Source organism: Cyclopterus lumpus, chromosome 5 (genome assembly GCF_009769545.1).
Source record: "Cyclopterus lumpus isolate fCycLum1 chromosome 5, fCycLum1.pri, whole genome shotgun sequence".
In the NCBI taxonomy this organism is placed as follows: Eukaryota; Metazoa; Chordata; class Actinopteri; order Perciformes; family Cyclopteridae; genus Cyclopterus; species Cyclopterus lumpus.
The window spans coordinates 6,311,669-6,373,948 of NC_046970.1; the positions used below are offsets into that span (position 1 = coordinate 6,311,669).

Sequence of the window (62,280 nt, forward strand, 5' to 3'; positions counted from 1 at the left end):
AAGCTGGTGTAAACGTAACATGAGGTGACCAGGTCGGAGGGCCTCCGTTGGGTTTTTCTTGTGGCTTACAGTCGCAGCTTAATAAAAAAAAAAAGAGAGAGCTGACGGAGCTTTCCAAGCAAATATTCTAAAAGCCTTTCTTTCATGGACATATCAAAAGGGACACTCAAAACTACTCTAGTGTGTTTCAGATGTGGCCTGTGTGGCCTTCAGGGAGCAGCACCACACTGCATGCAGGAACACACTATTTACATTGACGGGGGATCCGCTGCTTCATCACTATCAGTAATTGAAATAAAATCATGAGTAAAATACATATAATACATAATACAACAAATATGTGCTAGAGGCCATCACACCACTTCACACGCCGGATGTTAAAAAAATGAATCAGATAATATAGTGAAGGAATTCACGCAGTACGATTAATTAATTTGAATCACACGATGTAGAGGCTTTATATAGTCCACTTTCCTGTATGTGGAGCTTCTTAAAGCCCAAACTAATTATTAATTTCTTCAGACCTGCACAAATAAAGATACTTTCAAGTTAAATATCACATCATATCTCGAAAATTGTAATTTCTTTAACCTCAGAAATCTAACAAATATTAATTATATAAGGTCTGTTTGTTTTGTGGTTCTGGCCCAGTGGTGAGGTGGCTTAATGGTGTGCAACAGTAAGGAATAAACCACGGTGTGAGCAGTCATAAAAGTCTGAGCTGCATTAATGTTTCATACCAATGGCAACCTGACCTTCTTTGTATCGCTTGTTTTGCTTTAATAATGGACAGCTGGCATATTTTCCCACGCAGATAAAAGTTGTATCATTATGCACCACCATAATAATGTGTTGGAAAATATTCGACTAATTTGTGACTAAATTAAGATTTGAAAAAAAAGGTTGATATGTCAATATGTGCACGACTTTACGTCTAAATATTATGAGTGTGGGCTTGTTTAGAAGCAGAAATGTAAATCTTTGAAGGAGCAGCATTGCTGTGAATTGCACACTTGAGCGGTATGTAACCAATCAATAGAGGTTAGAGCAACAGAGAGTTTGAGGCAAAAATCTATTAAATGTGGGAGAAATTAACTCAAAACCACTCATTCCTGAAGATACATTTTTAAAGATATTTACAGGTGCATGGTTTTGGTAAAAATACGTCCCTATTTCCCTATTTAACACATATAAATGCTGTTCTGGAAATTGGAAAGGGAGTGTGTCAAATATATATAAAACAATACGGGACACTTTTTTATTTACTTTAGTGCTTAATAAACATATTCCATGTATTGTTTGTGGTGTATTATTATGCACAGATGCGGCTGGAGCATTTCATATTCAATTCAAGGGCAGCAGGCCAACACGGACAATGCTGACATGCTGATGACAGACAGACAGACAGACAGACAGGCAGACAGACAGACACACAAACAGGCAGACAGACACACAGACAGATACAGACACACAGACAGGCAGACAGACAGACAGGCCGATGTTGCCATTCTTCACATCAAAAAGAAAGTTGTCAAAATTGTTTACAAACTTAATGTAAAAATCAGATTTTCATGTTTCAATTAGAACAAACTGTACATACATGTTTCAGTGCAGATCTACTAACCTGTAAAACAGTTGTCATATAAGACTTTTTTTTTCTTCTGCAGTGAAATGTCGCTGAGAAGTGATTTTTCAGAAGATGTTCGGCATAAAGTTGGACCCGTATTTGAAATAATTGTAGAAAAACATGGCCAAGTGCCAAACATCGGAAAAGTGGTCTGGAGTGCACACAGAAATATATGCAGCTTTACTGTGAGCACTCTCCGTCTGCACTCTGTTCAGAGCGCCGCAGCCTCTCATAACTCATCTGCTTAAGATTCATGTGCTGAGCAGTCCGCCTCTAGCTATTTACACACACAATAATAGTGTATCTAATGTCTCAATGTTGCCTTTAAACCATTCTGTTATGGCCATCTCAACGTAATAGAGCCCAGCACACACTGAGATGAAAAGACTTCTCAAGCATGGCTAAATGCTTTTATTCCTGGAGCAAAGGGAGGAGGGTGCGGTGGGAAGCAAGGTGGTGGTGCGGGGTGCGGGGGTGGCAACAGCAGCCGGGCAGCCAACAAACCAAGCTACCTTGAACCGCTGGGTTAGCCAGGCGATTGATGTATTCTGACAGACACAGGCGAGCGGGAGCATCGTGCAATTTATCAAAATGCCGTGTTTTTCCCCCGTCAATACCTGACAAGCATGTCCACGGCTATGAAAGGCCAGATATCTAGAAAATCTGTCGGAGACGGCAAAGTCAACGTGAAGGGGACATACTGTACGTCTCTGTAGGAGCACACAGGTGGGCCTCAAGAGAGCGAGATGTTTGGAACAGAGTTGGAAACCATGTCAAACATCTTCCCACATCCTTTATACTACAACACAACATGACAACTCTGTTTTCGTCATTTAAAATTCCAGCCCTTCTTTTTTCTTCATTTAAATTTCCAGCCCTTCTTTTTTTCTTTCTCCATCTGCCCTCTTTGACCTCCCCTTTCCTAACTCGCTCCATCTCCTCCTCCTCACCCTGGTCCTATACGCAGCGCATCAATCCTCCTGACATTATCAGTGTTCAACAGGCCCACAGGCTTCATGCTAATTATTATAACAGGTCGCTGGTACGGCTGAGTACTCCTGCTTAACAAATCCATATCCAATAAAAGCCGCATCGTATATGACGGACAGACTGGCGGACAGAATACTCAAAAATAAACCTGCATGGATGCACATTTAAGCTTGACCATGAGTGTGACTGTGGGCCTCTTCATGCAGAAAGTGACAGGTATGTTGTTCCTCACATGAGGCCAAGGATGGCCCAATAAAACCGGATGATATGTGTCTCTCTGGGAATTTAAGATATCATGTGTGATCAACGGTATGTTGAAACAGGGATTAGCAATTGATACTAGAAGAATAGTTTTGTTCCGCAAGCTAGTGACTGAAGTCTCAGATTATCATATTTCAGGCATTCGAACGAGAAAAAGTGCAATTTAGAAGATTTCATTGTCAAAATTTAAGAGAATATTGCTCAGAGCTGAAAGAGTTACAATAAATACATGTAAGCCTGATGTTTATTCAAGAAACCGCACGGTTAAAGTACATCATTGTTTGTGTTGCACTACGTTCACAGCTCCCGGAATGCAATATATTATGTGACCTGCTGATCTGTGATTGTTATGAAATACAGTAAAAGATTAAATGATCAGCATTAGAGATTTTTCTCTGTGCTGAAGTATTTTATGTTATTCTACACAGCCTTGCACTATTTGTGAAAGGTACACAAGTGAAAATGAGTTTATCATTAGTATGTGCTGAATGTTTCAGCGTTACAATAAGTAAGATATGGACCTGGCGAGAGGAAAGATATTTCCCGTGAGATTGTGACGTTTTTATTTATATATATTTTTAAGATGGATCTGATACTTTATATTCATTTAATATATTTTATTCCCATGTGAGTGCTGCCAGAAAATAAAAAAAGAAAGCAGATGCTGTTGTTTTCCACCCACATCTATTTAAAGTGACAGCTGTCAGTCATATCATGTCTTCTTCGTTAGTTGCCATTCATTCCATCCATGCCCATTATAGATTTGTTTTTCAGGTGAGTGTCCTTCAACCGACAGATTGCCTCTGAGAATAACGTTGGGTCAATGAGACTGAGATTAAGGAAAAAATACATATTTTCAGAGGAGGATTTTTTGACCTCTAGAGCCACCATGTGGCAGCAAATGATACATCACCAGAAACACAGATCAAACAAATGCCTCACTGACCTTAAGTACAAATACTTAAGTAGAAACCACAGAAAACATATCTAGCAGTCGTAATGAACTGCAAATTATTTCTCGGCCTCAAACCGCTGCATGTGTTGGTGCCATGTTGGTATTAACGAGTCCTTAACTTGCACCAATTAGAGTAAAACCCTCTCATAAAAAGCGCCAGCCGATTTGTGAGCCAGTCATTTTGTTTCACAGCGAGAGTGAAATAAGAAATAAGTCAACCCATGCTGACCTTCACAATACACAGGGCCTGCAATTAGTAGTGTCCCTGCCGTAAGCAGGCTGCCTCCTCTCCATCAAAAGGAAACTAATACCTTCACTCACTGCACAGACTGGATGCTGGTAGCAGTTCGGTGGCACATAAAGGTCACCTTGCAGAGCACCAGCGGTGAAAGCGAAGAGACCAAGAGATAATTAAGGAAATTGTCATAATTAAATGTGACTCGGGAGGTTGTCGCCAACAAGTCGAAGCGCAAGATGCCGCGACTCGACACAACTTGTCCCTGCAGTCAGCCCCGATAAAATATTAATAAGACTGTGTCGGTTATTTATTTATTTTTGAGTTTTGGTGGCGGAATGTTTCCATGATTTATGGAAATTAAGGATAGAGAATAGATTTAGCGTGTTGAATTAAATTAAAAGTCAAGGGCGGCTGTGGTTTCTATCTTTTTTTTCATAGATTTCTCAGGTAATAAACAAAGTGGTGCTTTGGTTAACGGGGGCCCTGCAGAGCTATGCATATTAATGTCGGCACAGGCAATTAGGAGCCTGAGGATTAGAAGTCATGAGCCTTACATGGCCTCTTCTACACGGGCCACACAACCTATTTTATAGCAACCCCTAAATCACTAAGCATTAAGCCGCTGGAGAACAACAGCATCAGCCCTGAACTGCTGGTCGTCTGCAGAGATCAGATCACACTCACTCTGATCTATTTGTGTTGACAGCTCCTGACATCTTAAGTGCCATTTGTAACTGGAAGGGCTCGATCATTCAAACAGGGGTGAGTTTGCATCCAAGCCCAAAACGAGGTCTTGTCTAGATTACATTATGTCACGCTGAGGGACGGAGCATATTGTCCCCGCTCGGCCCCCTCCTCCAGGACCGGGATGACTCAGTCGGGGAACATGTGTTGTACCTTTGCAGTGACAGTGTAATTAACCTCTTGTGGTGTTGGAAGGGTGTTCAGAGCAAGACCTGGTGTACCTGTCGGTCCCCGATGGTTACGGCTGCCAGCGGACACCGTGTCAACGCAGAGCATCACCAAGGCAACGAGGAAGGCCACCTGCACAGGCCATGCTGACCTCCCCACCAGTTTCATCCTGAGAGAGGGAAAGAGGAGAGAGACGGGCGGGGCAAAGAGGACGCCGAGCCAGGGAGGGGGGAGGAAGAGGGCATTAGGAGAGGTCAGAACGCCCCGGACATAAAAAAAAAAAAGGAAAGACGGGAGGCAGGAGAGCAAACAAAACATATTGCTTTTCAAACTAGCAGAAACAATGTAAAAAGCGAGCTGGCAAAGGTCAAAGGAAATAAATGACAACTTGGAAAACAGAATAGGCCTGAGAAGAATCTTCTTACAACCGGCACAGACACACATCATGAGGGTGGAGTGTGGGTGGATGCTACCAGCATCCTTTTATGCCTATTAGTATCACATTAGGATTAACTCCTCCAATTTCCCTCTGGCAGCAGACAGTTACAAAAAAAGTCGACTTTATGAGTCATGACATGTTACAGAGAAACATGAGGCTCAGCTCAGAAATCATAATATGGGGGTTAGGGCTCCGACTAATCATTATTTTTCATCAATTATTTTTCTTGATTTATCGTTTGTATATAAAATGTCAAAAAGATGTGAAAATCATCCATCACATGGCTTTTCCCAGAGGTGACGTCTTTAAATTGCTTTGTTCGACCTTCCTTAAAAAAAAACCGAAATGATATTGTGATACGTTTTATGATATCAGCTAGACCGAGTGCTACATATTACAGAATAACTAGAGAATAATGGGAATATTTACAGATTTGTTATCCATCCTTTATGTTTGGATTTTTGAACTGGTGGACAACACAAGCAATTTGAAGATGTCAACTTGACTTTTGGGAACTTGAGGTGTGCATTTTCTGACAATTCACAAACTGTCAACTTTCAATGAACTGTGTGTGTTTGTTCTCGGGATGCCGTCTCACCTGTTGGTTGTCTCTGTCTTCTCTGTTCGTCTTCCACTCAGTCGCTCCTCTATGGACAGGGTGCAACGACCATGGCTGCATTCACTCACACCTCGTCCTCTTCCTCCTGCTTCTCCTCTTCCTCACCTCAAACAGAAGAAGACCCTGGAAAAAGGAGGTACAAAGACACTCGGTCAGAGAGGCCAGCGTGCCCCGGGGTTCCTCAGTGGCCTACAATGGCCTTGTATGAATGTCTACACACACCCACAGACACACAGACACACACAGACACACACACACACACAGACACACACACACACACACACACAGGGTAAAGATGTGAAGGCCTATTCTGTTAGATCCATTGTTTACAATAGGTTCACCTCCCCTCAGGCTGAATGTGATCCCCACTCTAGATCCCACACACGCATACACACACACACACCTTCATTCTCTGTCATGAGCACACACACATACCACACACACACACACACGGATGGACACACTGAAACAGTTTACATAAAAGATAAATTCCAAAATTGGGTGTACATGAGGAAAAAAAGTCCAGAAGAGCTTAGAAACTGAAACATTCAGAAAATCAGATGATGAAACAAAGCGTAAACACAAGTGGACATTCTCCACACACACACACACACACACACACACACACACACGCACACACACACACAGAGTGAGTACATTTGCAAAGTGTTTGCCAGGTAAATTAAACAGTGTCGGAGGACAGCAGAAGAGACTCTCCCTAATTACAGCTGAGTGACAGCTTGTGATGCGTGTGCACTTCTTCTTGCTCTCACACACACACACACACACACAGTAAATTACCATGTCGCTGCCGAGAATGTCAACACACCTCTCTTTACAAAAGGACTAACTCCACAATCTAAATGAAAGACAACAGATTCACATTAATAAAAAAAAAATTCTCCTCTTCGAACCTTCATTATTCATCACGACTCATTGATATGCAACTCAGTCCTCAGCAATGCTCAGAAACTTCCTGTGTGTCAGCTTCATCCAAGCCTGATACCTCCAACCATCAGTGTAGCGCCACTGCCCCCTGGTGGGCAACAAAGCAACAACAACTGCCACGAACGAGTCAAAGATCGAGAAGAGAAACCTCAGGAACAAGCATGTCGACATAAGTGAGAACCTAGCAGGGCAACGTGGGTGAGACTAAGTGAATGGGTGTTGTTTGTGTCTATTAACAAAGATAAGTAACCTTAAGTAATCAGACACAGGTCAGAGAGCAAAAAATAGGATCTTGAGAATGGAAAAGGAGAAGGTGAGATAAGGAGAGGACAGAATATGGAGAGTTTACGAAAGGAAAGACTGGAAAAATAAAGGAAATTCGTAAAAATAACAGTTTAAATATATGAATCGTATACTATGTTATGATGCAAAGACACACACCACGCACTGTTTGTGTACTCTCAGTGTATTCTTGTGTTATGGACTCCTGGTTAATATTTGTATCATTTGTGCATATAGAATGCATATGCATAATGTATACCCCTCGTCTTGTGTGTGTGTGTGTGTGTTTTATTCCAGTACAGTATGTGAAAGTATGCAAAGTGCACATGCTGTGTGTGCAGTGTGATTAGGCATGGTGCATGGCAGCACTGTAGCCTATTTCTTATTCTCTTTTTAAAGGCTGGGCCATGGCACGCATTTTTATCAGCATTGTTCTCTGATACACTCATTAAAAGAGCACGCACAATAGTGCATGTGTGTGCGCGTGAGTGTGGGTGTGTTTGTGTGTGTGTGCGTGTGTGTGTGTGTGTGGTCTCCAGATGCAGCTCAGTCTCGTCGGGACAAAACGTGCCATCAGTCACAGCGACGCTGTCACCTCTACAGGGTCTCACACATACAAACGTATAGCGATAAATAGGTTAGAATTTATTTTTTAAACACACAACAACACAATGTGCTGATGAATCAGACACAATCTCACACTAAACATCCATGTTACCAAAAAGGTATCAAGTGTCCATGGAGGCATTATGTTGAAGTGTGTATGTGTGTGTGTGTGTGTGTGTGTGTGTGTGTGTGTGTGTGTGTGTGTGTGTGTGTGTGTGTGTGTGTGTGTGTTGAGGGGGGCTCTCAGCTGGTCATCACTGCTGTGAGGCGTCGGATTTGGCAGCACGAACAAACATTAACAAACAGAGCACAGACACGCTGAAGAATATCTGAGAATATCAAGTCTCGCTCTTTCTAAAATGATCCCTCCTCCTACCCAGTCACCACCTCATCCCCCCCCCTCTCTCTCTCTCTCTCTCCTTATCTCTCTCTCTCTCTCTCTCTCTCCTTCTCTCTCTCTCTCTCTGTGGGCTGAAGGGCTGATTTGTGTCATTCCTTGGAGTAATCACACAGGAGTGACACACGGGCGCTCATTGACATTCAATGAGACAATCCCACCTCGGCCACAAATACATCTGTGTGCCCCGCATCCAAACAGTCACATCTGCCAGCGCTCTACTAAAGCGCACGTGCACGGTCACAGTCACAAACATGCGCGCGCAAAAAAGGCGAGTTCGCTAAATGATACTCGTTCATAGAAGCTCGGTGACCTTATCTGTCACACCGGGGGGAACATGTGTGAATGCTCTGCATCGGAAATAAAAAACCGTGAGACACTTTCTGCACGACGGGGATGTTACCGACACTCAGATTGCATCGTGTTGTCAGGACGTACAGGAAGTTGGTTTCAATAAGGACTGAGCTTCATTACTGGATAACCTCTGCGCCGCCTGTTTAAGTGTAACACCGTAAACAGTCTTTGGGCTTTTGTTGATATCCCTATGGTTTATCTTTCTTGAATCGATACGTTATCTCTAATTGGAGTAATTGCATTTCTGTGTATCAGACTTTGTGTATCAGACTTTGTTATTGAAAATAACGGGAATGATGAATGTGTTGCGTTTCAGACTGTGTGACAGGATCGTCCCGTCATCAATCTGTGATTGATTTCGCCTCACGAGCCGCCTCGGGATGATGATGTCGGTCATTAGGTCGATCCATTCAACACTTTGCGCCGGAGCTCAACAACTATACTCGCCAAACCTTCTTAAGGTCATTCACGATCTCCAGGACGAAGACTTTGGTGACCTTTGATATTTTGTCTATTCGCGGTTGTAACTACTGCCTGATCATTTATGGGTGATACTGTGCTCGACAACACTTTGGTTTTGGTGACTCTCTGAGCTTTCTCATCGTCTCTCACATGCACCTGAAATAACATTTAGAGGAGCGTGGGAAAAAATGACAAATTAACTGAGCATATTTCTACTCACATTCATCAACTCTTTAAAACTTCTAATGACTCATGTTGTCCTTCCTCTCGTGCCTCATTATTACACCGTCCGTCTTTATGTCGTCTCTCTCACACTCTCATTTTGTGGATGAGCTTTCAGGTTCGACTGATATATTGGCTGGTTTATTCAATGAACCAATGGCGGCCTTTCAGGAAATATCAGTCATGTAACACATACCGCCAGCTGGCTCACGTTCCATAAAGAACGTCTGAAAACCTACCACGTACCTTCCTTTGTACATTGAACGTATTCTTTTTTTAGCAATTCAGCGGGAAACAAAGACAGTGTTGTGTCCTGAAACACAGAATAAATAAATCTACCGTAACAGCAGCTAACACTGATAAGATCAGTTATTCTGCGTTAGTTTGATGTGCCGTGACGACGTAAATGCTGATTTGAAGGTGTTTTTTTACACAGACAAGAATAATTTTATGTGCTGAATATTAGCAGGTTTATTTGGGCGGAATTTAAAACAATTTGCCTTAAATATAACATGAAATAAATCTAAATAAATGTATGGATTGCCAGACACAGAAATAAGCAAACATGATTACATGTTTGGGTTTTGTCACATGGGCTTTGGTTGAGCTCCAGTTTGTGCATGCGAGAAAAATAGAAAGGCATCGAGATTGGAGAGATCACACAATCATCACACCAGTATCTCAGTATTCTGATTCCTCTGTTCCCAGACACAGACCGAGCAGACAAAAAGCATATCAGTGTAAAACAAAGTGCATCTCCCTGAGGCGGAAAGATATCGAAAATGAAACGGGCGAAAAAGCACAAAGCCCCAACGGAATCTTACGTGGAGCGTTTCAGATTTCTGCCGATATGCAGAGTATTAACATTCAGTTAGGGACGTGTAATGTTCTGCCTCTGTGTATTTGTCTGCCTCCGACTTTCAACCAGTACGGCATGCTGCTCCTCGCCTTTCCCTCTGGGTCGCTGGGCAGATAGAGCGGCTGAGCGCCCGCACGCAAAAGCACACTCTCACACACAGAGGCCCAAGGAAAAACTTCAATTAACACACCAGTATGTATTCAGAAGCCAGAGCCCCATTTCTCTGAGACCCTGAGGTTCAGCTACCACAGACCTCTATCTCCCCGGTACTAGTTTGTTTCTCCTTCTGACTTTCGCTATGACTCTCGAGTATCAACGCCTCCGTGCATGTGAGTGTGCGGAATGAAAAGGTCTGCTTTCTCCTCTCAGACGGTTTTCTGTGGAACACCGAGTCAATAACCCCCCCCCCCCCCCCCCCCCCCCCCCCCCCCCACACACAACTGTAATTTCTAATCATCCAACATTTGTTTTCTTTCTTCACTCATCAGCAGGCATGTTTGTGTGTGACAAGTGAAGCAGAAATATCGGACACATTGTGAGTCAGACGCACAAGAGACGCACGCACGCACACAACCACATCAACGTGAAAGTAGAACACTCTGCAAATGATATCTAAGTTGTGAAATGTACAGCATGTGCACTCTTTATGTATTTAAATAGTACATAAATAACTGTACGGGTAATGTGGATGTAGATGTGTATAGTAATGTTTCCGCTGATATACAATATTATACTAGTACTTCTTACCATTCATGTACCAATAATACATTTTGCATTATGATAGTTCTGTTTATGACATACGAGCAATAAATAAGTACTTTTAAACTAGCATGAACACATATTCAGGTGTAATATTCTATGGAATCTGTATGAAAGTGCCCATTTTCTTCGAGTTCTTTATATTTAATTCTCTTATTTTAACCGGTCAGAAGTCATCCGAGAAGGACACGTAATAACATTGCAACTGTTTATTGCCATCCACCCGTATACTTCCACACCCCCGACCCAATTGTTTCCTCCAATAAGCCAACAAGCAATAAAGTGGAGGATCCTCTGTTTGGTGGAATGGCCAGGTGGGGAGACAGAGAGGGGAGAAAGTTGTGAGTGGAAGTCGGACTTCAGGGCCATTACCTGAGTCTGGTATTGACTGCAGAGTTCAGAGAATGGCCTCGGCACTAAGGTACCATTACAGCTCAATTGATCGGCCTGCACTTACATCCAAATCCCACCTTGTTGCACAAGCCGTCGTGTCAGGATCCGGTGACCACGGAATTGTGTGCGTGCGTGTGTTTGTTTTGCAAAAGTGCACAGAAAGTGTTGTTGTTTTCCCGAGGTTGCTCTTTGCCCCCCTTCTCGTTCTCTCGCTACAAACTTGTTTTCATCTTTTTCTCGGCACTTCCTCTTCTGCCACTCTCTCTCTCTCTCTCTTATTCTTTTCCTCTCTACCCCCTTCCCCTGGAGTATTCATTGCATGGTTTTGCGGAACTAAAACAGACGAGGGGGAGTGGCAGATGCAGGCTGTTAAGTTGTTTTATGGAAGACAAGCACAGACGCAAACAGGCTTATAAACATTAGCTCGCTACCACAACAAGTCTGCGGCCACGGCCCAGTCCCTGGTTTCCTCTTTGCAAGTTAGTCGTTTAAGTCCCAGACAGTCGGCATCGGGCGGCATAGATCAGAGCAACCCTCCTCAGAGCCGCTGACAGACAGAGGCAGGGCCTCGCGCTGTAAATCCAGCGCACTCTAATAAAGCAATAAAAGGCCATTAAAAGTCAGTGTCCCTCAGCACTGGAAGATGGATGGAAAGGTGGAAAGTAAAGGAGACACTTTTAGATGGCTGAACACACCCACACACATACACTTTGGTAGGTTTTCTTCCCTTCTCCGCTCAGACAAACTGGGTATCTGCAATATTGATGCCTTTCTCCTGTCGTTACTCCTCTTTTATCCTCGCTGGCTGCAGCTCGCTTTTGTGATAAAAACAAATGTAAAAAAAGAAGAAGAAGAAAAGTAAACACTGTGATTTTGAAAAGTGAAGTGCAATCTCTATGTACTATTCTGTTTACTCAGTAAGCTCTCTGTTTGCACCAAAGATCTGCCTTCCTCCCTGTGAGGTCTACTGCAACGTTTCATACACACTATCATGCACAAACACAAATGTGAAGATTCCTCTCACATCCTTTTTTTTCTCACCTTTACCAAAGAAGCAATACTAGACTTTATTTTTAGGTTTTGGATTGTAATTATTTAGTGGAACAATAATGCAAAATGTAGCATTTGCATAATCTAAACATTTGTAACAGGGATGGGAAAACCAACTCTTTTAATAAAGTAATATAACATGGTTTCTACACACCCAGTCAATGCTCCTACTCCCGTTTGTACAAAGAATAAGAAAAAGATAAGAACACAGTGTATGTGTGTGTGTGTGTGTGTGTGTGTGTGTGTGTGTGTGTGTGTGTGTGTGTGTGTGTGTGTGTGTATGTATCCCCCACCCTGACTGGACACTTCCTCTGTCGCTGCTGGTATCGCGGGGCGGCCCAGAGCCAAACAAAAGCCGGCCGAGGCCCTGACAGCGAGTCTCCCCGGTGCAGCGGGCCATTCATTGTGCTTTTGTGCCCAAATTATGATTAATGTAAAATAAACAGCCTTGATGTGAAGCCTGCTTTGATTTTCTATGAGCCCCGGCAGTGCTGTAGTTGTAGCTACTCCTCTGGCCAAGAGAACAAACGCACAACAGCTTTAAATGAATGGACACACAGACAAAGAAGCTGCTTCCACAACCTCTCCTCCTCTCACGCAAACTCTGGCGCGCGTCATCTCCGCACATTCGAAGACGCAGAGAAACTCACCAACCGACATCTTGATGATATCAGTGATGGTGTGAGACGGTGCTGCTAATGACAAGTAATTATATTAATTACCGCACGTGCCACGGCTGTCAATTGGCCGGCCAAAGACAAGTAGACAGGAGAAAAGGAGCGAAAAAGAAGGGAAAGGAACAAAGCTACAGACGAAAGGAGTTAGAGAGTGGTCAGAGTGGCAAGAGGCAGAGAAGGAGGGGAGGAAGGAGGGCGAGAGAGGTCAGGGAAAATAGAGTGCAGAGAGAGCGAGAGAGAGGGAAAGACAGAGAGCGAGGAGAGAGAGAGGAAGCCTGATCAATTGTTCATTTTACAAAGTCACTGAGACGTGTCAGCAGTGTCAATAAGTGAATTAATTTGTCTGTGGGTCTCCGGAGCATGACACCATATCACTCTGGTCCCCCTAGACAAGCAGGGCCTCTCTCTGTCACACACACACACACACACACACACACACACACACAATTCCATACAAGGATCATACACGAATATCAGAAACAGCTGACACAAAATCATGTTCATACAAATGTTCCCATGCTTGGAGATCCATATTCTCACCACAAACACAACCTTTGTTTTGTATTATTTAGAAGAATATTGCTGTGACTTACAGAAATTCTCTGGTAGATTACGACCCGTATTCATATTCTCCCCCACTGTGGTTAATACAACAACATATAAGAATTTAGGCATCTAATTCACCTTCAACTACATGAATTAAAACCCAATTGTAATATATTACTTGATAACAATACAAACACAAACACACACATACACAATAGTAATTCATCCTCATCCGAGCAGCCATCCCCAAGGGAGGCTATTGTCCGCTGACATCAGTCAGCCACCAAGAGGGACCCTCGACCACTGACTGCCTCCTGTTTTCATTACAGAGCCATCACCTCTTGCACACACACACACACACACACACACACACACATACTGTGTGCACTGACATACACAATGACACACACTCACTCACTCCTCTGACAGATTTCCCCTCAGTCCCGACTATCCATTCAATTCATCCAACTCAGCTAACACCCACATTAAGCCCTGACTTCCTCTCTATCTCTTCTCACCCCCCCCCCCCCCCCTCCCCTCTCCTTTCATGGCCCACAGGGTTGAACCCCCCCCCCCTCATGAGGCGCAGTGTTGTTTGAGGGCTGCTGTGATGACCGCCCCAGGCTCCGCCACCACAGCACCTCTCTCTCTCTCTCTCTCTCTACGACTTCACAGTGGACCCACGCTGCAGAGCATGCTGGGAGATTTTCATAATCCCACAAACACACTAACACTGTCGCTCACGGTTACCAGCGCATCTGCCAGCTGCTAGAGGGGGCGCAAACAGGAACCCACAGAGACTGACACACATGAATACACGCACACATGCACGCACACACACATGGGTGGAAGCAGCAGATTGCATCCAAGGTGATAGATAGAGCACTGTGGGAAGGAACTGTGCCCATTCAATTACAATCATTACTACCACTTTGGGAGATTTGTCATGGTCAAAATGAGTTGGAGCTGTGGAGGAATCACCTTGAGCCCAGTAAAGTGGTCTTGTCTTCGGTTTTCACAAAAGGGCCACGGCGTCCTCAAAACTCTCCCCTCTCACTTGAAAATGACTAATATTTGACATAAATTAGTTGCACCAAAAATCCAAAAAAGAATCCCTCAACGGCACATGACTGACTCTTCAAAAGCACTTGGCACCTAAAGAACAGTAATCCACGAACCTGTCTACTGCTTTCAAGCAGAACAGCAGACGATTTAAATGTGTGGGTCGCTGTGCCTTTTACTGTCGTCTCTGGGGGGGCAGGGGGGAGAAGCCATGTGGCGGTGCGGGGCTGTCAGTCAAAGCGGGACCTGTTAGATGGAATTAGAGAGGGTCTGGACAGTGTGATGGCGCCACACAGGAGACCGAGGCCTCGCTGTCACTGATTGACTGACGGGAGACAAGGAACACACACACAGCTGTGGAGCTCCAACACGAGAAACTCCGCTGCTCTTACAAAATGATTGCGGAGTAAAAGTAAAGGCCAAAGTCATCACCACGCCTTTGCCTAAAGGACACGTCAGAACGCTCAACTGTTAGTAAATGTGTATTGATATGTGCAGTGATGTGGGTAAAGTGTGACCTTATATGCAGTGACTGAAATGTGCTTGTGTTTCTCTGGTGCGTGATGCCTCTCTGTGCCGCGCGTTAGTGGTGATAAAGAAAATAGGATGACGGCAATTCTATGAAAAATATCGGTAGATAGGTGTTAAATTGTTTTGAGATGATATTCATATCTGGACAATAGTAATGTTTCCATCAACACGTGAACGTAATCTTGTCACGGATCCCGGAGATTTGTCTCTTTAAAGAATTGTGAATATATTCAGTGGGACATTTTACAGCTGAAAAATCAGCGTGCACTCTCAACGGTATATGGTGGCACTGTTTCTAAATCATTTGGCGTTTCTGCACTGCAGTTTGTCAATTATTGGTTGACATGCTGCAATAACAATGTAGCTGAAGAGGTGGAGGTTATGTGGAGGCCTACACTTGGTGTATCACCACACACTGTTACAAGGTCTCACATGTTACCACACTATCAGCAGCATCTGAACTTTGACCTTCTTTTTATGGGTCTTGACCTCTATCCAACTGGGGTTTTGTGGTTGAGAAAAGGAACAGAGACTGTCAACACTCGCAATCAATTGATCCAATATCACCTGTTTCTCCATTAGAGTCATGGATCTCCTTTTTGAGAAGAGACATCGTATCTTGGGTGTATTTCCTCTGAACCTCATTTCACGAGGATAAGGAAAGACGTTATTGTCCACTGCTTCCGCGTGAAGCCTGTTCATGTTCTCTGACTCAGTGCAGCCAGAGACTGCCCCAGATCAAAAGCTGTCCAGGACACTGTCATTTACAAATGGGAGGCCTTTCTCCATCTTTCTGCCCATGACATGAAAGAAGGCCTCTCCTCTCTCCTCCTCTCAGTCGGGAAGTATCCATTTATCACAGTCAATCTGTTAATGCCTGTGTGTGTGTGTCTGTGTGTGTGTGTGTGTGTGTGTGTGTGTGTGTGAGTGTGTGTGTGTGTGGAGGTGATCTCCAATCTGTCGCGCTGCTGTCACCTCACCATGAGTCCTACATGCCTGATCCCCGTTTATTCATCTAGCATATCATCCAGAACGGCTTTCACACACACACACACACACACGCACACACACACACCATCATCATCATCATCTCACAGTGTTTTCTGTTCCTCGCACATGAACAAGCACACGCAGATTCACAAGATCCCATGGTGCAGAGTTCCACCTAGTTACACAAACACACACACGCAATCTTCTGTCTTCGCCTCATCTCTTACAAATATTTTTTCTGCCTCTCCAGCTCATTTATCTCGCCTCCCTTGCTCTCACGTCTCCTCGCTGCCGTCCATCGCCTCTCAGCTTGGCCGTGTCCTCACACACAATCACAAATGCACACAATCCATTCCCCCTCATTCCCAGTCAGTCATCCTGAACAGCCCTCTGTGGGGTAAGTAGATAGGAGGCTGTTGAGACCTGTAGAGCCGAACGGCCCTCTGAGGATACGACTATCCCACTGCTGGGAGCTAGGGGGGGGGGGGGGTTGGATTGCGTGAGCCTGGGGAGAGGAGTAATTGCCAAGTGTGTGAATTTCTGTGCGTGTGTGTGTGTGTGTGGGGGGGGGGGGGGGGGGGGAACCCCAAAAAGTGCAGTGAGAGGGTGGTTGGGTGTGAGAAGATGGAAAAGGGTGACAAAGAGAGAAGTAGTCATCCACTGCGGACAGGAAAAGCGGCACAGCCAGATGTCAGAGTGCCACTCTCATCCAGGTGTGGGTGGGTGTGTGGGTGAGCCTGTGAGCCTGTGTGTGTGTGTGTGTGTGTGTGTGTGTGTGTGTGTGTGTGTGTGTGTGTGTGTGTGTGTGTGTGTGTGTGTGTGTGGCTGGGTGACAGGGGGTCAGGTTGGAAAGAGTAATCTCCCCAGGATTAAGAGTGCTGCTCCTGTGTTAATGTGACTGTCAATGAGAATTAAGTCCCTGGACCGATCCTCTCCACCAGCTCTCCCCCTCTCAACTCTCTCCGCCTCTCCCTTCTCCTGTCCGCCCTGTCACACCAATGACGCCAATCTCTGTGGAGTGCCAGCGCGGTGCGCTAAAAACAGTGGGGAAATAATTACACTCTTTCAGTACAGTACAAATTGCAGCGCTGAGCCTCGGGACAAGGAGAGATATAAGCAACGGGGGGAGGGAGAGGGAGGGGGGAGGGGGGGTCGTGAGGGGTTGAGACAAGGATGACTAACAATTACAACACGATAGGGGTTGGGTCTCATTACTGCGCCCATTAACATGCACCAAGTCATTTTCCCCCCATCAGTGTGTGTGTGTGTGTGTGTGTGTGTGTGTGTGTGTGCGCATGCGATTGAGAGAGAGAGAGAGAGAGAGAGAGAGAGAGAGAGAGAGAGAGAGAGAGAGAGAGAGAGAGAGAGAGAGACTGTGTGCCCATTAGGTTTTGCAACACACCTCTCTGCCTCCGTGCGCAATCTGCCCGGAGAGCCCGGCGGCACCTCATTTCTCTCACATATGTCTGAGCTCCGCGCGCGCGCTCCTCTCCTCTCTATTCCCAGCCGATCACGATCCATGCAAAAGCGATTAGAAAGACGCGTGGAAAGAGCCCGGTCAGCGGATCAGCCTCGCACATCACTCAATAATCACTCAGCAGCACCGATCTTCGACCGATCGCATATTTAACCTCCCGGTGGTAAAAACACTGCATCAATCTCACCTCGATCTCCCCTGCCCTATAACCGACAGCACGCGCTAGACACGGTCAGCGGGAATTGACGGACGTTTGAATCGGCTCATCATGTGGTCCGTTTTTACGCATGGCAACCACGCGCCGTTGGGACCGGAGTCAGCTGGAGATCGCTGAAGGTTTTTTTTAATTTTTTTTAATTGAAAATCCTGATGCTTTTCTTTAATAAATCGTTCCTCAGCAGCGCTCTGAGCCAAGAACATCAAAGTTGCGTTCAGCTCACCAGTCATTAAGTGAGTCAGACAATCACCAACCCTTCTCCCCATGGAAGAAAAAAATGTTCCACATATCTACAGCCAAAGTCCCCCTCTGACATAATCCTCGTTTAATTAGCCTATTGGCCGTGCGCCATGAAAAGGCACAAGGAATTAAAATGTGAATCTATACTCATTGAATTTGAAAAAAAAACACCACCTTACCCAAATCTATAAACTCGATGGCATGATCGCATGGAATTGTAAAGGATCCAGGTGAGAGCGTAGCGCGTTTTGCCACTTTCTGCTTCAACTCCACTGGTTTTGTTTTCCACTAAACGGGGCAATCCTTTTTGAGCCTCCTGTCCAGTTCCGGGAGCCAGTGCACAAACACACCGAATAAGGGTTAAGGAGAGCTACTGCAACGCCAGAGTACCAGCCCTCCGGAGCCGGGTGAGAAAATAGAGCTCGCGCAATAGCGATGTGCTCCAATGTGCCATGATGGTGCCGCGTCCCATCTCAAAACCACACTGAGGAGAAAGTCATCAAAAGTGCGTAATTCCCTCAAAGAGACACCGTGCTGATGTCTCCTGCGGCCACTCTATACAAGTTCATTCCCCTTGCGCGCGACTGTCACACGGAGGCGTTAAAGTCGCCGGAGAGCCACTGATGGGAGCGATGGTATCGTGATGCAAGAGTGATAGTTGCGCTCCCGTCGCTCCTCCCGAGCAGGGATCGATTGGACATGAGAAATGCGATGCGAGCCCGTCTTCCCCATTCAGAACACGTGCAACAGCGCCCGCCCAGTTCACCAGCTCCCAAGTACACCCCCTCTTCCTCACTGATGTCATGTAGTTTACAAGTAGCATGGACCGATAAGGCGTGGGGGTCATCTTAACGAGTCGTGTTTTGTCATTGTGGAATACTTGACATGTCCGTTTTTTTAGTTTTTTTTTATTGTTTTGTTATTATATTCTATGGTTTGTATCAAATCATCTTAAAACGTATCAGGTAGAACGGATCAGGGAAACAAGCTTGCAGAAGGAGTATTTCGGGTGCACACCATGCACTGTTTAACACTGTCAGACATTTTACAAGTTTAATATCTTCCGAAGTGACGTTTTTTTTATTTATCAAATTGGTCGGAGTTTGCTTAATTGTGAAAGTGTTGACACTTCACCACTCCATTACTTGTGTATAACTTGTATGCGTTGAGTTGAGGAGGGGTCTGGTGACTGACAGCTGCTCGATGTGCGCGAGTCGATGACCCCTGCTCATCACATAATAGTCCACCTCGCCTCCACACTTCGGTCATGTTACAGATGGTGTCTGGATATCAATACTTGCCTCTGTACTCGGCTAATACACGCGGATGGTGTAAATCTACCCCCCCCCCCCCCCTCCCCTCCCCCTCCCCCTCCCCTCCCTGGCTCCCACCACCCACACACACACACACACACACACACACACACACACACACACACACACACACACACACACACACTCCCACCGCCATGTTAAACAGGATTTAATCACCGCCGCCTCTCCGTTACGCACCAGGACACAGCCTATCAATTATTCCATCCCCAGAATATTCTGGTGTGTTGATGGCGATTGATTGCTTTGCGCTGTATTTGCAGTCGTTAGGACTTGGAGGAGGTCGATGTCTGCTAACGACCCAAGGTGAGGAGTATCCGATACGTTCAGATGTCTTCCTTGTTTTCTTGTTGCCAGCACTGCTGGGCCATACGGTGAGCCCTGCGTCAGTGGAGGAATGTCATTGTTGGGAAGTTGTTTAAAGACACCCGACTTTTAACTTCCCGAGGCAAGACACATGCAATGTAACGAATTTCAAGACTGAAACATGCATGGAGCGCATGGCATTTACCTTACAGGAATCGTGTCTGGCACTGTGCTTCCCGTATGGCCATCCTGCTGTGCATGCGTATGACTTTGAACTGGGACCCTATTCGCCACTGACGTAGTTCACCAGGACTGAGGTACAAGCAGCCTTTTAGTCGCAGGATTCAGATTTACAAAAAAACATTAAACTAAAGTGAAGATCCTAGTTTCAGCACCATGGACAGGGCCAGACGCGGTGCATATGAATACAGGACGCTGGACAGCTCCAGACTGTCCTCTGCTTTTCTTTTTAGCTAATCCGTAGCTAATCCGACAAAATAAACAAAAGTAGATGAACTGTGTCTAGTGAGCGTGAAGGGGGAGAGGGACACACACACACACACACCAAAAACTTGGTAAAACATAATATATTTGTTTGCAGAGGCACGTTGTTGTGTGTACTGAACCCGTGTGTCACAATGGGGATGTGAGGCCTTTTATCTTAAAGTGAGGCAGCTAATGGATACAACAGCCCAGAGCACTTATCTCATCTATCCATCCTCAGAGGGGTCAGGTAGTATCAGAGGAAATCACATCATGTGACGTAAACACGGACTTGAAAGTGGGAGGTTGACTGCGGTGAAATCTAATTTACGTACACTTCAGGTCACAGTTGTGAAGTGTCACAGAGCCAATCCGTTCACTTTGTTTCACAGCGTGTATCCGTTTCAGAGGTTCATTTTGAAGCCTGAATGCAAATTAAAGGTTGCAGCCTCATCTCTTATAGGCAAGGGTAAAATTATAGGCTGCAGTCTTCTTGGCGTGTCATGTATCACAGGAGCAGGGTTATAGGATCTCCTCTCGGATTGTTACCCCCAATAACCATCACCAAGGGGATAAAAAAACAAAAAACAATAAGGAAATATCTGCTCACAAAACGAGGCGTATTTCTTTCTCCTAAATCGATATGCCTACATTTATCCCTCAGAGGGACGCAGTTTTCCTGGTTTTTGGGGGGACGTCATGGACAAGTGGGCACGGTAACATGACCGCGTTGTGATTGATTTGTCTAAGTTCCGCGGTGACAAATGGTTGTCTTTTCAGATTCAATTAAATGGTGCTAACGATCATGTTATTAAACGCAAAGATCAATTATCTTTAATCAATAATAACAATAAACGGAGCCAAGAAACGGCTGGCGTGGACGCAGCATAAAGTTCAGAATACAACTGCAGATGTCAGATAAACTAAAATAGGGCAACAACAGTCAGCAGCTCGTGAGACATCTCAATGAAACCAGACTCGCACACATTAAAAAAAAAAAAAAAACTTCTATTTCTAAAGTGTGAATCACGGCTCAGACGTGATAATGACTTTACTCACAGCTTCCACCTCGGCCCTTTCTTGCATTCAGCTCTGCTGTCCCGACGCGTCGGCAGCCCACTTCTTCAGGGTCTATGCATTAAGGGAGACACAGATAAGCAACTCAACATTTCTGGAGGACAACACACGATTAACCACGGCAAGACTGCGGTGGAACTCAGGGAGGTAAACTTCCAGCAGCACGAGGCGGCGCGCACGTGGGGCCCGTTCATGTGGAAGTGTGCCTGCGACACCACCAAGTGATTCCACCAACGCACGTATATACGCTGCGCCCTGGCGGCCAGTGAAGCAAGGTTCTACTGTGGTTCTACTGGTTATTCTGGTCGTACTGTGCGCACAGCGGCCGCACGCACACGAAATGAGGTGATGCGATGCGATGCGTTTCTCGCGTCTTCTCTTCCACTCGAGTGCTCCACTTTTGGATACAGGCAGGCTTTGCGCTGTAAAACAGGAGTTGGTCATCGATTCGGAGCTGCCATGAAGGTTAATGAGAAGAGACAGACATCTTTGTTCCTCTGCTTGTGACCCCCCCCCCCCCCCCCCCCCCCCCCCCCCCCCTTTCTGCATGGAGATTCTTCATTTCTTTACGAGGTCACTGTCAGTAACCTGAGCGGGGCCATAAATAGTGCCCATCCCAGACAGGCCCGGTATCTGTCAATACCCCAAAAGTTCAGACACGACATCCGCAAAAAGCAGACAGCAGCACGACTGCTGACATCAAACATTTGATATTGGAGCAAACACTTGAACACAAAGTGACTTCTTATGACCCACTGGATTTATTCTGGAATACATTATTCTCACCCTCAACACTGTTTGGAACAAGTCTGTCAGAGACAATCACACCGCGCAGGGTGACGATTGGGTCTCATGTGTGATGTTATACTGCCCCCGTGTGGCTCAGATGCGTAATTGTTCATTTAGTAGTTTTTGAGGTCATCCAGATTTATTACAGTGACAGTAAAAACTGGACTAGTGCCCTTTTGCAAAGAGCCCTCTTCCTCCTCAGACCTGGACTCACTAAAATAATGAAACCCACAGCAGAGAGCAGTCCAGTGACAGCAAGAACCGTCCTTCAGTTTTTCCCCTCTAAGGTCAGACTTCAAAAGATGATTGATTAAATTAAGATGAATTACATTTCTGATGCCAAAATACGGTGAGCACAGACCAGAAGACATCCTTCAGAATTTTTAAGAATCATTTATTTCATAATATTACACAGCTTTTAAATATGAAATCGCCCACGAGTCAAGCAAAGCCCCGACCAAAAAGTTCTGACTGAGTTCAACTCGATTTCATCGATAAATAAAACATCGCGCTCAAGGAGAGGCCAGGTAACACGAAAATTATCTGATCGCTCAAAATACTCCATGTGCATTGCTTCAGACTGCATGCAAGTTGTGCTCATTCCATTTCCACCTTTCAATAAAAAACAACATTCGAGAGTTTAGAAAAGGTCACCAGCAGCACCCTCATCATTTTACCATACTGACAATGCATCAAACCAACAAACATACACACTTTAAATAAGGAATGTTACCATTGTAAAAGAAGACAACTGTCAACTGTTAAGAAAGACACAAGAATAAAAAGATAGATTTAAAAAGTCTCCTAGATATTTCTGTGACAAAAGCAACATGATGATTTTTCATAATGTTAGTGACAAATACTTGGATGTTTCTTTTCACAGTGCTTACAATCATTGTGTTGTACAAACACTAATACTGATGTACAATAAATCACTCTTGGCAGTAGGAGTGTCTCAGTTACCGGCTGTCTATCCCTTTTTAGAGATATTTTGTTGAGCAAAACTTAAATGTATATGTCAAACTAAATGTAAAAAACTATATGCGGTAATCCAGCGCGTGAATACTGCACACAATATAAGATGCTGGATGTGCGCAGAAACTCTGGTGGGATTGTCAACAGCTCTGAGGAGGCTGGCATCAAGGTGACGCTGATGAAATGTGACAAGATGTCGCGTGTGAAGGGACGCCGTAACAGCTGCTCATTAGCTAACTTTGTCGGCGTGGAATGAAGTAGACACAGCAGCGGTAATGAAGAAACATAGGACACATCTTATCGCTCTCCAGATGCCGCGACTGCACACGCCTCGTCTTTTAACTGATTTGACACTAATAAGAGCTGGTGGAAGCTATTCAAACCCGAGCCGTCCGCCGTATTACTTTTACTCATCCAGACCTATGAAAGCAGGGAAGTGACAAATACTCTCCCAACTTAAAAAAAAATAAATGATTCTGCCAAACGGCAGGTTTGTGTTCAAATTTCTTCAGCGTCCGGATGTCTTGTGTCCCACACACAGAGACTCTAGAGTTCATCGTGAAGGGTTCGACGCTGCCATTTGGGATGGCGCGTGACGTAATCAGCTGCCTCCAGCACAAGGCGCATGAACTCCCCCACATCAAATGAGTAGTTGGTAAACTTGGGATGGTCCCCGAGGGTTGGATGGTGACCCTGAGGGAGGTGATAAGAGAAACGTGTGTACATTAAATGGACACAGGTGAAAATCCTTCAAATGTGTGTGTTTGTGTTGTTGTCCTTGCAATTAGGTGACAAGGGATATAACACACATGAGAAAGGAAGTCTGTGTGTTGGTTTTACAATGCCTCCAATTGCCCATAATGAAATGAGTGCATAAGAGTGTGAAGATAGGTGAGATCAATGGAGAAGGCTCAGGTGCCTGAGAGCTAATGGCTGCTAAGGGAGTTTCCCCTACCTTGTCCTGTGGGTGCACTTTGTCCATTTTCTTCCAAGTCAAGTATCGAATGCCCCGTAGCCGAGCCAAGTCTCGATAGCAGCTCTCATCCTGACAATTATATCTGGGAGGGACAGACGCACATACTTTATCTTTTGCTCTCCTCGGTCTGCCTCACTCTCACTCCGTCGTGCTCAATCTTCCTTTTTCTATCACTCTCTTTCTCTCTCTCTCTTGCTGTATGCACACTGTGGTTCTCTCTCTGTCACTCACCAAAAGTGCACATATAATACTCACACACATGCTCATTCTCTCCCCCCCACACACACACACACAAACACACACACACCAAAAAGCTCTTCTACCCAGGGTAGCCAAGTGTGATGAATGCCTGGTTAATTAGACAGTATAAGTCATACACCAAGTGTCTGAGGGCCATCGCTCTCCCTGCTCCCCTCTCTGCTGTTCACTGTCTTTCACTTAAACACGCACCTCACAGGCAGACGATAAATGTCACTCACAGCTCAAAGATTACAGCCCAGTCCGGGAGGAAGAGGAGGTGTGTGAGACCCGCCCCGTGCATCCCGATGAAGATGTCAGAGTTGCTGGTGATCCTCAACTGCACCAGGAAGGGGACATCCCTGAAAGACAGTCAGGGAGTCACACATCAATCATCTTTGTTGTGTAAACACCCTTGCTATTACAACATCTAAAAAGCTTACCATTGACATATTCATGTACAGCACTGTTACATTGCTGACCAATGCTAAGCAGCACTGAATACCTCCTGTAGTACTGTGACAGGCACTCGTTAACTTACTTGTATTTGTAGTCCACCACGTTGACCTCCAGTAGAGGCACAGTCTTGAGGGCATTTACCAGCTGTAACAACAACAGAGGGACGTGTTCTTTGATCAATGAGAGAGCAAACAAATATAGGCAGTCACCATATAAATCACAAGCCTTTGTTACTCTTACTTTTTATAGCAAATACGATTTTAAATAGGCACTTAACAGATGTGGGCAGTAAATCAATAGTGGAAAGGAGGGGCTGAGGGCGTGAGAGTTGTGCAGAGAGAAAAAAAGAGACAAAGAGAGAGAAAGTACAAGACAGAGCAGGGAGAAAAAGGAGAACAGGACGGAGGAAAAAAGAGCAAGTGCAGAAAAGTTAGGCGACGGAAAGGTGGAGGGAGGGCGGTGCGTCACTCACCTCCACTTGGTTTAATATCCGTCTGTATTCTGTGCTGCGTGCCAGCAGGGTGACACGAACACGCCCCTCCTGAAAACAGCAATGTGCCCAATAATCAATCAGCCAAGGACAGAAAAGATAGGCGGCTGGCAAAAGCCTCGATTTAAAATGTGTCTTTTGTCCAGCACAGAGGAGAAGACACGTTAGATACAATCTCATTACAAAGTATCAAAATGGAACCAGAGGTTTTCTTTTCTGATGTGCTCTTATTAGTTTATACAGTGTGTAGATGTAATATATTCTTCTACTGCCACCTTGTGTTCTGCAAGAGAATGAGACAACATGTATACCATATGGGAATAAACAATAATGATCATAACTTCATTTAAGTAATGACACCAACACTGACTTGCAACCTATTCAATCCGTTGTACACAATAAAGCAGCCAGACTACAACACCTCACTTTAGCCAGTGGACATATTTGTATTCAATACAGACCTCATTTATTCTCTTCTACTCAAATATTATTAAAAGTACTGAACATTCTGACAAAGAGCAGGACTGAGCAAGTTATGACAAGGGGTAGGTGGGAGGAGAGGGGCGGCGGAGGCGGGTGAATGGGACACAATGGAGGAGAGCAGCAGTGTGAGTCTCTGGCGGTGCCATTAATCTAGGGATGAAAGGAGGAGGGTCCAGGCAGAGAGGACCTCTCATTCAGTCGCAGGCCTGCTATCGCCAGCAGCCCCATGTCTCGCCGGAAAGCCTCTTAGCATATCTCTAGTGAAGGCCGTGAATACCCAATGAGCTGCTCTACAGGAAGGAAGAAGTTATTGGTCGTCGCTGGTCATAAAGATACATTCAAGTGCTTCAAACCTGGGATCATAACACCTGTGAAAAGTGCCGAAGAGTTATAGCTGTAGGATGAATGAGGAGGTGGCTGCGGCAATATTCAAGTGAGGACATCCATCTTTCAGAAACTAGAAGGCTCCATACAGTCAGTGAGGAGCTCTTTCCCTGAGTTTATCGTAGTAATGAAATTGCAGTGAGTCGTAGTGACTTCACTGGGTTCACGCACCGTTGCTCATTCGGCTCGTCAACATGAAATGTACTTTAAGAGGCTGATCTTTGCATAAAAACTGTAAGCAAAGATACAAATATTCTGAAATCATAGAGAGGTTGGAGCATTACACCAGTACCATATGTTAATTCTGTTGAAACAGCAGGGATTGGAAACTGATTACAGACCATTAAAATGGCTGATGGAACAGAATGTCTTTTTTAAAATATGTTCACTGTAAAGCTCTTCACTGCTTCGTTTAATTCCCAAAATATTACTAAGGTGTAAAATGTCTTAACAGCTCAACTCAACTGATTATATATTGGCCATTTTAAAAAAAGGTACAAAGAGATCACTCTTCCTCGCACCAAACTTTTCCCTCTAGTGTGTTAGACCCCTCCATATCTTGTCAACTGCAAGGCTTTAAATCACAATGTATTTCGATTTAGGAGAAATATTGCTACATTCACAAAGTAGGAAACAGAGATAAAAGTTAGTTATATTCAACAGTGACAGTGGTGGAAAGGATCATACATGTGTTGCCACACACAGTTATTTAAACGTGCTCAGGACTTGTAACTTGAGATCTTTCACAGAAAACAACTTACAGCCTCGCAGACAACATTCTGTTCTTAGCCAGTTGCTCCTTTCACTCGTGTTATTTCGGTCCAGGTGTCTGCTGATCTGGTGCTTTGGTTTTGGTGCTTTTACTGAACATGTTGGGTGTCATGTGACATGGAATTTATCAGGATGGACAAAAACAAAGTGTTCCCTGACCGGGAATCGAACCCGGGCCGCGGCGGTGAGAGCGCCGAATCCTAACCACTAGACCACCAGGGACCTGGAGTGATTCTGGTACTCAAACCGTGTGATTATTATATGAAAATGAATATCCGATTGACAGGGTTTTGAATTCTCCACTTGAAAGTCAAAAATGCAAGCTGAGCTTTTGCATTTGACTTAGACCGGCCTTTTTAAACAAATGACATACAAATAACATGAAAATTGCATTTTGGATAATTGCAAAATTCACCTTCTGTGAAATCTGTGAGGTCAGTTGTTCATCAAAGCCAGTAGAGGGATATACCATTCACTTTGCTAAAAAAAAAGACACTATTAACAATACTAACTAATACTAATATGAGCCATGTCTGCCAACAATATGGGCTTTTCTTACTAGGGATAACTTTAAAATAACAGTGGTCTGGTTGCAGATTAGGGCTTGTCTATATGCTCTCTTTGGGTTTGTTCTTATCTGACTGATTGATGGCTGACACACAGAAATGTTGTTACTTTCACTGTAAGTATTGCCCTTACTATTGTTTTGTGATCGACAAACAGAACGATGATTGTGCTGAATGAATGCTTTATTTAAAAGTGACTGTAATCCATCAAAATGTGGCAGGAAGTAGCTTGTGATCTGCTGAGGGCTGAGAGAATTGCAAGTAGGCTGACATGCATGTATTTAGTCGTTTTGCCATGAAGACATGTATTTATCCATGGCGCCACGGCGGTGAGAGCCCCAGATCCGTAACACGAGAGCACCAGAGAACTGAGTTACTAAAACAACAAGCCTTCTGTGTGAAACAACATAAAACTATGGTTGTTCATGGATAAACACGTGAACTAGAACCCGACTAATGGTTTTACAAGTTAAAGCTAATTGACCAGAAAGCACACACTTTATGTTACTGCAGACAATTTCCCAGTCCTATGATTTCTTCCCTTCCAGGCATCCAGTGGTTTCCACCCAAAACAGCAGGCTGTGACAATCAACTTGCAGAGACTTGAAGCTTTAGATCACAGTGAACCACTCACAGTCTTGTATTTGTCAGTCGGCTATGAGACGGAGTGGACGGCTCTGTGCTCCCTGCACAGCCCTCTGTATCACCAGCCTTTTCTTTTCAGTGAAGAGCTTTGAAAGAAGGTGTATGCCCGTGGATGTAACATCGTCAAATGAACATCAATCTGCCCTTCAGATTGTTTACCGGCATGTTAAATAAAGTTCGGTCTTTTGTTTTTTGTTGGTTGGTATGTAGAATTCTGACTTAATGGTGCCAAGTGAAAGGTTATCACCAAAATCATCACAGATCATTTTCAGCTACCATGTAAATCCATACAAATTTCCATGGCAATAGGTTGCTGACATATCTCTCTCAACAAAGAGGACCATCGTCATCCTAAGGCCTAATTTATTCATCTATTACTCCCAGTCAGACTGGTGCTAGAAATCACGACAGCATTTCCAAGGCAGAGGGAGACACCTTGAGATCTTTAACAATTTAACATAATCACATTCAGGTCAGATTGAATGAGCTGTGTTTTTCTTTTCTTTTCTAACGCTGCTGTTCCCCTTAGTGTTGGTTAGTATAGGTCTGATGTCTAAATTGATAAAGAAAGAATAAACTGAACCAGGATAAATGGTGAAGATTAGCTGAGATGGGAAAGCCTGTGGAAAGCCTTCTTTATGAAAGCTGTGAAAACGTACCCCCGTGCTCTCTATATATACACCAGCAGCTGTTAACAGATGAATGATCACTGTCAGACAATGTAACCTTCACTAAGATAATATTTGTTCCTACCTTTACTATTGTGTTGGATTATTAATGTGTTCATGAAACTGGGTCCATCCCATGTATACAAACAAGACAAAACTGATTCCGAAAAGAGGTCTTTCCTACCTTTGGCTCATCTCGCGGGATGTTCAGTCGATGAAGGACATGCTGGGAGAACGCCCGGAACATCCCTTCACTGTAGCAGTGCGAGATCTGCCATCAACACACCACAGAAAGTGTCAAATTCACCCACATATGCGATTTAGTTTTCATCCATCCCTTCAATTCAAAATAATGTATTCACATTATGACTTTGGTTGTATATAGTCATGGAAAAAGATGATCAATGTTTGCATTTTTTGGAAAATTGACTCTCTGGTTTGAAATGAATTGAATCAGGCTACACTGCTGCATTTCACCGGGTTGAGATGAAAAACATGTAACACGCTTGGGCTCTGACAATTGTACACATATTTCTAACCCCCCTGCGATTAATATCATATGAGCCTATGCATACGTCAAGTCCAAGACTCCCACACATACACTGCTGCACTGCACCGGTAAATGCGAGCACATGAATGTAAACATGCCATGTGCTGCTGCAATAGCAATCAAAAGCACCAGCTTGAGGCTGAGCTATCAATATTTCACACCCCAAGGCTGCAACCACAGGACAACACATATTTACATGGTGCCATCTTTATAGTAATCTCCTTGGAATTATCATTTAAATGGTGTAAGCACTTGCTGAGCTTTTGAATGCATCACATACATATTTGCATGTTTGAGATTAAACTGGATATCACTCTGCATTTGGGAAAGACCAATAAATAAATAAATTCTAAAAGGTCTATTACAAAATATGAGATAAAAACATAGTTAAAAGTAAAATACATGTAAAGCGTGCACGCACGCACGCACGCACGCACACACGCACACACACACGCACACACACACACCAATACATAAAAAGGTAAACTTACAAGAGGCGTGTTGTAAAAGAGGCCATATCTCATTCTCGGGAGGAGGGAGAAGAAGGCATCTTTAAAACACACCTGTGGACAGGAGTGAACTGTGAGCATACGGCATGGCACAGAAATCTGTTTGTAATTATGTCACGCAAAAGTAAAAAAATATAAAATATTGTAACGGGTGAACATGGACAATGAGGCAATATACAATATATAAAGTATCGTTGTTACCTGGTTCGATGGCACATCATATTTTGTTGGATTATATATGGATGGAATTTGACTGTCTGTAGGAGGCTGTTATCAGTTCAGCCATGGTTGGCCATACTAACTTCACATTTTTTTACATGTATATTTCATCAAGACCTTTGTTGCTGCTTGTGGATTCACAAAACACAATATTTCCTGTATGCCAGATTTTTCTTGTAAACAACCAACCCAGGCCCAGGGGTCTGTGTCAACACTCTCAAGGCTATAAATAGCTTTCATAGACGAAGACTACCAACCAATTTGGGTGCTTATTACTAAACAACTATACTTGAGTAAGTGATGAGATCAAGACCTTTATAAAAAAGGAGCGTACAATGACCACACAGAAGTGACCATACACCTACTCTTTTCGAGTCGTAGGTCTTTAAGTGGATGATGTCATCTTCGGAGAAGGCCCTCCATGTTTCACCGAACAGATCACCATAACCGTAAAAACTCTGGGAAAAGACATAAAAAAGAAAGAAACTAATGTTAATCAAATTAATGTTACCTCTGAAATGAAAAACAAACCAATAAAATTAGAATCAACTACAGCCTTAAGCGTTGCCAGGGTCTGTCGTCTGTTTTCAAACTCTGCATGTTGTGTTTCTCTGAAGCTGCGGTTTTATACAAAATATGTTATCACACTATTATGTGACAGCCTGCCACTGTTTGGATGAAAGTGCACAGTGTGTGCTGAAAGGTCACTGCTTCCCTTCTCCCTGTCAGCTTTCTCTCTTTCCATGTTCCTTTTTCCCTCTGTGCACAGTTCGGGGGAACAATGGGCCGGATGAGGCGGCCTGTAAAGCATTCTGTTATTCAAACTGATGTTTCCCCTTGATGTCTACATCGGGCACATATGCCACTGACTTGTTAAACAAAAACTGTGACTGAAGTTTACTGCAGACAAAATACTGTTTGGCTTTCCCGCTGGGTTATAAAACTCAAATCCAATCTCACTTTTTCAGACCCTTTCTTTTCCGTCTGTCTTGGACACAAAGCTCTTTGACTCTCGTCAATCGTATGACTCTGTGTTTTCATGTTACTCTAAACAAAAACATCAGAGAAGGTCTTTTTCAGAGGGAGAAAAGCTCAAATACACGCCTGCATCTGACAAAATAATCTTAATAAAAATGAGCTCATGCATCAGCATTTCGAGGTCTTGAGTTGTGTCTTTGTGACCCCAACAGATCCAATGTGTGACTCTTTATGTATTTCTTATGTTGCTAAAAGAGGGCGTCACCAATTCACTAGAGGCAGCAAGACAAATGCAACTTCCTGCCTTGTATTTTGATAGCGTACAGTATGTGCTGGTTTACCTTAAATAGAAACAACAGATTAAGAAATATCTAGGTTACACCCTCCATTGAATCTGTAATCGGAGACATTGGGTACTCACCGTGTCCCACATGATGATGTTGATATCTGAGCTGAAGGAGTTGTTTATGTGCTGGGAAATGTAGAGGTTGACAAAGTCACAGAAATGGTGGTACATGTTCACCCCTGTGACGAAAACACACAAGTATTACTTTAGTGAACGTCAGTTTGTTTTCTGGTAACTAAAAGAAAAATACTCTAGCTCTCAATACATTACTGTCCAACAAGGTTTTTTGAAAGGTGGAACCCTTGCTATCCCACATTGTACATAAGAGCATGTGTATTCTTTCTTTCACAAAGATACAATGGGAGTAAAGAATGTAGCTACTTGTCTAGGTTGCAGGACTGTAAATTAAAGGGGGGGGAAACGGATCACAAAGCTCACGGTTCGGATCATTAGCCGAATCGGCTTCACTGATTGGATCAGCACAAAATAAAAAAGTGTATCTTTTAGAGATCCCTGATCATACTTTGACGATCCATATTGGCAGCTACAGATCCTTTTGGTTACTTTGTTTTGTTATAGCAGCCGGTCTACAAGGCTCCAGACTTTCTTTTTGTTATAGTCATTTATAGTGGATTTAAAAAAGTAGTGTTGGGTAATAATTCATCTCTATTTCATATCAGGGATCAACAAATAGAATGCTTAAATGTGGATTCCCTGATTGCATATTTTTTTACTGAATATCGGTCGATAACTTTATTTGTGATGGTTAAACTGTGGAATTAATCTGCGGTTTACGTGCGTACCGAACCGTGAGGGGAAGATCCAGACGGAACAACAATGATCCGTTATACCACTAACTTCAACATACCTTGCAACCATATGTTAAAGTGCAGGTAAATACAGGTGTATTCAGACAGTCAGTATGAGAAAAATACGTTTTTGTATTAACGAAACATGTTTTAGTAGAAACCCCAAAATACAAGAATAAGCATGAAAGTCATGTCATGTAAATGTTTATTACCTACCAGCATCCAGTTTCATGAAAACAGAGGGCTTTTCAATGACAACATCACAGTGTCCATCCTGTATGGGATGAAAGTCCAGCTCTGTGTATGTCTGCAGCTCAGCATACCTACAAAACAAAAGCTTGTTTAAAGGCTAAAGCCTGGCCCAGCATACTGCAAAATAAATTGATTCATAAGTTTGGACACAGTATGCCGCATATGGTCTTCATCCGTAGTATTTAGTAGGCAGTTTGGAAAACAGCCAATGACAAACCATAGACTGTATATAAGTGGACGTAGTCATCGTGACCCGTTGGTTTGTGGACTGCCGTCTTTATTCTGTGTAATACCATCTTATTTTATTTTGTGTTTTCATTATTTTAAAATTGTTTGACCTGTCATTGAATGATCCGAGTCATGTGATTCATTGTAATGAGAGATTATGAACAGTTCAATATTACGTGTACATTACGAGCAGCTGGAAAACATTTAACGAGCCAGCCAGGAGTCGAACCTAGAATCTTCTGATCCGTAGTCAGACGCGTTATCCATTGCGCCACTGGCCCGCTTGACCCCCTCTATGCCTGAGAGAGAAAAAAGAATGGAGCAGACTCCACCCCCACATTCTTGACTGCCCCTGTCTCCCCCTTCAGGGCTGCTTTGAGCAGGAGCAATGTGTTTTCCAACAGCTGAAGCAATGTGAGCTTAACAACATCAGAGAGATGGTGTGTAAAAGTAGAGAACTAAGCTGATTTTTTAAAATACATCACGTGTATGTTGAGAATAAGGAGTTACATTGTATTTATGTCAGTGAGGTGAGGAGGCCAGACGTCATTAGTTCTGTTTAACAAAACAAAGTCACTTCTCTCACTATGCCATTGAGCTTTTGAAATTACAATGGGTGCTAGTTTCTTCAGTTCATTCAATCATCAAGTCTCTAAGGCAGTGAAATGGGGGAGGCTACTCCTCCTACTGGGATCTCACCACATGCCTTTGTGTCTGATTTAACAGATGTTTATCAACACTGTCCTCCCTGCGAGGTAGTCGGAGCTGGCCTGACTCAGAGTGCACACACATACTATAACTACTAATTCCCAGGCAGGACATTAACTGCCTCTAAGATGTACAGAACAGTAATACCTAAAGAGGGTTGTTCAGCAAAATGCTGACGATACAGTGCACAGAGCACCAGCTATTGGCAGTCTGTGTTACTATGTTCAAAAAGTCGAATACATAAATAAATGAATCCAGAAATGAACAAACACAGATATAGAAAAAACTGTTTTTTTTTTAAAAATACATAAATAAATGCATACAAAACATAAATACAAGTTGATGATTAAACAGGACATCAATAAATAAAAGTTTTTTCCTACATTTCCTATTTATTTATGTATGTGTCTATAACTAATGAGGTAGGAGATCCTAACCTCTGTAGATACCTGGTGAATGTGTGCGATGCCAACGGTAACCAGTGTACATTCCGTTTAATATCTTTAGACATCATTATTTTCTATAACTGATTATAGCATGTTCATGTCAATGACAATTCTGTCTGATTGAGGGACATTTTTGCTGTTATTTTTGCTGTTATTTTATGCGTGTTTTCTTTCTCTCCGAGGGACAGGCTAGGGGTTAACACAAAAATGTATGAATAGGTGAACAAATTAAGAGATAATATAGATATATTATATCTATTTCCGCTCTTTTTTGTATTTTGTATTTCTGTATTTCTTATTCATACGATACATCATTTTATATCTATATATCATCAAGTCCCTGGTATCTCCTGGTTTGGATTTGGCGCACTCACTGCTGGGGCCTGGGTTCAAGTCTCGGTGAGGGAACATGCTTTGAGCCTCTTTTCATGACTATGAACCCATGTTTCTTTAGATTTCCAAGAGCTCATACCAACGTCATTGAGTAACTGAGTGTGTGAATGAGTGTCCTGCCTCACCAAGATTGCAAGGGGCTCTTGTGCTCTCCCTCGGCAGCAAGTGATCGCTTGTTCAGTCTGCAGCAACCACCAATCTCACCGGTCTGAATGAAGTCCTCTTTGTATCTGCAACATAAACATGGATTGAGTTCATGTCCGCGTCATGTTTTTTTCATATACATGTCAATTTCAAATATACTGACCTCTCATGACCTCTGCGCGGCTTTCGGAGGTCCAGGTAAAGGTTAGTTGCCTTACAGAAGCGAGTGTGGCTACTACATCTTAATGATGAGTCCCCCTAGAAAAATATTAGGAGTAAAAAATATTTAGCATTAAAGATACTATATGATATTATGATATTAACTCTGGACCTTAGAGATTGGGAAAGTGGTCACTGTGCTATACTTCCTCGACATTACTGCTTTTAAACCACTAATTATGTGCAGGTCTATTGTCTGTGGATTCTTTTGTTGAACACTGTGTCTGCCTGTTGTGTCTTCCTGTTGACTCGGTAGGCCCGTGGGAACTAAGGAAATGAGCAGACTTACTGGCTTGCTGGCCGTGCAGAGTGTTTTGAGCTCAGAGAGGCGCTCCTTGACGTAGCCAAAGTCTGCCTGCTTCCAGAAAAGCTCCTGGGCCGCCTCCAGAGAACGGGCCCTGACAGATCAAAGATTTAGGCAGATCAGCAATAATGCATGCAATGCTTAATTACACTTTTACTTTGCAAAAACAATGGAGACTGTGGTTCAGTAAATTCAATATGAATAAAAGATTACTATTATTTGTTAAACTTAAGATTGCTGAACACCTGACGCATCCTGAATGGCTGTAAGGAAAATGTGGAAAGTAAATTATGCAGCATGCATTATCTAAGAAGGACAAAGTAAGAACATAAAGTGTGGATATGATGTTAAGAACAGTACCATCCAGAGTCAGCTTTAGTACAGACTGGATAGCTAAAGCGCTTCCCTGGATCACAGTCCTTCTCGTAGCCCCAACAGGCAGGCAGATCCTGCAGTGCATCCTGTTGTTAAATACAACGTTATGAAGTGTGAATATACATGTGTAAGTATCTCAAACATGCATTTCTCTATAACCCTTCATACTTCAATTGCAATTGCTACTGTAAAGAAAACCCCAGAGTAAACCCTATTTAGATGACTGCTCTAAATAATAGTAATTTTTGTTTCATGCTGTTATGAGTCACGATCTAAAGGCACACTTGGCAGTCATCTGGCCTTTTGAGTGATTTTCCTCACGGTACAGGAACGCTAACTAACATGTTACGACTACACTGAGAAAAAGTTTGAACGGTGAAAAAGTTTGACAGAGTGCATATCTTACTTTAAAAGGGCAGAGTGGGTCCAGGCGGCATTGCTTGGCGAGCCTCTTGTTGTTGTAGAGGAAGTAGGGTACGTGCTCTGGCGGCAGAGAGATCCCGCTGTGGTTGAGCAGCGGCGCTGGCGGTTTGCGGTGGAGGTTCTCAGCCTTCTCGGTGGCGACCACAGTGAAAGAAGAAATGATGCCCAGCGCTACCAAGAGCAGCATAGTCAGAATGACACAAACATGGGAAATAGCTGCCTCTCTTCACAGCACTCTGAGGAGTAAAACAATTACAAAAAAAAAAAAAGAGGAGGAGAGACAGAGACACAGACTCAGACTTGCACTCTGTAATCTTGGTTGAAAGCCCAACACCAGTTTACAAGCATGTGGCCACAAGCGAGCTGCAGGGCATCGGAGCGCCTCATGATGAAAAAGGTCCTGTTGCAGGATGTGTTACTGACCTTTTTCCCCGACTGTTGTCTGAGCAATCATGAGTGAGACTGAGGGAACAAATGAAAAACTGCTGGCTGGTAACAATGTGACCTGTGCAGTTCCAGGTGGCCAATAAAGTATGATTATGTATCCATGACCCGTGCAATGCAAAGTCTCCAGTCTGCATGAGCTTAAACAGCCCAACGCCAGTTACATTTTTAAATATTACAGTGACTACTGTTATTGCAGTTACCACACTCTATGCGCTTTATAACAATGGCTCCCGCATCTATGCACATCTAAAAAAGGAGCTGAGGAGGACTGGCGTTGCTGTATATAACTTTAAAACAAGTATAACACATGTCTAAACAGTGGGTTTAGACAGGTAATGCGTTATAATAATTACACATGTTTTCAAGGAGTTACTTGTAATTATTGCTTACTTATAACGGGATGTCTGAAACAGCGGCTCTGTGAGATACTTCAGGAGTAAATGCCACATGTAAACACCGTGAAAGCACGAGGCTGCCTCCTTATCTCAGGTGTAAGACTGTATGTCGAGTTTATCTAAAAGCCCTCGTCAAACTAGTTATATATATATATATATATATATATATATATATATATATATATATATATATATATATATATATATATATATATATATATATATTATATATGTGTGTGTTTTGGACTATATATATATATATATATATATATATATACACATGGTTATTTTCTCCCTTTTTTGTTGTCGTCCGACGGCTCTCAGAAGCAAACATGCTGCTATCAAACTTTAAGCTAGCGTCAATTAACGTCCGTCAACTCGTCTTTAATAAGATGACGTGACCGTTGCTACCCGTCAGCGCGAGGCTGCGACTTGATGGCCACGTGAGATAACAGTTACATCTCAAGACGCGCGCGGATAATAATCCATTACTTACTCTTTTGTTTCCTTTCTCAGGGGGGTTAAAATATGCTCATACTTTATTGGAGGCTAATGTCTGAAATGTGTACGTGGTGGCTAACATGTCACGTAGTTCTTGACAAAGCCCAAAACCCCTTCACGTTGATTCAAGCTGTGTTACCGATTTTGGGCTGCAAAAGAACGGAGCAGGGGTCAATATATTTAACGTTTCCTCGGTATAAAAGCGTGTGACGGGTACGTATCTCACGACCAGTGGTCCTCTGAATTTGGTTCGCTTCAGTTCCGAGTGAAAGGAGGTTTACCTGAACTCATCGCCTGCAATTCTCCAGACTGAAGCGAGGATGTTGCCGGTGGTCGCCATAACACCGGAAACCTGGTGGCGGGTTGTAATACACAGCCGCGGCCGCAGAGTGGCGCTGCGTACCACACTTTGTCTTGAGAATGCTCTTCAACATAAATGCTAAAAGATTCTCTCCAAACTGTCTTTTAAAAAAGGACCCTTATACTGTAAATGATATCAAAACCAAGATTAATCATCTATTAATTAGGTGGATAAAAGGCTGAGCTCAGAACTTTGTATGAAACGGTTCAGAACATGGAGATTGTTGTATGAACGTAATGAAAATGCAGACTTCTGTGTGAATCCACATAATTAAAATGAAGAATCATAGTATTTCTCACCACGCAAATACATGTTTATTCATAAGGTTTTAAATCTTTCTCCCTCTTGATTTCCATCACAGACTACTCTTAGGTCTACATGACATTTTGTGATTTGTAAGGAGATAAGAACAATACATAACATTCTCTGTACAATATTGTTTTATATATTCCTTAAACCATTCTGATTATGCATTAAGAAATCAACAATGATGAATTTGTATAGTGCAAAAAAAAACTTGACCATCTCCCAACAGTTGTAAACTGCTTATACAATACTTTAAACATTAGATATTACGCCGAAAGCAAAGTTCGTACACCTGAATGATAAAACGGTGGCTATCCTTCATACTGATTCTGTAAGAATATATTGTATGTTAATGCAAATATTATTATTATGCATAATCCCAACATCCACTCTTAAATATACCATGTGATAATTAATTAAAATAAAATAGATAAAGATAAGAGTTTTCTTTTGACAGTGATGAAACTAAATTCTCTGCATATTCTTTTCTGGTGAATGCAATTGGTTTGTTTGAGAGAGTCCCAAAAGTAACAGTTACAAACAGTTTATTTCTGGTTCTTCAGTAATTCATCAATCTGGGTTTTGTACATGTTCTTCACATCTTCAAGGTCCAATCGCAGCTCTTCTGCCTCTTCAGCTTTTTCTCCATACATCTGCAGGATAGTGTTGTGCCTCTGCTCCAGATCCTGCAACGCACAGCCGCACGCATTAGAAGAACCCCTGCAAATACAGCATTTAGGTATCCTGCATCTGCTTATACAGCCCTTACCTTGAGTTGAACTTTCAACGTGGGGATCTCCTGCACCATCTCGTCCATCTCATCATTTTGATTTGTGAGTCGAACGAGCTCCTCTGCCATCACAGAACGACTCCTCTCTAGACTGGAGATCTCAAACTGCATAAACAGAGGACAGAAAGAGGGTACGGTTGCAGTTTAATTACCATATTTAAATACTTTTTTTACATTTTTGTAAGGAAACATTGTTGATTTGGTCGGCCCTGTGTCTGCAGACAGGTGGCGCTGACATGTAGCAGAACCATCAAATTATAATTTTAACAAGCTTTATCTGGCATGGTTCTGAATTGCTACCTGCAGTTGTGTTATCTCCCCTTCTCTGAGTTTGAGCTGAGACTGGAGGTTCTCTATGATGCTGGAGCCTCCGGATAGCCTGGCGGCCTCGTAAAGATTGGTCCCGCTCATCGACATAGACATGGTCATGGTACCCAGAGAGTGGTCTGAACAGTCATCCTGTGTAAGAATGAAACAAAAGTGCAGGGCCGGTCAAGCGACACAAATCCAAGCATGCAAAGACCGCATAATCATACATTTTCACAGCGTGTACCTGGGAAAGAATAGAGGTGTGTAGACCAGCATTGTCGGCCCCACTGATGGAGCTCGAGCGGGACAGCGAGGGTGTGGAGGAGGCTGGAGGCTCTCCTACAGAATGGGTCATGGTCCTCCGGTCCTAATGAGAAAACACACCGCGACTTTTAGAGAACAGAATTAAGACATCTTAACCGTCTAAATTGAGAAATTCTGATGAGATGAAACGGACTAAAGATTGATAATCTCTAAATCATCATGAACCTTTTCCTTGAGTGCCTCGTGCGCCAGGTAGCATTTCTTCTTCTCTTGCTCCACCTTGATCTTCTCCATCTCTAATTGATTGGTCAGCAGCAGCTGGTGGAAGAAGAGAAAACGATGCACGTGAGGGAGTTGTTTATTCGAGGAGAACAACAAGCGTGAGAGGGAGCATTAAAAAGGTACCTTTTCTTTCTTGGCCTCTTCTAGCAAGCGGATGTGTTCTCCTCGCAGATTTTCCAAATCAACGTGCTCCCTACATTGAGATAACGAGCAATAAGTCATGACAATTGGCTATATCACGGACACAAAGCTGGTGAAATACCCCTGTGACATGTCTGGAATGAGATGAGCATAAAAGTGTGCAACATGATGTGAATCCTCTATGAGCTTTTTCCACTCAAAAAGGAGCTATACAGTTCCCCAAGCAGCCACAAGCTGTATACAAAATTAGCTTAAACATATCATATTTTCAGACAAACATAATTTACACCTTTCAGTAAGAGCTAAAAATGCTCCGAGGCATCCAGGGGTCAAACTTAGTAATCGTCTACTCTGTAATGAAATGCGGAAACCATTGCGCCACTGGCCCATTAACAGCGACTCGAGTCCCCCCGGCCTCCTCCTCGTCCCACTCTGACTCACAGATGGGTTTGTTGTGAAACCAAAACACTCACCAGCACCCATTAGCATTACAAGGGGAGATGTGGTGATGGCATTTTCCTCAACAGTCCCACAAGTGTTGTTCTACCCAGAAAAACTATGCCAGTAATATTCACACATATCTATCTGTAATACATCCAACCAAAAGTTAGATAATCAGGGGGAAATCAACAGGCGGTAAGGAGTGCATGCAGCGTAACATTCACTGTCTACTAATGGTTTATAACAAGGTTTCTGGAAATAATGACAAATAAAACTAACTTCAGACAAGACAAAAACATTTGGAGTTAGCTATAGAGCACTTATTGATTGTTGGCTCCTCCCCTTTGTCCTGCAACACAAATCTGCGCAATATAAATACACAATGCGCCTTGCAATAAAAAATGCTTTCTGTCAGTACACAAAGATGTGTAGTTATATTTTAGTTAGTGGAATTTGTTTTACCTTTTTGTACTTAGTTAATATTCTTTGCTGTTTATTACTTAGTCTTAGTCTTGTGTTTGTACTTTTCTGCTGTAATCCTGTACATTTCTAACTAATAAAGGATTATCTAATAAAGGATACACTTTCTTTATGGTCTAGTGGTTAGGATATCATATCATAATTCAAATTAAACCAAATCACTCGACCATGCATCCGATCACCTATCTAATACCACACGTTCCAAAAGGCACGAATAAATGTCCCGATAAGAAACTAGTATATGTAGAGAACAGAATTAGTGAGGAGGACTGGCTGGATGTGACCATATCAATTAACATTGTAGGCTTGAGTTTTAAGTTGTAATTTGTTACCTGCTGCTCTCGTCCTCAAGTTTCTCTCGCTTGCTCTTCTCAGCATCCACCTGTGCCAGGAGTCGGGCCTTCTCCTGACGGAACAGGGAGTTCTGGGACTCGAGAGAGATCAGCTGGGACTTGATGGTCAGAAGGTCTTCAGTTGCTGATCGCTCCTTCTCCACAGCGACAGCCAGCTGTGCCTGGGCATCGGCTGTTAAAAAGAAAAGACCCAAAAAAAGATGTAAAGCTTTTTGCAACACAAACAAACAAACACACACACAGTACAACTCCTCTTACCTAGCCTGTCTGAGATGTTCTCCTCCAGTTTTTCCCAGGATGCCGTCTGTCCGCCCAATGAGGCCTGTAAGTTCTCAATCTGTCGCAGCAGGGGTCGTGTTGCCGAGGTAACACTCTGACTGAGCTCCTGGTTCCTTGTCTCTGCCTCCTGAAGCCTCTGTGGAAGATGAAAAGACAAAAAAATACGTTGTGCATTAATTTAAATAAAGTGTGGTTATTTCTACCCCTTGCCAAAGGGAACCAGCTTGGTAGGATATCTTCTAAGCAGCATATTATGTTACCTGGTGCAGCTCTCTGATCTCCTCCCTCAAATAATCTTCTTTTCTTGCTTGCTGTTGCTCAGCCCTCTGCAGGGCCACTCTCAGGTCAGCCACCTGTGCACAACATGAAACAAAAAGGTAAGAAAGGATGTACTGTTCAACTTTGCAGTGTGTTTCAAATAATGATAAGGAACAGTAATTCAGGAACTGGTCAGGCTTACTTTCCTCTACATGTGAAATTATATTTAACAAAATACCACTTCAGCATGCTTTATTGACATTGGTAAATGACCATTTGTAGTAGCATTTCTAAAAAAAAGACATGCTGTAGACATTCACTAGAACGACACTCCCTAGGTGCAGGGAAACAACATCTGGGTACAGTGAAGGAATCACACACTGTCAACCATGTGTGCGTGTGTGAGTGAGTAATCATAACAGGCAAATGTTTGGTTATGGGCCGCAGCATCTCCTGTCCGACAGGAAATCAAATAACAACCAAATCCCCATTTGAGGAATGGGGTTTATTGAGGCTGCACCAAAGCCTACTGTAGTGTAAACGTAACGTGTAACGCATCCAAGGTGTGCTGGGTTGCTCATGCAGCAGCAAACTAGCAGGTCTGAGGAGCCTTTAACGCTTTATTTACATGCATAGCCTGTGTTACCTGATTGGCCAGAGCCTCTTGTTGCAGCTGGGCCTCCTCCTGGGCCTTCTCCAGAGCCAGGCTTAGCTGCTCCTTGGCCTGCGTTTCCCTGCTCTGGGACGCCTCTTCGGCCTCACTCGTTCTGCTGACGTGAGCCTTGTGAAGTACCGCCAGCTCCCTGACAACAGAGGTGTCGAAGTAGACCATTAACACCATAACCCTATCACAAGTGCCGTCCCTATTTGTAACAACAGTGGGGCATTTGTTGTTGTTTGGCTCTGTACTGCCGCACACTGGAGCTGTAATGACACAATGACGATGGGGTATATCTTTTTAAAGTGTACGCTAATTTGTACGGTTACTCTCTGAACCCCTTGAAACTGGGGGACTATGTATAAAAGTGGTTACAATTCCCCATACTGTTCACCCAATGTAGCCGTAAACATCTTCAAATAAATGGTGGAAGGCAACGCGCTAGCCTCGATTTTCATTGCGCCATTTCAAATCCAATAAACTAGTATCTCTCAATAAATGTGTCCCTTTTCAAATACTTAGTCTGCACCGTTTCCTCTGTGCAACCATGAAATAATACAATGAGACGTGAAGTGCAATATAATTTCTGGCTTGTGAGAATACATTTACAGTAAGAGCTCTCATTGTTAGCATTCAGTGTTGATAGAGGGGTGTGTCAGTGTTTACTTATAAGAGCTGTCCAGAGCAGCCTGGACGCTCCTGTTGTTCTCCTGCAGCTCCTCAGAGTCCGTCTGCAGCCGGCTGAGCTCCTTCTCCTGCCGCTCCACCACCGCGTTCAGCTTCTTGATGTTCTCCCTGTGCTGTTTCTCCACCTCTTCTTTCCCATCTAGAACCTAAAACACACAAAAAAAAACACTTGACTTGCAGCCATGATTATACTACTTATGGTTATTTAGGCAAATCCAAACGTACCGTGAGACTTTGGGGAAAAATAAGTATTGTTTTACAAAAGGCAGATGTTGAAAGACAAAACGATGGCGTTATTAAAAGTTGTAAATCAAAAGTAACATAACGCCATTAAACTTAATTTGCATTTCTTCAAGCCCCACACAAAACATTCACAAACGTTGGAAATAAATGTAATTTTGCAAGCTAGACCGGGCAGGATTTAGTTTGCAAACTGATAACTAAAAATGTGTCAAAGACTGGAACAGCCAAAATGACTAAGAGAACCAAACCCCAACTGGTGAACCTCACCTCCTCCAATTGGACCAAAGTAACTGAACATGCAGAACAATGCAAATGCTGAGAACTCAAACTGTTCAGTTCAAATATGTTTACTGGAGTTAGCCTTGATTTTTGTTTTAATTACTTTTTTAACTTAAGATGTAACCCTTAACAATCAATATCAACAATGTCTCAATGAGACATTATTCATAATAGCAAGCACATAAACAAAAGTCAATTTAACATCAAACTTCAAATTTTGTTCAAACAACACTAAATTGAAAAAGGGGGAAAAAAACAAATCCAACTAAAATTTAGATAATCAAAATTGACAGTGACTGATCATGACAACTTCATCACATATCACCAAACCTCAAAAGTGATGAAAGCAGAAATTTCACAATGGCAGGGAAAACATTAATTCTATTGCGAAACCGACATTTTTAACAATGTACCTGCTGCAGCTGCTGGAGCTCCTCCTCCTGCTCCTTGATTTTCCTCTGTTGCCTGGTGATCCTTGTGTCGCTCTCCTTCTCCTTCACACGCAGCTTCTTGATGATGTTGCTGTGCTGCAGCTGCTGCTTTGACAACTTTTCGCCTGACAAATAAAATAAAAACACAGATGCTGAGACCGACACCCACCTGTGCCCGAGCAATATTTCAGTGACAAGCTGTTCTTTCTTCGACCATCCATACTCGACTTGTGCATAATTTCTTCCCTGATAAATGGTTTTCTATAAAGTTTTCATTCACTCATAACCCCAGTCCAATAATTACAGACAAGTCTTTTAGGGCTTAGTGCTGTCCGTAACTTTTTTTAAAAGTTGGATATAGTAAAAGCAGCTTTATGTTGAACATTTTCTTGACTGTACCACCTGTCTGGAGTGGTACCATGTGGGTTGGTGGAGGGGAAGACTTATAGACGGTTACATAATTTAGTCTTACCTTCTTCCAGCAGGCCTTTGATCTGCTCTTCCTTCTCTCTGATGATCTCCATTGTATCACTGGAGTGAAGTCTTGTCGAAAGCTCTTCTTGCAGGCCTTTTATTTCCTGTAGCATAGCGAAATGTCATCTTTGACTTTGGACATGTTAGATTTCAACATAAAAGTAAATAAATATTGGATAGTTGTAGAAAAGAATAGAAACTTTAGTAGCTTTTGGATAACTCTCTCAATGCAGTGCGGAAGGAGAGGGACACATCAGATCACTCGTATGTGAATTACCTTCTTGGCTATGTCTCGTTCTTTGCATGCCAGTTGAGCCTTCCTCTCTGCATCCGCTATGCGCTGTGTGAACTCATCCTTGAGGGACTGAACAGCAGAGCTCTCCTCCTTCAGGCTTATCACTTCACTAGAGGATGAACAGACTCATTAGTGGAAGAGCTCATTGTCAAAAGCTATACAGCCTCAAAGCCAAGGTGGATTGTAACAGTTCTGCAGGAGTAGATTATTTAAAGCATTTAACAATCACTGTGGCTTCAGGAAAACATCACTTGAAATGATCAGCATTATCTCTTAAGTGTAGTCACGTTAATTACATAAAAAGGAACATAAATCCAGAGCATTTAAAACATGATTGTAGCTTAATATACAAGTTCAACAAGTCCAGCGCATTGAAACAACACAATACGGTGGCACTATGTTATCTTGTCTGATGGACGAGAACATTAACCCCCTGGTGAAAACTGCTTTCTTATCACCATTATTTACAGTGCCATTGTGCGCATGCGCGTGTGTGATACTTACTCTTTGAGATTGTCACACTTCTCCTCCAGTCTGGCTTTGTCTTTGCTGACTGCCAGCAGCTGAGACTCTCTTTTCTCAAGGCGGCCTGACAGCTCGTCAATGACCTACAACATGTGCATAACATTTTATTGTGTATAAGAAGAGCCTGCACATATAAATGTCCCTCATAAAAGGAGAGTAGCGGGGTCTTGGATAAATATACTGTGAGAGTTTTACGGTTGCCCTCTTTGTGTAGCATAACAAATTCTGGGACCAATGGGAGAAATACTGATGCTTTTGAACCAAAAAAGCTGACAATATATTGGAAGATAATTTAAAATACACTAGTGTTCAATTGGCAAAATTGCAATTAAATGGGTGAAACAAAGTCTTGCTCCAGACAACAAGCTCAGACGAATATATAACACACACACACACACACACACACACACACACACACTACACTGTCAGCTACCAAATAAGACAATAATTGTGCTACCTTTTGAAGCTCCAATATCTGAACTGTCGAGACACTTTTCATCTCTTCTGTGATTGGTGGAGTGATCTGCTCCTCAGCTTTGGAGGTGGGATCAGACAGTGTGACATTAGCCTCAGATTCCTGTTCTGTCAACTCCTCCGGCGGCTCACTGTTGACAGGTGTAGCACTCCGTCCACTCTCCTCCATTTCATCCAGCGACTGCTCCCTCATTGTTTCAGTAAAGCCCTCTTCTTCCTCCTCCTCCTCCTCCTCTCCTTCATTCGCCACCACGCCATCCTCCTGCTTTTGGCAGACAGCTGACGACACCGTTAGAGGAGGGCCTGCAGTGACAGACGCTAGTGTCCGACTGCCAGGGATCTCATCGTCTGAGTTAACCTCACTGACACTCCGGCTATCCAGTGACTGCACACTGAATGAATCTATGCGTTCAAATGCATCCGAAGATGAGCCACAACTCTCTGTGAGTTTGGAATAGTCCTCCAGTCGGGGGAAATCTTCACAGGTGGAGGCAGTGAGAAGCTGGAAGGAGCCCTGCATTAGGTGAAGGCCAGCCTTGCCCTCCCCTGTTTCTTGTCTGGAGCTGGCTGAGCTTTCACTCAACACCGACTCGTGGTCAAGCACTTCAATGTCACTGGTGGTCGAGGTTCCTGAGGAGAAAGCGCTGACTGGCGGAGAGGGGGTATCATTTTGGCGGTCCTCCCCCTTTGAGTCTTTGTGCTCTATGAGTACTTCCTTAGAGGGCGGGGAGGGCGAAGGATCACAAGGTGCAGCGCTCTCAGGTTCAGAAGTGACAGCGGCGGGTTCTGGTGAATCTGTAGTATCCGGCTCAATCTGGTGATCTGATGGAGTCTGTGAGTGCTCCGTGTTTGTGTCTGCAGAGCCAACATCTGTTTTATCACTGCTCTTGTCGCCGTCAGGGTTACAAGGGAGGTCGCTGGAGGAAGACGGAAAAAATGGCTGCAGGACGATAGTGTCTGCATTAGATGACTCGAGCTCAACGGGCCGACTCTCAGCGACTGTCTGGTTCCCATGGCCCTTGTCAGCAGGCGCTTGCTTTTGAGTCTCCACTTCTTTTTGTGCCACAGCCTCTTCGGCGTTGTCCTTTTCCTTCTCCTGAGGCCGCCTCTGAGACTTAGCAGGGGGTACAGACACCACCTGGGCGTTGGTGACACCTTGCACGTCTCCAGGAGGCAGAAAGCCACTGAAAAAGTTCTCAGATTCATCCACAACTGTGCGGGTGACAGGCGTGGTGATGGCCTCGGAGGACGGAGGAGGCGTGGTGGTCTTTTCCTCAGGGGGCGCTTCCCACTGAGTCATTCCCCATCCTCCGCTCAACGACAGCTTCCCAGGTATTGTGACGTCTGACAGAAAAGAAATTGCACAACCAGTTGTAGCGGTAATCTGACATTTGCATATGGCAACATTAGCTTTTACCCCCCACGTTACCCTACTTACCGTCGAAGGGCAGTACAACGATGTTACCCCATTGGTCCTCTTCTTTGATGTCCAGAACTCGGTCGATTGACTTCTGAGCTGTCGTTAAAGCTTGTTTGGCGAAGCTGGACAGAGACGCGTTGAACCAACTCATTTTGGGCTGTGAGGCTAACGCAGCTAGTTAGCTCTCGCCGAGTTGTCAAACGGACCTTACACGGAATTTGGAGTCACCACACAAAGTCACCGACACCGTCTTTGCATTTTCTCCTCTCAACCTTAAGCAACACTACTTTCTAAATGTCGTGCTGTCCAGGAACGCGTCGCTGACAGCCAGCTACCGCTTCGCTAGCTGTGGCGTCAGTGTGAAGAAGGGACGGCATCGAGCCCAGACACAGATACCGCTCGCGCACTGCCCAGTTGGCGTTCAATACCGCGTCATTTCTCATGTAGATATACGGGTATCTCTAACACCGCGTCCAGAACTCTACGGCGGTCAAAAACGAAACAACCCGGGCTTCTTTCGGCTCCCTTGTTCGGCCGTCATCGTTTGTTTTGGTCGCCCCATTAGCCTGCTGCTCGCTACTTCCTTTTACCACGTAGCACGATGACGTCACGGCCCTGTCTGCCTGCAGCCTGCTGCTCTGACTCGGCCTGAGATGCTCACGTGCATTTTTAATTGTTAGACTTCCAAATTATAAGGATTAAGGATACGCGCATGAGCACGTCTCAGCCTTATGTATTTGTGAGCAGACGCCGTGAAAAGACACCGTTTATATTGATGCGTGGAATCAAACGAAATCTCAATTCTACATGCTAATATTGAGTGAATACGCTTTAATTCACTAAAATTAATGAGTGCATAAAGAAAATAGCAACTTTGTAAGAAAAACATTTTTTTTATTCCAGTTCACACATTATTATTGTCTGCCAATTACCACTTCAGTGGTTACTGCAACTAAAAAACTGTTGGGATAAATAAATATTCAAAACCAGAACATGTACATCATATTTACCAAAGTAACCATTGTGTGTGTCTTTGCTTGCATGTAGCAATGCTTGAGGTTATAGTGCATATCACACATTAAAGCAGAAATCCTCAACATTAGCAGGTAATGTATCACCAAAAGAAAAGACAATGTATGAACTATGATTGTGGCTTTTCAGTGCAAAACATTAGTCAATAAGTACACTAAAACAATGAAATTACACTAATTTACACTGTAAACGGTTCCAGTTTTCAGGCCATTTTAAATATGCTGCATTCAGAGTTGACCAAGAAACAAGAATGACATCAACTAGTTGTGAGTGCTTGAGTTCATCCTATGAGGTAAAGCAGAGTCTGAACAACATGGTTTGGGGTGTGGTGGCATCAGCTACAGCCAGCTCTTGTCCGTCACTCAGCCCCAGCTCTGAAAAAAACAAACATGTTCAGAGCAGTAGTGAGTCAGCATATTCACAGTGTACTCATCTCACCAATTCAGATTGGAGGCATTGACATATCTAGGATTCAGTTTACATTTTTTTTTTTTTTAAAACCACCTCACCCTTCAGGGTTTTGGACAGATTTGGCCGTGTCCTCTGTTCAATTGAAGCTACAGACTGCAAGACAAAATACCAACTGAATGTAGGCTCAAACCAAAACGGGCAAGATTGCTATTAATACTAATAAAAACAGAAACCAGAGGTTAATTACCTGTAAATATAATGTTTTGTTCTTTCCTTCCACTGTTGCGGTTAAAGCAGGTGATTTCATTTGTCTGAAAAAACACAGTATAATTCGGTTGTTGAAGGTCACGTGTAATGAACAACTACAAATCTAACAGCAAGCAAATATAACCATAAGGAGAAGTTAAGTAGGGTGGCACAGTGCAGTAAAAAGTAATACATCATAATCAGGCAGCTAAACCTACAGGGAGGCACTCTCAGTCAGGTGGTCCAACATCTCCTGGAGTTTGGAAGATGGGGAAAAGTGCAAGTCCAGAGGTACTTGGCTGCAGGCCGAACAGTTTTCCTGCATCAGAGGTGAACGTTAACATATGTTTTACAAAAAGGCAAATTCATCACTGAAGCACCTATGAGCTGCCAGATGAAATTCAGGGACAAACCTTCCGTTCTGCCTCAAAAGTGTAGGTGTACAGGCCGTCAACATCGTTGAAGACCATGTAGTTGTTGAGAGGTATGTAGGCACTGCAGAGGCAGAAATTAATCAATCCCATTAGAAATTATGAAATGGTTTATACTTCACTTTGTGGGTATGGCTGCCAAGCCGAACCTGCAAACTCACCTTGATGCTATTTTGAAAACCTCGGTTGCGCAAGCAGCTGTGTAAAAATAAACAAGGAAAAGAAACAGTTATCTCCGGGTACACCGTTCCTTTTACAGAAAGTTATTCTACCCATAACTGTTTGGAAACGATTAACTCTTTAACGGCAGGGCGTACAATCTTTGATAAAGACATCAGGTCCACAGCTCTCTAACACACCGTCACATGTATTCAAGCGACTTACCAGCTATCACAGCATTTGTCGACGCTACAGCAGGAATGATCCTCTTTACAACACCTGCAACATTAAATTAGAGTATAGAAAATATTAATGTTTTGGACTGCTAAAAATGGACCATCAACGACATAAAAGTATTTGCTGATCAGCGCAAACATCAATGAGATAAATGTAGCTGTTTTATGTTCTTTGGCTCGTCTTTCAGCATTAGCAGTGTTCTGTTGGTGACGGATAGATGTGCTATCTGTGCTCACCCTGGGTTAGTCTGTATGTGACCCCTGTTATGTTGAAGTCTGCTGCCCTCTCCAGGGATCTCTGGTACACCCACTGGATATGCTCTGGGTCGTCCCCATCCAGGACCACACCATCTAATCCACATAAACACAAACAAGAAGTTTTAAAAAAAGGTCTTAAAAGTCAGGAGTCGGGTTTGTTGAGCCTCTTCATAACCATTCTAAACATTACAAAGACCACTGAACAGAAAATGATAACTGCAGTGTGATTCATACCTCCAAAGGGCGTCTCTTTGGGCCACAGCAGCATCCGGACATACTCAATGCAATGTTCTGGCAAACGAGGCATGGAGGCTATTGTACACATGGGGAAGTTGATCTACAAAAACAGGTTGATTTTTAATAACAACAAACTAAACAGGAAATTATTCTGTAAGACCACTATGGGGTGTTATTTTATGTTTACAAAAAAAATGCTACCTCACCTGAGGAGGGTAAAGCTCAAGGGTACAGTCGATGCAGGCAGTCATGCCAGGGAGGATGACTCTAGCGTTGCCTTTAAAGCCTTCCGTCCCACCATCAATTAAAGGAATGATGGAACTAGGGTCTAAGACACCATCCTCAAACACCAGCAAAGACAGCTGCAGAGGATATATGTTCCTTTTAGCACGATACAGCTTTACCATTTTACATTTGAGAGAAAAAAATAAGCATTTGGCCAAAGTACTGAGACTGCGGTTAAAAGAGCAATAACTTACCAGCATACCATTCATCCACCTCCTGGCAACTATAGAGTCCAGTCCACAGACAATTATATGGAATTCTAGATGAATGAAAGAAGGATATATAAATTCTAATATAATGTCTGATAACGACAAAGTCAAAGCAGTAGGAGTGTAACAACATTGTATGATGCAAAACCAAATTGCATTGTAGCACTGAAAAATGAAATGCTGTTTCATTTAAAAAATAATCTTATCAGTGGCTATGTGAGCGGTAAGAAGTGCTGTGAAGCAGTGTTTTAGAAAGGGTGTTGACCAAAATAACAAGCAAGTCGCAAGTACAATCTATTTTTGGCTCTTGTTAACTGCTGGAATGGATTTTTAGTCTGTGCCTTTTGGTCACATGTAGTTCTATTTTTGTGAAAAGTATTGTAAGTGTATGAAACCGTGAGCCCCGCATTAAACCGAGCTATAAAGCAACGGGAATCGTTACACCCTCTCCAACCCCACATTCGGAAGGTTGCAACTGAAATGTCTTAATGATACTTACGTCTGTAGAATGTCTCATCTATGTCTTGAATTTTCTTAAAATGTCTGCACAAAGCATTAAGGAGAAGTTTAGTTTGGACCGAATGTCCACTTGCTGTCACAACCCAACAACTAAGGACAGTGTGTAATCTACATGGGGGTTAGCCGCTTGCAACATTGTACACCTTTTAATCTTGTGGATTGTAGTTTGGACTTTTTAAACTACTGCATTTCTATCAAGCATGTAAAATCTTGTTATAGTTGTTCAATCAAAAGGATACGGGACTACACAGCATCCAGGTATGCGGTTGTTGACGAAATCAGCTGCCACGTTCGCCTTGGGTCGACCTACATCGGTCGGCCTGGTCAACATCACACACGCACATTAAAAGAACATATCTAATTGATTCAAACATTACACAAAACGACAATAAATTGACATTTCATTTTCACGTAATTTTTCTGACCTGAAGAGAAACTGTCGATTTAGGTTTGACACATCAATGGTGTCCATGTCAACAACATGAATGTTGCGAAAGCCTGACAAAGCCTGAGCCACAACAGGAACAAAAACCAAGAAAGTGTTGGCCATTTATTAAAGCGGAAATCATAGCTTCCAAATATTTCTAAAATATAATAGTGATCATACCAGGTCTTTCAGTAGCTCACATCCCAGACCACCAGCACCAATGACGAGGATTTTGCAGGTTTCAAGCATGAACTGCAATGACTGTGGCGAGAAGCGATGAAGACATTATATTCTAAAGCAACGCAAGACGACAAATAAAAAAAACCGGCATAATTACGATCCTGGAAATTGTTACCTCTGTGCTGGGTTCAAAGTCAGGATGCGTGAAGGGCCCCGACCTTTCTAGAAACTTTTTGATATGGTTCCACCGACCGTCCCACTCACAGGTGCGTCCACTGCCTCCATCGACCACCATCCTGGAGACAAGAATACAAGTACATTTAGGACATGTCATCAGTAGTATTTTATGGTATGTGGCATGCATAACATTGTTGTGTTTTGATATTACACAAAAGCTTCTCCTACTGGACTCATGCACACAAAATAAATAAACAATCAATCAAACCCTAAACATTAAACTGTTTCCAGTTCAGAGCAGGTCATGCATGAGTACTATGTTAACATCCACTTGTGTTTTGATGTCTGTCCTTTGTCAGCGTCTGCTCTCACGTGTTATTTTACAGCTCCATGAAAATGATATTAACCTGAATCATATTGCATATGACATGTGGGCGTTTCTGACCCTCTGCCCTTTTACGGGTTCGTCTCCTGACTGGACATTTCCCGACAGCTAGGCTAGGTGAATAGCTAGCATGACAACTGTAAGAAGGTAGAGTAAAAACCTCTCACTTTGCACGCAGGTGAACGACGCCATCCATGTTTTACCGTACAGGCGTGTTAGCTACTCACGAGCGACTGCTTGGTATTCTTGACCCTAGCCTAGAGTCGCCGTACTCCCTTTATAAACCAATGTCAGATATTAGCTTCTTCAGATAGCTGACGTTAACCTTCCCCCTGCCTGGTAATCTCAAACCTTCCGCCAGTTCTACCAATTCATCACTAACTTCTCAGTCAGCTCCACTACTCTCCTTCTTTTCTTCTCCCTAAAAAGAGAGCATAAAAGAAGGTTCATTCATGCTGTGCCTTCGGAGGTTAATGAGATTTGAAAGCATCTTTCGGGCAGTTAATGACTGTTTCTTGCTTCGGCAGCTACTTACGGCTCATCCGCGTCCGCCATGTTTGGCCACTTATGCGCATTCAAAGGCCGACGTCGACAGTAGTAAATACAAAATCTCGTGTGCAATAATACCAACATTGTCTCAAAGACAAATGTAGGTTTAGTAGTAGTTTTTATATTAGCCCAACATAGCTATTGAGTTGTGTATAGAGGCACTGGATATGATAAAAGGCACATAATCTAACTGAGCATTAGCAATGTATTTTTAGCTGAATATAATAGTTCCGATAGTTGTGAAGGCAACATTGTCAACAGACCACGACAAAGACGGTAGATACACCCCAGCTCCAACAGGTGGCAGCATTTACCTTTTATTTGCGTATGGCTCAGAGCTGGACAGTTCATCCGCCACTGTGCAGACCTGTGGATGATATCAAACTGTATTTCTGTCACAAATGCTCATTGTTAACGTGTATTTAGCACAGATGTCCACATGTTGGCAGGTTTTCATGAAAAATGTGCAAGTTTGTATGAATGTATACATAGGAGAAATGGGCTTAATAAGAGCGATCCCAGTTAAATAATTGACTCTACTCGTAATTACTTGATAATTGCTCTGCTCTGTATTGTTCAGCCCTATAATTTAAGCAATTACCTATAAAACCATTTAACAGTCAAGGAGGGACAGGAAGAGAGAAATGGCCAATGTGAGTTAAATAAACCAAGAGCATAATCAAATTGTTATGGATTCAAACTGTAGCTGGATCAATAATTTAATCTTTCAATTATTTTACAGCACTTATCATTGTATTGCTATTATGTCATTAACTTGCAACAAACAACTGAACAAAAGCACTTTGTGAAACTGCATAAAGATTAACTTTGTCACAGATTTATTGGTTTGGGTTGCTTCATTGTGAATGGCTGCATGAGGCACTTAGCATGAATAAGACATGAAATTGAGATTCTGTTATTAAGTTTAATGACTTTACTAGTGAGGGCATCTCCCTCACGTATCTGATTTACGGTGTCCACATTGTGCTAATGAATCTTGGTGTTTAATCTCTCATTACAGAATGATTAATAAACCTTGGACGGGCTTCTTTGCATTTTAAGAGACATGCCTGTGGGCACATAAACATAATTAATCCATCTGGCTGCAGCCCCTCTGATATTATAGGAAATGATACCTTTTGCAGAGGTCATCAAATAACTGCCTAATGTATGCATCAATAGCATGGTGGTGCTCTCATATTATTTGGGATACTGTGTGTGTGTGTGTGTGTGTGTGTGTGTGTGTGTGTGTGTGTGTGTGTGTGTGTGTGAAAGAGAGAGAGAGATAATATAGAGCTTTTTTTTCTCTCAGAGTTTTGATGATTTGAATGATTTGATGGAGTATCAAGATTTCTTTTTCAGATTCTTAATGAGATGTTCCAAATGACAGCCTCCGAAAACTGATAACTAAAAATAACTGCTGCGGCCATGTCCTTCATAGCTGACTGCCTGCCATCTCAGCCCTCCTCTCTCTCTCTCTCTCTCTCTCTCTCTCTTTATATTTCTTCTGTCTGTCTTGTCTTCTTTCATTTACCGCTATGCTTTCATGTTAAACAAAAGGGAAATGAGATGAAATTTCATCAAAGAAAGATGGAAGATATAAGCCCACGAGACACTTAAAAATCTGTTGTATTATGAATGAAGACTATTGCTGTGGGGGTATTGCTCAAAGGCACGTTAGTAGGTATGACTGGGCCCAGATCTTCAGGTTCAAGCAATGCCTCCTTTATTGGTTTTACCTCCAGCATTATTCCAAAGGTCTTTAAAGAGCTTCAAGTTGTTGAATTCAGACTGGATCTAAAGTAGGGCAGATGGGGGGGGGGGGGGGGGGGGGGGGGGGGGGTGTAGAAGTCAACATATCTTTCATTGCTGACCCATTTTTATAGATTCCATTGAAATGCCATCTGTCATTCCCCTACCTTAAGCAGGGACACTCTGAATGTCACTGCCGGGCCTTTGAGGTGACCCAGCCCTCTGTCATCCATCACAGCCAGCTACAGTTAGCGGGTCCACGCAGAGATTTGAACAGTCCAGCGGTAAACAGACCATTACTTGAAATACTTGATCGTATAGCGTGACACCTTTCCTAGGGAAGAAGAACGTTAAAGGTGCCATTGATGTCTTGCACTATTTCCTCATCTAGCTCTCCAGTTTTTCAGGAAACCTTTTCCTCCTTCGCATGCACCGACACGGGAATCAGGGTTTTGTCAGCTCTACGGCCTCATAGATCTCCATATCTATTTGCCATTTGATGGCTCTCTGTCAGGACGTCCAAAGTGGTGTTGATTGTGCTAATGATAATGTGTCAGCAATGTGTCCCGTGTTAGGCACCGAGCGGGGCTGCCAGCCAGAAGACAGGGAGACGCTACAGGATGATGTTGTGTTCTGCTGTAGTAAGTGATTGATGACTTTCTCCGTTGTCGTGCTTTGATTAGGACTCCGGTGATTTATAGCCACTGCTCACAATTCAATTAGACTCCATATATACACTCAACAAAACAATGTTGTGTTGCTATATGAGCCCAATATGTGTGTGTTTGTGCACATACGGGTGTGTTATCTTCATATGTTATTACATTATGTGGTGACGGTGTGAATCTAAATGCTTCCCGAATCTGTTTGAATAGATTCTGCAGGAAATAGAAGAAGAAAAAGAAAAAAATACCTCTCAGTTCACTTTTCTTTTCTATTAAAGCGGTACATAGGAGGTATTTATAAAATTATTTAATATGTGATGGATGTGTTTACCTTTAACGGAAATTGCCTGGAGTGTATCAGCTTCACGATTGCCAAGAAGCGTGATGAATAGATCTCATGTGCAAATGCAACCATGCTGTGTTTGATGGTCCGGGGCTGAGGGTTTTGGTTTGTCTTGATCTCTTTAGTTTGACGGAAGAAGAGGCGAGATAGCAGGTACCGCGAGTGCCGGGGTTGCGATTCATTCTAAAAGGTGTTTATTTCAAGTCCAAAATAACCACCGATAAAAAAAAAGAAGATTTCACATTGCTATTTTATAAAAGAAAGATGCTTCTTTTTTTTTTAACATGCATTATTTTAGAAGATGGAGTATCGCAGCAATAACAAATAGGCTCCCACTGCCAATGCCAACAATATAACATGTCGCTAAGTGAAGATGCCGGACCAGATCTTTCATTAGTGCGACATCACCAAGGTAACACAATCCATCTTACTTGCGTGAGGTGTGTGGCCATTGGTCATTGCTGGATTGCACTTTGCTCTTCCTGTTTCCGCCGATTTGTGCTCGGTACTTTGACCTTGCTTTACATAGACCCCCCCCCTCCCCCAATTTTTCGAAATTGGACCGAAAAAGTGGCCAAGTCTGACCCAAACACTGCAGTTATATTTCACATTTTAAGGCAACATACCTTTGACCTTCCAGGTCCTCATTGAGTTTGTCTATTCACAGCACATGACTCCCTCTGTTTCCAGTCTTTGTGCTAAGCTATAAGCTAACCACCTGTTGCAACCACCTATATGTTTTGAGTGCAGATAGTTTAAATCTTCTGATCTAAGAAAGAGAATAAATGTAAAATCCAAGTCTTGACAGTTACTCAATTTGTTTTAATAACCACCAGATTGTTAGTGCAGGCTCATACATTGGATTGACTGTTTTTCAATGGTTTTGGCGCTCAGGCCGTTCAAATGTCTGAAGACAAACAATTGCGTGGACCCCTGTCTCCATTATGCTGATTTGTATCAGTGTAGTCTTAATATCAACCTTAATACCTCCTATCAGATCGCTCATCTTTGGGAGAGGCTCGCTCTCGGTCTCTCAAGGACAGCAGAGGAATTACTTACAGGAGAACCTTAAGACAGTGAACGGAAATTTCCCTCCGGCTATTTCAACAACATTTATTCCTGCTAGCGCTTCCTATTTCCTGTCCTCCTCAGCATGCTTCCTGCTCGACCATTCCTACTGTTCCTCCATCACTATTGTCCCCTCCTTGCTAAAAAGAGACATTGTGCATTGTGAAGGCGACATCCAGTTTGTCAGCAGTCACCAAAGAATGTCCCAGAAATGAAGTAGCAGAAAACAGAAACTTCAGGCTTTAGATTTTCCTTCCGAGTAGGATGACAGAGAGGGTGAATATCAAAAAAGGAAGCTCCCTTCTTCCTAAAATGCAATGTGTGGTTCGTTTTATCCAGAGTTGTAAGATATGATAAGATAATCCTATATTAGTACCGCAGTGGAAATGCAGGAAATGTACAGGATTACAGCAGCAAAAGGTGAAGTAATGCAGTTAGCGCAAGTACAATGTAAAAGTACACGAGACCAGCAGAACTCTATCAACCTAAACACCCCCATGGTCACATCAGGTACCACTCTAATGTCACCTTATGGGGCAACAAAATGAGTGCAAACATAACCCAAAAGTCCATTTCTCATTTTTGCCCCTGACAGAGTCTGTGGCGCAGGGAATGAGATTGTCCCTTTCCATCAAAATCTCAAAGCTCCCATTGATCCTGTACATTTGATGCGACAAAGCAGAGCAACGACTCATGACTCATTTGATCAACGGAGGAACATTGTTTTGGGACTTTCCTCCCACCCTTTTGACAACTTCATTGAGTAAATCCAATGCAAATCAAACCAATCGAACCAGACTCACTCAGGTTAAGGCATCACCAGTTACCTTATAAACGGCCCCACCCTCACGTTTATCACCCATGGAGATCCTCAGCCCTGCATTTTATATTCTCCTCTTTCCTCTGCAGAGCATGGAGCAGGGTGGAGCTTTGAAGTGGGGTATGTCCTTCCTCACCACTGAGACTATGATTGAGGAGAGAGGCTGGAGGCCTGGATGACTGGGGCTCTGTACCAGCGATAGGACGATAGATTCCACTACAGTGTATCTCCTCTGTCAGTGGACTCGCATGTTTACAAGTATTCATATGAAACAGGAGTCACAGGAGATAAAGTATCCTGAAATCTTTCCCCACTATTGGTAAACCGCAGTGCACCTGGCAGCCCTTGGAGCTAAATTGCCTGTAAGATTTGCACTAAAATTGACACCTCGAAGAAAACATGCTCTTCTGTCATAGCAACTCCATTGAAGCGCGAGTGTATTAAAATGTGTTTTAGCCTAAGAATATTGTAGTTTTCTCCATTCGGACCAGTAGTATGTTGACAATCCATCCACTAAAACAATGAGACATATTTATATGCACTCATAAAGGTGTTTAAGATCGTCTAAATCACATAATGAAAAGAGTACACATTTTATTGGCTTTTCCCTTGATACAATGTAGCCAACCATACTAATAACAGCGGACACTGGTGAACATTACTCATGTTGACATATCACTCATTATTGAATCATAAGATTATTCATTTGTGTTTTCTTCTTGACTTAATCTTTATGGTGGCTGTACATCTGCAACATGCATTGTAATAATTCATAATGTATTCCATGAATACACTTTCAAATGTATCACCACATTAAACAAGCCATAATGACAATATGATGTGACTGCTTGTTAACATTTCATTGGTGGAGTAACTTGAGCCTCTTCAATCCTTAAATGGATGGCATGACAAGAATTAATTTTTTTAATTTTTTTAATTATTGTTAGTTTTAACTATGTACTGGCTCCGTGGCACTCTGAGATTCTTAGATGAAGAGTGCCTTACAAATAGAATGCATTATTATTATTATTATTATTATTATTATTATTAATGATGTGGTTTAAAAGAGATTTCAAGTTTATTTTTGTAGTTTTGCAGAAATATGTTTGCAATGTGAGATCATGTGAGATCAAAAGTGATGGGGCAAATAATGTTCATACATTTTTTATGAAACCCCCAGGTTAGCCAAACATCAAAAGCAAACGCTCAAAAACTGTCTGCCAACATCCATCACAGTTAATCAATATTTATTTATATGTGGCATTCTAGATTATTTTGACTAATTGTTTGGGTTTTGCAGCCAGAATTGGACTGTTTTGGTTTAATGTCACCAGACTCATCAAACCAGCTGCTGTTTTCAGGGACAGCGTCAAATGGCAGAACTACAAAGTTAGCAACAAGCTAGCGAACACAGTGGAGCACTGAGCTGCTAAAGAGCCTGATATTGTTCTAAGAGTTTGGTGGAGGCCAAAACAAAGCAAATATTAGTCAGGTGGCCACAAAGATAACTCAAAATTAATTCAGTCCTTCTCTACAGGATATTAAAATATGTAACTGTTTACTAGCTGTAGATAACTTATTGTCCTGGACATATTTCATGTCACTGTGTTCCTAAATCTTAGCAACTATTTTAGTGAGTGTATAATCATACATACTAGAAATAATAGCCACAACTATGATAAATAAGACCTGTTTATAAAAACAAATATTGAATTACCCTTTATTCATCAGGATGATACAAGATAAAACCAGTGATTATCACAGATAAAGCTCTGTTTGATGACATAACAGAGGATTCGCTAGTGCGGGGCGACTTGCCAACCCGGGTGGAGCTCATTGCTCTCCCCGGTCCGCCACAATGAATTCATTAGAGTCAAATGAGATCTTGATTAAAAACAACTTGGGTGCTAACTTATTTATTACGGTGGTGGCGAAGTGGTGTTTATCAGCTCCTGTGGGCCACTCAGGGAAGTAATGGCCATCACATGACTTAGTATACTGAATGAATAATACACAAACACAGAGGCAGGCACCCACACATTCAGCACTTGCACACACCTCTTTTCTCAACCTCATCATCACCAAACAAATTATTACTCTCTCACTCTCTCTCTCTCTTTCTCTCTCGGTCTACCTCTCCATCATATGTCACTGTCTCGCAGCATCACCCTGAGTGATTGCCAGTCCTAACACCCACCTGCTTGTATACCACTAACCCACCCAAATATCCATTTAAATGAAATGCTCCGCCGAGGTAATAAAGAGAGTAAATCCTGGTTGTGTTCTCGGCCGACGGCCGGGGTGAAGTGAGGGCAGGTTTTACCATATTAAGCCCAGGGCAGAAGGGGATCAGAGTCCAGCACTCCCTCATTACACCTCATCTAGTGGGGATTTACTGCTTTTCCAAAAACAGCTTGCGCACAGCTGTAGTGTTTTCCGTGCTGTGTGCGGCGGGTCAAGTGCCAGGTAGTTCATGTTTGAGCACACATGTTCTGAGTCATAATTTATATAGTTTTGTGCGTTTTACTGTAAATTGTTGAAAGTGGTGGTGAAAGTCCTGCTGCTCTGCTATAATCCAATAAGACAAATTCAAATCAGATCATTTGAATCGGTATAGAAAATATTCTTTCTCCTGTAGGATTTTGTATCTTTGACCGTAAAATATAAAATGCAGATTAGAGTTAATAGTAATATAATTTTCATGATAGTGATCATACTTCTGTCTGTTCAGTATTAGCTAGTAAGGCAGTATGACCAGCTCGTACAGTGACTGCAACACACATGATAAAACCATTCATTTTGAACAGATTTTCGCTCCTGATAACATCTGTCGAGGAACAGAGTAATAAAGAAGTAGAAAATGAGATTATGCTGATCCATTAGGTTTACATCTCTCTGTAGAAGTAGAAAATGGTTCTGCTAGTGATCAGAACTGTTGGCACAAAGTCACCAGAATGCTTGATTATATAGTCCATGAAATCTTCCTCTGCTGGGGGCCGGATAACTTTAGTGTTATTGAAGTGCAATGTCATTTTATGAGGTACCAACAGTTGTTTGTCTCTCAAAAGGGAAAGTAGTTCACGGAAGTGAGAAAATACTTCTGTGTAGGATTTGGTGGCATCTAGCTGTGCGGTTGTACCCCTCCATTCACTCCTTTCTTTCTACTTCACTAACGTGAGAGTGCAAATCTGTGGCAATGCAGTTCTCCTCGCTCAGGGGCCATCTTTACCATAACTACACTACATTTAGAGGCAACAGAAGTCAGATGGCGGCTGGCAATACTACGGCTTTGCACTCAGCGGCCCACGTTACCACAGTTTCACAAGCGAGTCCCAGAACTACAAAGGTCTTCAGGTAACACAAAAGCGCAAAAGGCTCTCTCTAGGGCCAGTGTTTGGTTTGTCGGTTCTGGGATACTGTAGAAAAATGACGATGTAACATGATATTGTAACATGGCGACGTTACATGACGATGTAAAATGACATTGTAACATGGTGACGTTACATGACATTGTAACATGGCGACGTTACAAGATGATGTAACAGGACATTGTAACATGGTGACGCAGTATGACATTGTAACATGGCGACGTTACATGATGATGTAACATGACATTGTAACATGGCGACGTTACATGACGATGTAAAATGACATTGTAACAATGTGACGTTACATGACATGGTGACATGGCGACGTTGCATGACATTGTAACATGGCATTGTAACAAGGTGACATTACATGACATTGTAACATGGTGACATTACATGACATTGTAACATGACATTGTAACATGGCGACATTGCATGACATTGTAACATGATATTGTAACAAGGTGACATTACATGACATTGTAACATGGTGACATTACATGACATTGTAACATGACATTGTAACATGGCGACGTTGCATGACATTGTAACATGATATTGTAACAAGGTGACATTACATGACATTGTAACATGGTGACATTACATGACATTGTAACATGGTGACATTACATGACATTGTAACATGACATTGTAACATGGCGACGTTGCATGACATTGTAACATGGTGGCTTAGCATGACATTGTAACATGGCATTGTAACAAGGTGACATTACATGACATTGTAGCATGGCAACGTTACAAGATTATGTAACATGACATTGTAACATGGTGGCGTAGCATGACATTGTAACATGGCGGCGTTACATGACTATGTAACATGACAATGTAACATGACATTGTAACATGACATTGTAACATGGCGATGACACATGACAATGTAATATGACATTGTAAAATGACGACATTACATGATGATGTAACATGACGTTGTAACACGCAGACTCCATGAAAAGGCCCCACTCTCTATATGGAGGGCTCATTCAAAGCTAATGTAAACACAGGTATGAATATTATTATTATTAAATAGATCCCCCTAAATCCATTTCCACAACAACTTATTATTGTCATTAAACACTTAGTAAACAGCCCAGGGCGTACCCACTGAAGGTTTTAGTTGTATCTATTTGTATTTTCCACATTGTGTTCCGGCAGTCTTTCAACCAGGCTGTTTTAAGAGTGAAGTAATCTATTGCACAGCAGGGGACAAATGCTTGCCATCGAGCTATATTTTTAACAAATTAATTTACCACAGAAGATGGAAATTCAGTGTAGGTCTTAACTTTTTGAACGAATAATGAATTTGCATTTGGGAAAGCACGTTTTTAAACAATAAGAACTGTGCACAAATGCACGCATACCAGTTTTACACACGACTGCAGTCAAATATGAGGCAGTCGTTACAAAATGGAAGCTCCTCGTTTAAAATACATGACTGCAAAATTCAGCTAATTGCCTTGGCAACAAACTAGTGATCTGCTCTTTCGTTTCAGCTTTACCACAATAGAAAACCTTTTCTGGAAAGTGGCATTTTTATTCTAAAACTAGATTCATCGTTGACAATCTTCACCACAGATTTCCTCATCACACATAACCCACAAGCAAATATGTGTAAAGTGTGTAATCACAGTTGTCAAGATGAGGATTTAGTATGTGGGGTGTTGATAGAGAATCAATACAACTCCATCATGGCTAAGCTGTCCTCTCACTGCTAATAAACACAAACCATTCCCCACTTTATGATGTTCAGGGACAA

General features: G+C 42.8%; 4 protein-coding genes and 1 non-coding gene across 11 annotated transcripts in view; all 5 read right to left on the bottom strand.

Annotated features, from left to right (window-relative positions):
- tafa4b (TAFA chemokine like family member 4b) overlaps positions 1-5,151 on the bottom strand; it is a 17,641-nt gene extending 12,490 nt beyond the window's left edge. The window contains 1 exon segment of the mRNA XM_034532076.1: positions 5,037-5,151. Coding sequence (XP_034387967.1) covers positions 5,037-5,151 — 115 coding nt within the window.
- A 17,323-nt stretch (positions 5,152-22,474) lies between these two features.
- On the bottom strand, positions 22,475-37,371 carry eogt (EGF domain-specific O-linked N-acetylglucosamine (GlcNAc) transferase). 2 transcript variants are annotated; one of them, XM_034533900.1, is made up of 16 exons: positions 37,281-37,371; positions 35,640-35,892; positions 35,219-35,319; positions 34,844-34,952; positions 34,499-34,593; positions 34,317-34,421; positions 32,381-32,487; positions 31,431-31,534; positions 30,397-30,489; positions 29,795-29,866; positions 28,938-29,024; positions 25,219-25,287; positions 24,829-24,890; positions 24,530-24,649; positions 24,030-24,132; positions 22,475-23,767 (listed from the first exon to the last, which is right to left on the bottom strand). In XM_034533900.1, exons 2-16 carry the CDS (start codon positions 35,841-35,843, stop codon positions 23,621-23,623), a joined length of 1,578 nt encoding a protein of 525 aa, XP_034389791.1. In that variant the 5' UTR covers positions 35,844-35,892; positions 37,281-37,371; the 3' UTR covers positions 22,475-23,620. The 2 variants fall into 2 exon arrangements, with proteins under 2 accessions (XP_034389791.1, XP_034389792.1); XM_034533901.1 differs by having other exon boundaries at positions 22,477-23,767; positions 35,640-35,827; positions 37,281-37,336.
- Positions 32,853-32,925, bottom strand: trnar-acg. Its single transcript has one exon. It is a non-coding gene; the product is annotated as a tRNA-Arg (tRNA).
- Positions 37,372-37,651: 280 nt separating the features above from the next.
- Positions 37,652-47,370, bottom strand: tmf1 (TATA element modulatory factor 1). The gene is made up of 17 exons (XM_034533074.1): positions 46,768-47,370; positions 45,313-46,673; positions 44,835-44,938; positions 44,313-44,439; positions 44,034-44,139; positions 43,544-43,686; positions 42,588-42,754; positions 41,910-42,066; positions 41,266-41,358; positions 40,985-41,141; positions 40,706-40,898; positions 39,435-39,504; positions 39,255-39,347; positions 39,010-39,132; positions 38,757-38,915; positions 38,436-38,561; positions 37,652-38,352 (listed from the first exon to the last, which is right to left on the bottom strand). Exons 1-17 carry the CDS (start codon positions 46,898-46,900, stop codon positions 38,212-38,214), a joined length of 3,453 nt encoding a protein of 1,150 aa, XP_034388965.1. The 5' UTR covers positions 46,901-47,370; the 3' UTR covers positions 37,652-38,211.
- Positions 47,371-47,628: 258 nt separating this feature from the next.
- On the bottom strand, positions 47,629-52,516 carry uba3 (ubiquitin-like modifier activating enzyme 3). 6 transcript variants are annotated; one of them, XM_034533709.1, is made up of 18 exons: positions 52,477-52,508; positions 52,324-52,362; positions 51,555-51,675; positions 51,380-51,460; positions 51,198-51,280; positions 51,012-51,092; positions 50,753-50,796; positions 50,239-50,303; positions 49,966-50,121; positions 49,757-49,859; positions 49,502-49,615; positions 49,254-49,307; positions 49,031-49,067; positions 48,852-48,933; positions 48,657-48,757; positions 48,440-48,503; positions 48,291-48,345; positions 47,629-48,155 (listed from the first exon to the last, which is right to left on the bottom strand). In XM_034533709.1, exons 1-18 carry the CDS (start codon positions 52,494-52,496, stop codon positions 48,067-48,069), a joined length of 1,389 nt encoding a protein of 462 aa, XP_034389600.1. In that variant the 5' UTR covers positions 52,497-52,508; the 3' UTR covers positions 47,629-48,066. The 6 variants fall into 6 exon arrangements, with proteins under 6 accessions (XP_034389600.1, XP_034389602.1, XP_034389603.1 ...); XM_034533711.1 differs by having other exon boundaries at positions 52,109-52,362; positions 52,477-52,492; XM_034533712.1 differs by lacking the exon at positions 52,324-52,362 and having other exon boundaries at positions 52,477-52,516.
- Positions 52,517-62,280: the final 9,764 nt, after the last annotated feature.

What these genes read in the sequence shown, in the direction of transcription:
- eogt (XM_034533900.1), bottom strand. Translation starts at nt 35,843, where the DNA reads ATGCTGCTCTTGGTAGCGCTGGGCATCATTTCTTCTTTCACTGTGGTC. An exon ending in ACCCACTCTGCCCTTTTAAA is followed by an intron (nt 35,320 to 35,639) that starts GTAAGATATGCA and finishes ATTTAACAACAG; the next exon opens with GATGCACTGCAGGATCTGCC. An exon ending in ACATCATCATGTGGGACACG is followed by an intron (nt 30,490 to 31,430) that starts GTGAGTACCCAA and finishes GTCTTTTCCCAG; the next exon opens with AGTTTTTACGGTTATGGTGA.
- uba3 (XM_034533708.1), bottom strand. Translation starts at nt 52,391, where the DNA reads ATGAACCTTCTTTTATGCTCTCTTTTTAGGGAGAAGAAAAGAAGGAGA. An exon ending in ACTTTGAACCCAGCACAGAG is followed by an intron (nt 51,461 to 51,554) that starts GTAACAATTTCC and finishes TTCTCGCCACAG; the next exon opens with TCATTGCAGTTCATGCTTGA. An exon ending in CCTGGATGCTGTGTAGTCCC is followed by an intron (nt 50,797 to 51,011) that starts GTATCCTTTTGA and finishes TGCTTTGTGCAG; the next exon opens with ACATTTTAAGAAAATTCAAG.
- tmf1 (XM_034533074.1), bottom strand. Translation starts at nt 46,900, where the DNA reads ATGAGTTGGTTCAACGCGTCTCTGTCCAGCTTCGCCAAACAAGCTTTA. An exon ending in AGATATTGGAGCTTCAAAAG is followed by an intron (nt 44,939 to 45,312) that starts GTAGCACAATTA and finishes CACATGTTGTAG; the next exon opens with GTCATTGACGAGCTGTCAGG. An exon ending in GAACATCTCAGACAGGCTAG is followed by an intron (nt 40,899 to 40,984) that starts GTAAGAGGAGTT and finishes TCTTTTTAACAG; the next exon opens with CCGATGCCCAGGCACAGCTG.